This window comes from Sorghum bicolor, chromosome 1 (genome assembly GCF_000003195.3).
Source record: "Sorghum bicolor cultivar BTx623 chromosome 1, Sorghum_bicolor_NCBIv3, whole genome shotgun sequence".
NCBI classification, from domain to species: Eukaryota; Viridiplantae; Streptophyta; class Magnoliopsida; order Poales; family Poaceae; genus Sorghum; species Sorghum bicolor.
This window is the reverse complement of record NC_012870.2, coordinates 77,607,790-77,668,737: the sequence shown is the minus strand read 5'-3', so window position 1 is coordinate 77,668,737 and position 60,948 is coordinate 77,607,790. Positions and strand designations below refer to the sequence as shown.

The 60,948-nt window shown below is 46.0% G+C and overlaps 5 protein-coding genes and 1 pseudogene across 6 annotated transcripts; 4 read left to right on the top strand and 2 right to left on the bottom strand.

The window, feature by feature from the left end:
* Positions 1,926-5,137, top strand: LOC8080585. The gene is made up of 2 exons (XM_002468487.2): positions 1,926-3,419; positions 3,834-5,137. Exons 1-2 carry the CDS (start codon positions 2,178-2,180, stop codon positions 4,953-4,955), a joined length of 2,364 nt encoding a protein of 787 aa, XP_002468532.2. The 5' UTR covers positions 1,926-2,177; the 3' UTR covers positions 4,956-5,137.
* On the top strand, positions 6,152-8,594 carry LOC8080584 (uncharacterized protein sll0103). The gene is made up of 2 exons (XM_002468486.2): positions 6,152-6,356; positions 6,523-8,594. Exons 1-2 carry the CDS (start codon positions 6,339-6,341, stop codon positions 8,455-8,457), a joined length of 1,953 nt encoding a protein of 650 aa, XP_002468531.1. The 5' UTR covers positions 6,152-6,338; the 3' UTR covers positions 8,458-8,594.
* On the top strand, positions 11,487-13,253 carry LOC8080583. The gene has a single exon (XM_002468485.2). It carries the CDS (start codon positions 11,541-11,543, stop codon positions 13,251-13,253), a length of 1,713 nt encoding a protein of 570 aa, XP_002468530.2. The 5' UTR covers positions 11,487-11,540.
* LOC8085504 lies at positions 20,903-25,201 on the top strand. 2 transcript variants are annotated; one of them, XM_021451723.1, is made up of 2 exons: positions 20,903-21,447; positions 23,085-25,201. In XM_021451723.1, the coding sequence occupies exons 1-2, from the start codon at positions 21,247-21,249 to the stop codon at positions 24,975-24,977; spliced, it is 2,094 nt and encodes a 697-aa protein (XP_021307398.1). In that variant the 5' UTR covers positions 20,903-21,246; the 3' UTR covers positions 24,978-25,201. The 2 variants fall into 2 exon arrangements, with proteins under 2 accessions (XP_021307398.1, XP_002468529.1); XM_002468484.2 differs by having other exon boundaries at positions 20,904-21,447; positions 23,082-25,201.
* LOC8085503 (transcription factor MYB2) lies at positions 25,656-27,424 on the bottom strand. The gene is made up of 3 exons (XM_002465833.2): positions 27,008-27,424; positions 26,762-26,891; positions 25,656-26,465 (listed from the first exon to the last, which is right to left on the bottom strand). The coding sequence occupies exons 1-3, from the start codon at positions 27,141-27,143 to the stop codon at positions 25,970-25,972; spliced, it is 762 nt and encodes a 253-aa protein (XP_002465878.1). The 5' UTR covers positions 27,144-27,424; the 3' UTR covers positions 25,656-25,969.
* Positions 44,214-46,842, bottom strand: LOC8080582 (annotated as a pseudogene).

The following is a 60,948-nucleotide window of genomic DNA, read 5'->3' as shown; positions in this document are numbered from 1 at the left end:
TTGAGTTATTGGAATACACATGTTAAATTAACCAGCGGCATGCAAGGTGCCCCATAAGATTGAAGTGAATTGAATCTCCCAACCAATTATAGCCTGAGTCTAGGTTTTTTGTTTCCCTTTATTTCTATGGTCCATAAATGTAGTCGTTGGCCTTCTAAGTGTAGGTACATTTCTATGTGTCATTGATGAATTAAAACTTAGTTTAATAGGATCTGATCTTATCTTAATCTAGACATCACCCTATTCTGAAGCACTATTTCATCGGTACTTTTCAGCGAAGGAACAGTGTTTTTCTCTCACAACATTTCAACATTATCCAAATTTCAGCAAAAAAGTCAAGCTTATGTGGAAATTAGATGTTAGTGACTAACTAGAGTTTGTAGATGTCATTTGAGTGCCTCTGTCGATGTAGATGAAGTAAATCTTAGTTTTCACCACATTGGGGCTTGATGCTTTTAGTTGGTGATGAAGAGCTTTGACGATAACTAGAGGAACGTGGGTAGACGACCTTACAGAATCATTGCCTAATAGATCGGTTTAGGTGTTTATCATTGTGAAAACATCGGGAAGCTCTTGGCAGCATCATTCCCTTATTTATGTGTTGCAGGTCTATGGGCTCAAACCTAGAAAACTTAGAGATGTCGTCGATCATGACAAAGGGTTCTAAAAAAATAGATATTGTTTGGTACCTAATAATTATTGACAATTTATATGTTGGCAGAGAGATCACATTCCCACAATCAGTAGTCTTAAAGGTCGTCTCATATAATATTATAATACATGAGATCTTTAATAATGTGAAGAAAATATAGAAAGATCCACGCAATCAAATATTTGCGACTAGAAGAGAAGTATTTCACGTGTTTTTGTCACGTAAAGTGTCCACACAATAATATGAGAAATTTTGCTGACAATAATATGATGACTCACCATAATACGAGAAATTTTCCTGACAATAATTTGATGACTCAAAGCAAATAAAACACGGGACCCCACATATCACACGCAGGACCCACAAGGCGGCCACACCTCCTGCCCTCCTCAAGCTTTCTTCCCCATCCCGTGGGTCTCCGGAGCGCCGGTAAGGTAAGGACTAAGGACACCAGTGCTCCAGTAGGCAGATTCAGAGGTTTAGCAATTGATGACCAACCAGCAGGGTTTAGACTTTAGAGGCACGGTCATGGGTTAGTCTTTTATGAGCACATGTGGACGGCGTGCTTAGCTCGTAGGAGCCTAGGAGGAGGTTCCTACCAACCTCCCCTGGAGCTCCAACTTCCAAACAGAACGTGGATCTGAATTCTGATGCCGCCTATGATCTTATCCAAGATTTCAGCACGACAGAAAAATTTCACTAGTCAACGACAACGTAACGATGCCGATCGATGACAGCCGGCCGGTAGCCTGCAATTGCTCATGCTCCTCGTCATTTTTTGCCCTTTAAATCTGAATATGTAACATGTTAGTGTTATTACTTATTAGCAATGCTGCTGGTACTTTTTCTTTTTTCCCCCTCGCTTTGCTCCTGTTGCCAATATAATTCGGCAGCCATCCTGTCAGCTCACAAAACAAAGGCGATAGGATTAGGTGAAGTTGCTATTCAAGAACAAGTTGCAGCCAATGACTCCTGTGATCTCTGAAAGGAAAGGAAAAAAAAAAGAATCGACCTGAGAAGCTCACAAGCAAGTTTCAGGGCTTTAACTATGGAAAAATGTATACTGCTCGAGGAGACCTCACAAGTCGCAAGTCATTCATAAATCATAATATGCATTCAGTGCAGACCCTAGATTGTCTGAAACTTCTCAAGAAGGTCAAGCTTGTCATATTCACACGACTCGACCTGCCTGCAGCCTCTCTGTGAGCGTAAAGCCGTAAACACGAAGCTGCCATGTTGGCGCACTCCAGCCTGCACCCTTGACTTGAGTCATCATTGGAGTCAACTGATACACTGGCGCTTCTGTTCAGTGATTTCCAACCATGCGTTTCAATGAACTCTGCCCGGACCCTCCCTCGCACGAATCGTAAAGCCTCTTGGATGGCATGTATATACAGGTGCGCGCGCCCTGCTCGGCTGCTCGTGGGCACACCAGAACCAGAGGCATCAGCCTTTGTCTCGGATCGTACGTGTCTGCGTCCAAGAGTCTCGTCCTCCTACTCCAGCTGATCGATCTCGGCAACCAATGGCAGCCATCATGGCGCCGCCGCCGCCGGCACTCAAATACGAGGCGTGCCACAACGCGCAACAAGGTCTGGTGTCGGAGAGCGCGCTGCGCATCATCGTGGAGACGAAGGCGTGCTTCGTGGCGCTGGCGCTGGCGCTGGCCTACTTCCTGACGGCGTCGCAGCACCGGCTGTGGAGCTCCAGCCACCTCATCAAGGGCTTCCTCTTCGCCGTGACGCAGCCCGTGACGCGGTTCCTCTTCGGCATGTTCACCATGCTGCTCTCCATGCCCTTCCGGAGCGACCTCTACCTGCTCTGGGGCATCCTCCTCCTCGCGGGCTACGAGGGCGTCTACACCATCTCCGGCTACGGGGTCTCCGCGCGCCGCTCCGACCTCGCCGTCCACGAGTTCACGCGCGCCTACAACATCGTCACGCTCGGCCTCTACGTGCGCTACTACTCGCACGCCTCCCAGTTCCGGTGCCCGCTCTGGGCGCTCTGGGCGCTCATGGTCGCCAAGTTCCTGGAGCGCATCGTCCGGTTCAAGGTCGCCAACGGCAGGTATGGCGACGCCAGCACCAGCTTCGTCACCGACTACATGAAGCACGAGCACAAGATACCCTCAAAGGGCTCGGATAACCAGCAGGACTTGTGCTTGAAAGATTGCAACTACCTCATCGTCGGCGACTCCGAGGCGAAGGCCGAAAGGGTGGAGAGCCAGCAGTACGAGGCTCAGTACAAGCCGGCGGAGGACACCGTCACCGTCGCCAAGGTCTGGGGGTGCGATGGGACGCTCCTGAAATCGAAGAAACACGGGAAAGAGCTGAGAGACGTGTGCCTCTCCTTCGCGCTGTGCAAACTCCTACGGAGGAAGTTCGCCGGCGTCGCGACGGCCGAGAGCGAGAGGCCGAAGGCGCAGCTGCTGGTCTTCGACGACCTCATCAGCTCCGGCCGGGACCGGACGTTCCGGGTGGTGAGGACGGAGCTGGGCTTCGCGAGGGACTTGCTCTACACCAAGTACCCCATCCTGTTCAGCTCCGGCTTCCCGGTCGTCAGCACGGCGCTGTTCGTGGTGACGGTCGGCGTGTCCGTATGGATCACCGTGTCGGCGGTCCGGCACTACCGGGTGCCCCACGGGAGCTCGTCTAACCTCGTCCATGGCAAGAACGTGGACCTGCTCATCACCTTTGTCATCGTGGGCATGGTCACCGGGATGGAGGTCTGCGAGTTCTTCATCCACCTCTTCTCCGACTGGACCAAGGTACGTACGCACGTGCCGTGACTACGTGACACCAATCAGAGAGAGCTTGATAAACGTATACTAGTACCGCTCCGGCACATGGCTATAAATATTGCAGCGAAGTTTTGTTTTCTCAGACAGACAGACACTATGCAATTGTTTCAGTCACGCGTGCTACAGTAGTATGGTCCGTGTACGATATACGGAGTACTCGCTTGCTGAAATCTGACAATACCCAATACTCGCAGTACGAGTGTACTACATTTCTCTTTGGCATTCACAAAGAGAGACAGAGACTTGAAGGCTAACCCTCGTGCAATTTGTCCTCCAATCATCCTGTCACGGCACACCCTGCTCCCTGTTCTTATCACATCTGGAATAGTGGAATTGAGACCCTTCAATAATTGATGGTCCGCCCCTGCTTTACCTTTTCAGGTTATGGTGGTCACCGAATACGTCCGGAAACCGTGGCTGCGAGACTCCCCTTTCCTCAACTCCGTCCTGAACTTCATCTGCTGCGGCAAGATCGCCGAGCCCATCGGCAGCTCTCTCGGACAGTTCAACCTTCTCAAGGCGACCAAGAAGCAGAGACGACGCCTCCCGGAGTGCATCGTGAAGCTGTACCACACGGCGAGGTCCTTCGTCCTGCTCACCGGCGACGAGGACTTCCGCGTCAACAAGTGCAAGACCCTCCGGCCGGTCCCCGCGGACATAGAGGAGATGATATGCACAACGCTCGCGAACAACAGAAAAGGTTTGGTCGACGGCCATGAGTCCCTGAAGAGGAGGACCGAGCTGGAAGGCGACGTGCTGCTTTCGGAGCACTGCAAAGCTCAGACGCACATGGAGAGAATCATGGTGTGGCACGTCGCGACCAGCACGCTGGAGCTGAAAGACGCCGCCGGCGGCGGCGGTGGCCGGCAGCCGTCCGTTGTAGGATCGAAGAAACGCTTGATGGATTTGGAGGACGGCCGCCGGACTCGGAGCAAAGAAGTATCAGGATCAGGATCAGGCCGTGTGGACTACAGGCTCGTGGCCACCACGCTGTCCAAGTACTGCGCCTACCTGGTGTTCTACAAGCCGAAGCTGCTCCCAGTCGCCAGCAACTCCGTGAAGTACATGTGCAACGTCCTCCTCGACGAAGCGAAAGCGATCGACAAAAAAGATGTAACCAACGGCGGCGGCGAGGACGAGGAGGAGGCCAATGTGAAGCAGGGGCCGGCACATGACAGCCCAGCAGATGTCGGCATAGTCTCGAGAGGCCGTAAGCTCGCTATAGAACTTCTGGAGACGCATGGCGGCGACGGCGGCGAAGGCCTGTGGGAGGCGCTGGCCGAACTGTGGTGCGAGCTGATCGTGTCGATGGCGCCGCACGGCAGCATAGTCGCGCACCAGAAGGAGCTCGGCAAGGGCGGCGAGTTCATCACGCACATCTGGACGCTCCTCTACCACGCCGGTATCGACGACAAGTTCTCGGGCTCGTCCGCCACCGCCGCCGCCGCCACTGATGCGCCGCCTAGCAGAGACGACAACTACGGCCGGAACATCCCCTGCTAGCTCCGCGTTCCAGAGTGTGTGTTGCTGTGTACGTTTTCTTGTACTCGTATAAGAAGAGTCTAGGGTCGTCAGTCGTGTGTGTCCACGCATACACGTTTCAAACCATTGGCCCCTCCTTGCTGCTTCTCCGTTTCTGTGCGGAAAAAATTTACATTACCTCCCATAACTTTCGCTAAAATCAATTTGATCTCCCTAAACTTTAAAACTAGACTAAACACCTTTCTCAACTTTTAAACTATTCATTTTACATCCCTACCGTATTAAAAGCAGTTTTAAATATATAATACAGAATATTTTAGTACAAAGCTTTTGTTGTACCTTTAGATCTATATTTTTTTTTAATTAAATGGGTAATTCATATCTGCAGCTTTTATGGTCCAATTATGGTCATTTTTTGATGGTGGACTAATTAATGCATTCTTAAATTGTAGTAAATTTTTCATACTCATTGGATTGTGTATAGCTTAGTTATAGTTTTTTTTTATGTTTATGCTTGCTAAATATAAATAAATTTGTAACTAAGCTATACATGATTCAATGAGTATAAAATTTTTAGTACCAATCAATCCATATAATAGTTTGTCCACCATAAAAAATTTACCATAATTGGACCAAAGAATTTGCAGCTACGAATTATTTCAGTTAATTATATAAAAGTTTCAATTTAAAGCCACAAGAAAAACTTTATACTAAAGAATACCATATTTTATGTTTAATGGCTCATGTGAAGTTCAACTAAATTGGATTTTCTATTTTTTAATTTCAGTGATTTACAATGATTTTTTAAAGATTCAGCCAAAATAAATAAATAAAAACAAAACCGCCTTCAAAACTGCTTATAACAAGGTCAAAGAGGTAAAGATGAACGGTTTGAAAAGTTGAGAAAAGTATTTTACCTGATTATATAGAGTTTAGGAAAGAAAAGTAGACTTTCACAAAATTTAAGAGAGATCTTTCCCAAAAAAAAAAGTTAAGGAAGATAATATAGATTTTTTTTCTTTCTGTGTTGGGCATGAGACGTTGTGGCTTTGGGCTCAAAGTTATGTGGGCTGGTATATGCCAGACCATGTTGGGCTTCAGCCTGGTCCCCGACTTGGTCCTTGCACTCCGCTTCAGCCGGGCCGGAACAACCGAATCGATCAGAACATGCTTAATCCATTTCCTCCAAAAAAAAAAAAAAACAGATGCTTAATCCTGGAGTAGGCGATCGCTTAATCCTCAAGGAGACCTAGCACAATATACAATATGTGCACTTCTCGTTCCTTTCAGTCGAAGCATCTGCCCTGTTATATATACCCGATTCATATGTCCCACAGATACACCTCGTAAACATTTTTCATTCCATTCCATAATATCATCATCCTTCGAAGCAACTCGATCGACATGGAAGGTACCGACCAGGTGAGGCCCTGAAATCCGCCATTGAATTCTGCAGTTGTCTCTCTAGAATTCCACCTGTACTTTTTACTTTCTACTATATATTCGACATGCGATTGTTTTTGCTTTCCAGATAAATAAATAAATTCTTTTTGAAAGATAGTTTTCTGTATGACTTGCTTGGGTGCAGAGCAATCCTTGCGCGATATGCCTCGCCGCCATGGGCGCCGCCGGCGGGCAGGCCATCTTCACGGCCGAGTGCTCCCACACCTTCCACTTCCACTGCATCTCCGCCAGCGTCGCGCACGGCAACCTCGTCTGCCCGCTCTGCAACGCGCGCTGGCGCGAGCTGCCGTCCGTGGTGCAGCCGCAGCCGGCGCCGATGCCGCGCACGCAACCGCAGCCGCTGCGACGGCCGGAGCGCATGCACCATGTGCAACCACTGCCGATGAGACATGTGCCGCTGCATGGCTGGCAGCCACAGCTCCATCCCGAGGAGCCTCAAGTGTTCGACGACGACGAGCAGGTGGAGCCGCCCTCCTCCGGCGACCAGGCGGCTGCTTCATTCAGATCCGGTGGGACGTTGGCTGTCACGACGCACACCGAGTACTCCGCCGTCGCGAGGGACTCGTCGCGCGACAACTTCGCCGTCCTCGTGCACATCAAGGCTCCCGGGATGACTGATGCCGAAGCGGCGGCCGGCGACGCGCCACGCGCGCCTCTCGACCTCGTGACGGTGCTCGACGTCAGCGGCAGCATGATCGGTGCGAAGCTGGCGCTCCTGAAGCAGGCCATGGGGTTCGTCATCGACAACCTGGGGCCCCACGACCGACTCAGCGTCGTGTCCTTCTCCGACAGGGCGCGCCGCGTCACCAGGCTGCTCCGGATGTCGGGCGACGGGAAGGCCGCGGCCAAGAGCGCCGTGGAATCCCTCGTCGCGCGCGGCGGCACCAACATCGCCGAGGGGCTCCGGACGGCGGCCAGGGTGCTCGAGGAGCGCCGGCACAGGAACACCGTGTCCAGCGTCATACTCCTCTCCGACGGCCAGGACACCTACACCGCGCCGCGGTGGTCGCGGGGCCCCGGCGCCGGCGCCACGCCCAACTACGAGGCGCTCGTGCCGCCGTCCTTCATGGCCACCAGCACCAGGGACTGGTCGGCGCCGGTTCACACATTTGGGTTCGGCAACGACCACGACGCGGCGGCTATGCACGTGATCGCTGAGTCCACCGCCGGCACCTTCTCGTACATCGGGAACGAGGCGGTCATCCAGGACGCGTTCGCGCAGTGCATCGGCGGCCTGCTCACCGTCGTGGTGCAGGATGCGCGTGTCACCATCGCTTCCAGGCACCCCGGAGTACACGTCGGCTCGATCAAGTCCGGGCGTTACGAGAGCCGCGTCGACGAGGACGGCCGCTCCGCTTCTGTCCGCGTCGGCGAGCTCTACGCGGACGAGGAGCGGCGTTTCCTGCTGTTCTTGACTGTTCCAGCCGTGGAAGCAACGGACGGTGAGACTGCTCTGATCAAGGTGAGCTGCAGCTACAGGGACACGGCTGGAGGCACCCACGTCGACGTGACGGCGGGGGACACGGTGGTGGCGAGACCGGAGCAGGTGGTGGACGCGGAACGCTCGGCGGAGGTGGAGCGGGAGCGCGTCCGTGTGGAGGCGGCCGAGGACATCGCTGCGGCGAGGGCGGCGGCGGAGCGGGGCGCGCACCAGGAGGCGATGGAGATACTCATGAGCAGGCAGCAAGCGGTGGTGCAGTCGGGGGCGGCGCTTGGCGGCGACGCCGCGATGCAGTCGCTGGGAGCAGAGCTGCAGGAGATGGGCCAGCTCGTTTCCAACGGGAATAGCTACGCGCGGTCGGGGCGCGCATTCATGCTCTCTGGAATGTCCAGGCACTCGCACCAACGCGCCAGCGCCAACATGGTAAACATGGGCGGTTACATGAACATGGCCGCGGAGGCGTCGTCGTCGTCGTTCGCGACGCCGGCCATGCGAGCCATGCTGCTGCGGTCGCGGAAGGCACGGGAGGAGTCCTCGGTCGAGCAGCAGCAGCCGTCCAAGGCAAGAAAGGAAGCAGAAAGCTCTGCACTACCAGAACCAGGAGTGGTAAACCAGTAGACGTGTTGCCCTGTGAAAGTTATCTTAAATTCACTCACACTAGCAATAAAACCATGCGCGGAATACTATTTTTGTTTTGTTTGGTTTCTAGATGCAAATTTGTGTGAGGAATGGATGAGTAAATTGAAATTCAGAGCTCCTTTGCCTCCTTGTATTGCTTTTTGGACGTTTTCGTTAAGAACAGGTGGTTGTGTTCTAATAGACTTGAGGTTCCATTGACCACTTATATTATTGTGTTGCTCGGAAAGAAAAAAATATATATTGAAACAGCGCAGAACTTTCCGCGCGATTCCTAATGATTCAGTTCTTCGCGAAAAGAAAAAGATTTTGACTACTATAACAATTAGTGACTCAACATAGACTAACTAGATTTAAAAAATTTGTTTCGTAAATATAAATTGCACAACTAAATATTTTTTATATATTTAATATTTCAAATATGTGTCCAAATATTTGATGGGAGTGGGATGGGGTGAAAAGTTTTTTATAAGAACTAAACAAGGCCTTAACGAAAGTTCAGCAACAATCTGCTGCCGGAATTTTCGGGGCATTTCTTAGACTTGTGCTGGTAGGTAGGTCGGAATATTAGGGTGTAATAGCGTGTCAGCTTCGTCTCCTTTTTTATAATATTTTCTTATTTTGGTAATATAATCGGTGTGACCTCAAAGTCTAGCCATCTGACATCCCTAAGTACAAACATTTTTGTTCTCCACACTGTTCGCTTTTCTCATAAACGTACTGTTCGCTGATTTATTACAATAATAAAACACTGCTGACGGATAGAGATAAACTCAAACGAACAGACTGATTATCATAATTTTAGGACGAAAAAATAACCTAAGTCAAACTATCCTGGTTTCAACACCTGATAAAACTAAACTAGAAATACAACAAATTCTCATCATAATACTCTTAGGCCAGTCTCAATGGAGGTTTCACCAGGATGTCATGCACATTTATTAGAGCGCCATGTCAGCAAAGTTGTACTTTTTGCATGAAACGAAGAGGAGAGAGAAGGAAGTAGTTTCACCATGGTGAAACTCCACGGGTGTTGTTTCCCACGCGGTGAAATGGGATGAAATCCCCACTGAGGGCTAAATTGTTTCACCATCTTGCAGTGATCCAATCATTTTATAGTAATTAAATGTTTTGCCCAGCCTAGAAAACGTCAAGATGAAACTCATGCATTGTGGAGGTTGTTTCATTATTCGTTTCATTGATGCATTGTCAGCGGATTTGTTTTGGAAACAGTGCATTTAAACAACACACTGAGACTGGCCTTAGACTCCATTTGGATTCTTGGAATTGAATTTATTCTAATAAATTATAATTTATGCACATATTAAGTGCTACAGCTGTAGAAGATTTCTGTTTCCGAAATCCAAACATCGTTGGCCACAAACGAACCAAAGGGAAGCGAAAAGCAAACCAATCGCTTGTCTGGTGTTATACCGAAAATCCAAGTATGTAAAAGAGTCGAATCAAGCAATGAGGATATATGACCTCCATGCATACGATCACGCATTCACGCTACATCATCGAGGAGGATACAAAATTCATGTTGAACGTGTCGCCTCTCGTCACCTTCCTGCTGTCGCCGGCGGCAGTTGGATAAAGGTGATTTTTTAAATTTCATTGGAATGCAAAAGTCGACACGTACGCCGGAGGCAGCGGACTTCGCTTTTAGTTTTTTTTAATCTACTTCGCTTTTAGTATTTGATTGCACGGTTCGAGGGAGGTGCCCTCTATTTCTTTTAAAAAATGATTTCAAAGGGGGCCAAAATACAAAGGTTTTCCACTAATAATAACACAACAATCCTTGTATATTCCCCTCCAGTCCTGAAGGTGTTAATCCTCGAGGAGACATGCATTGCACAGAAGATGTAACAAGGATTACGGACAAATATCGTGCAGACCGAGGATTCTATTCTATGACTTCCATTTTTTGTTTAGGGTTTTAAGTCGGCATCAGTGTATCGTGGGAGCCACGACGGTATATCCAAATATCCAATGGTGTCATTCTTTTCCTTTCAGATGAAGCATTTGGCTTGTTTTTATTTATACCCAGAGCCACCCCACTGATTCTATCATTCTCATAGCACCTCGCTGAGATGGAAGGTCCTCAACAGGTAGAAAAACTCTGCTAAACTATGAAGTGTTCTATCATATTTTCCATCGATACTACGTATTCAAAAATTTCGGTTAGCTCAAATGTGATGATCTATCTCGTTTCTATTTTGTCCTGACATAAAAAGAGATAATTTTTTCTGAACTCTGGTTATATTTTCTCCAATATGATTGTAATATGGTTTTAGTTTTAGTTTTAGTTTCAGTTGGTTCCCTCCTGACTGTTTTGGCTTCTGTATCAGTGGGCTAGGTTCAGTTTCAGTTTAGTTTCAGTTGGGCTAGGTTCCTTGTTTCAGCTTCTGTTTTTTCAGTGTTGTTTCAGAGTTGGAGTTCGGCGCTCATAGGGGCTCCAACTCTGAGCGGTGATTTAACAAAAAAAGCCTTGTTTTGTAATTTCGTTTGTTTTTTTTTCTCTCGTCTAATTAAAATCTGGCAAAAACTCTTGTCGCCTTTCTAAAAAAATCTAACATGTTTTTGCAGTGATTTAATATTTCAGATTAATATTTCAGAATTGTGTCTTATCTCGTCCCTTGAACAGACTATTTCAGTGATGTGTGAAACTTTTGGTTTGGATGCAGAGCAATCCTTGCGCCATATGCCTCAGCGCCATGGGCGCCGACGGCGGGCAGGCCATCTTTACGGCAGAGTGCTCCCACACGTTCCACTTCCACTGCATCTCCGCGAGCGTCGCGCACGGCAATCTCGTCTGCCCGCTCTGCAACGCGCGGTGGCGCGAGCTGCCGTCTGTGCGTCCGTCACAGCCGTCGTCGATGCCACCCACGCTACCGCGACAGCCACTTCCCCGCATGGTGCCCATGCACGGAGTGCAGCCTCCGCCCGTCCCCGCCGGGCAGCCGCTGCCGCAGCCCGCGGAGCCAGAAGTGTTCGACGACGACGACGAGGTGGAGCTGCCATCTGGTGAAGACAACCAGCGACAAGCTACCGCATCCAGTGGGATGTTGGCCGTCAAGACACACGTCGAGTTCTCGGCTGTTGCCAGGGACTCGTCGCAGGACCACTTCGCCGTGCTCGTGCACGTGAAGGCTCCGGGAGTAATCGTTAACGAGGCGGCAGCCGGAGATCGAGATGCGCCGCGCGCTCCACTCGACCTCGTGACGGTGCTGGACGTGAGCGGAAGCATGCGCTGGGACAAGCTTGCCCTGGTGAAGCAGGCCATGGGGTTCGTCATCGGCAGCCTCGGCCCGCACGACCGTCTCAGCGTGGTGTCCTTCTCGTCCGGGGCGCGCCGCGTGACCAGGCTCCTGCGCATGTCGCACACCGGGAAAAGTCTCGCCACAGAGGCGGTGGAGTCCCTCAGAGCGGGCGGCGGCACCAACATCGCCGAGGGGCTCCGGACAGCCGCCAAGGTACTCGGCGAGCGCCGGCACCGGAACGCCGTCTCCAGCGTCATACTCCTCTCCGACGGCCACGACAACTACAGCATGCCGCGGCGGGCGCGGGGCGGTGTGCCGCCCAACTACGAGGTGCTGGTGCCACCGTCCTTCGTGCCTGGCACCGCCAGCACCGGTGAGGGGTCGGCGCCCATCCACACCTTTGGTTTCGGCAACGACCATGACGCGGCGGCGATGCACGTGGTGGCCGAGGCCACCGGCGGGACGTTCTCTTTCATCGAGAACGAGGCGGTCATCCAGGACGCGTTCGCGCAGTGCATCGGCGGGCTGCTCACCGTCGTGGCGCAGGAGGCCCGCGTCGCCATCGCCTGCGGGCATCCCGGAGTCCGTATCAGCTCGGTCAAGTCCGGGCGTTACGAGAGCCGCGTCGACGAGGACGGCCGCTCCGCGTCGATCGCCGTCGGCGAGCTCTACGCGGATGAGGAGCGGCGCTTCCTACTGTTCTTGACTGTTCCACCTGTGGAAGCAACGGACGGCGATGACACTCTTCTTCTGAAAGCTCGTTGCAGCTACCGAGAAGCCGCCGGTGGCACGCACGTGGACGTGACGGCGGAGGACACGGTGGTGGCGAGGCCGGAGCACGCGGCGGACGCGGAACGGTCAGCCGAGGTGGTGCGGGAGCGCGAACGGGTGGAGGCGATCGAGGACATGGCGGCGGCTAGGGCGGCCGCGGAGCGGGGCGCGCACCAGGAGGCTGCGGAGATACTCGGGAACCGGGGGCGAGCCATGGCACGGGCGGCGGAGCGAGTCGGCGTCTACCGCAACGGGCTGGGGCCGCTGCGGGCCGAGGTGAGGCACATGAGAAAGCGCGTGGCGAACCGGGAGAGCTACGAGCGGTCGGGGCGCGCGTACGTGCTCGCCGGCCTGAGCTCGCACGAGCAGCAGCGCGCGACCACGAGGCAGCTGCGCCCCCTGCAGAGTGTGGTGCAGCCCTCGGCGGGCAGCGTTGGCGGTGCGGAGGCGACCAACTCGGAGGCTGATGCCGGCGATGTGGAGGCGTTGGACTTGGACACGGACTTGATGGAATATTCCGATGTCGGTGGACCGGCCGGCGAGGCAGGGACGTCCAACGCTGCATCGGCCGATGCGGCGTCGAACGAGGCGGAGGCGGCGGCGTCGTACCTGACCCCGGCCATGCGCGCCATGCTGTTGCGGTCGCGCCAGGCTCGGGAGGCGGCGGCTGAGCAGCAGCAGCAACCGAAGGCTGCAGAAGAAGCGGAGAGCTCTGCTGCATCGAAGGAAGTGGCGGAGCAGTAGATGACTAGGGGCTCGTTCCTTTAAGGCCATTCCTAGCCAGGAATGGTTTTTGTTGAAAATTGACTATACAAATTACACTAGCATTGTTGGTAGGAATGGTTTCTGGTCACCATTCCCTGCCAAACAAACGCAGCCCGATGTGTGTGTGGCATCGTGATCGTGTATGGTGTTGCAATTTGTCTCTGCCCTGAATAATCTGGAGAATCTGCATGTTTGGAGAATTCTAAAAAAAACTGCATGTTTGGAATTTCTTTCTGAACCAAGTAGAAGTTTACTGAGGGTCGATGATTCGACTTCTCCGCCGCCGTCTGCGCTTGCTGCCGCAACGTTACCAAATCCGGCGATATGCTGCCAAATCCTCGCCGATGCCCAATTGAAGATTTCAGCGGAAACACACACAGCAGATGCCGCAAATCTGACAACCAAGTACCGAAGCCCCCCTGTTTGGACTGCGTGACACGGTTTATACGTGGGCTTCTTCCCTCTGGCCCATCTTCGGCACGACCGTCTACAATTTGTTTGGCCCACGTCGTGGAAGATTTGTTCTTGAGGTACTGCGAAGGCCGACCGGGCGACCAGTACTCCTCTCAAGAAAAGAGTGGGCCAAGATTCTCCAGTCTAAAACGACTAGAGGACAGGCCCAATGGCTTGCAGTGGCTGTATGAATTAGGCATAACTTCTCGACGTTTCTTTCGTGATGAAAGCGAGGCGATTCTTTTTAACAGAAATGGAGAAGCTTTTTGCCCCCGCAGAAAATTTATTGAACAGAAATAAAAGGGAATACAAGAGTTTTTGACAACAAAATAGAAAACAAAGAAAGTAACAAAGAAAATAAAGCTGAGCAGCAAAGTTACAACGGAATTTGGATTCATTGCTCAAATAAAATCTAATCGGAGAGGAGCTGAAATGCTGAATCTATTTCACATAGCAAGGCGATTTGGATCCTGACATCGATTTTCACGGCTCCTCCTCACCTCTAGTGGCTGCTCTGCCGCTGGAGGTAGAGAGGAGTTATACGGGATTAATAGCCGGTGTATATACTTTCCCTTGTTAGCTTATCTCCTTTTGTGTAGATTTTAAAAGTCATTTAAGACAGCGATAAGGTCTCTAAAACACAACTTTAACCTTTTATTTTTATAAATGAAATATTTAGAAAAGAGGTTCAAAAATAAACACAACTTTTATGAAATTATTTTTTTAAGACAAATATATTTATATAATTTTTACATTTGCAAACTCAATAATTGAAAAGTTATTGATGATTTATATTCTCAATGTTTGACTCAAACCTTATCCAAAACGATTTATAAATCCTATATGGATGGAGTATCTAGGCAGGTTTACTCCGTACCCTTCTTTAGCGACGGTTGTGTCCCCCCTAGCTTGCCAACTCCAACAAGCTTAGCATCTGTGGTGGCCGTGTTCTCCCCCCCCCCTCCTCTTCTCTCGTTGAAGATCCACCATGGTTGGCAAGCTCTAAGCTCCGTCCATGACACCCTCGCTGGCTCAGCCGCCAAAGGCACCATTAGGGCCCCTAAATCGTTGAGGCTCCTTCCCCATCATCGGGTCGCCCTGCCTCCCCACGGTTGGCCTAGGCCTTCTATATCCGCCGGAGTTGGGAAGGAGAGGGGGAGGAACTCATCGGAACCCTAGCCACTGTCGTCGTCGTCGTCGTCGTCGTCTCCGGTGAGCTCAGATCTAGGAAGAAAAGAAAGGGGCCTACTACCTCGCCGTCGCTACCGAAGAGGAGGGAGGGATGATCTCGCCGGCGCAGAACCCTAGCCATCGGCGCTTCTTCTACTTCGACAAGGGCGCGGAGGGAGAGAGAACGCGGGTCGTGTCGGGAGAGGGAGTGAGGCGCGGGCGTGGCAGAGTAGAGTTTCCGTATTTGAAATTGGAACTTTTCTCTATTATCAAAAGAAAAAAACAACGACAATAAAAAGTTGGACATCGATCGATCCGGACTCCGCGTGTCCATGCACGAACACCCCTCCCAAAAATGACGTGGATGCCTCCCGCACCCAACCACCGACGGAGGCGCCGGAGACGACGGACGAGCGTGTCTGAACGCCGCCTGCGTTCGAATCCAATCCAAAAGCGCCCCCAACACCGATGACCGATGCAGTCCAAGCGTCCAACCAACGTTACCAACCCCAGCGCCGAAAAAACATGTGGCCGAGCGGGACGTGGTTTTGGTCGCCGAGCCCGAGCAGAGCTAGCTGTGGGCTGCGGCTCCCGAGTCGTCCCCGTCCCCGTCCTGCCCTTAGCTACTTTTCCACGCAGAGACAGGTTCAGCGATGCGCCAGCACCGGCGTCGCCGCCGGCCTGCGCTGCGCTGCGCTGCATTGCTTTCTGCTGGGTGATGAATCCATGGAAATTTCTCTCTTTCTTGGGCTTGGGCTTCTAGAGCCGGGGGCGCCAGGTTTGAACGAGCCAACGAGGTAGGAGGGCCGCAGAGCACATGGGCACTGATTAATTCGTGATGGCAACAGGAAACGACCAGCCACATCCAGCTAGCTAGCAAATAGCGGCATGCGGTGGCGCGAGTCGTCTCTTCTGCATTCCATTTGTTACGATACGACGTCGGCGGCGCGGCGCCCATGCATGTGGAGACCCCATCGATCGGGGAATGAACAAAGCAAAGTGGCATGTGCCACCGCCTCCCTCCTTGGGCAATAGTACTCCAGTCCAGAGAGAGATGGACGATGGTGGGTGCTAGCTAATACGTAATAAGTTGGGATGTGTAGATAGAGAAACTTCACGTCCAATTTCGTCTCTTTCCGCTCTCTCTTGGGGTTGGGGGTGTACTGTACCTGTACGTACTCTTCTGTTCTTGAGCGTTCGATCGGTCACACGACGTGTGTACTTAGACGTTGCAAGCTTTGCTTTCAGAGTACCCACTATGGATGATCTGGCCAACTGTCGACGCTGACCAAGTGATTGATGGTGCATGCACCCAGATTGATAGGAGCGTTGCCTCAACTTTATTTTGATTTGATTTGATGCCACCTCCCCGGGTTAGATTCGGAGAGTGGACTTGTTGGTTTTTGCAGCTCCATCTCTTAGTCCTTTATTTTGGATAAGTACACGCAACCCAACTCTAATTAGTACTCCAGTTTTATCTTAGGCCTTGTTTAGTTCACCATAAAAACAAAAAAATTTTCAAGATTTTCTGTCACATCAAATTTTGCGGCATATGCACGAAGTATTAAATATAGTAAAAAACAAAGACTAATTACACAGTTTGTCTGTAAATCGCGAGATGAATCTTTGAGCCTAGTTAGTTCATAATTGAATAATATTTGACACAAACAAACGAAAGTGCTACAGTGCTCTGAACCTAAAATTTTTGGAAACTAAACAAGGCCTTATACTCCAGCACTACTAGCTAGCTAGTAAGCATGCACGAATGTATGACATATATATAGCTAGCTGTTTGGCACTCGAGTTGAAACCGTGGATCGATGTCATGCTGATTGCTGGCAGCTGCATTGGATTGGCATCTTGATGTGGTTACACGTCCAGATCATGGGAAAGGGAAACAAACAGCTGTCGTATCGTACCGTACCCGTATGCAGTAGTATGCTACGATCGAATCATGGCGAACGCAAGGAGGACGATGTCTCTTAGCCTTGGATATATCGATCCGCCGGTCTTGCAAGATTGTCGTTACAGGTCTCTCTCCGCCTTTGACATTTATATACTCCACCTAGTTGCAACGAGTATATCTGCAGTATGCATGGCAACTCTCATTGGTTCGTGTATATGCATAGATGGGGATCGAAGTCGTCGTCGACAACTCAGCAGCTCCTCGATCGTACGCGGATAATAATCGACATGACGTTATTCATAACCACAGGGGTTGCCCTCGGATGGCAAAAAGTCAACTTTCTGCTATAGTATAAGAGAGTCGACATTAATTAATTACAAGTTAGTTGCTACTACAGTACAGTACTTATCCAGACGTTTATGTCAACGGTATACGTAAACACATGTATTTTTTTTAATATAGTTATTGTCAGCATAGTCTGCGCGCGGAACATACCATTGCCTCAGAAATTATTTTGGATATACCCGATAAAAACTCTTATATGACATGGGTCATTAGGTCACGTGGAATCTCATTTCGATTCGTTTGAAATTAGTGTTAGTGTCGGTGCAAGATAAAAGAAACCATGATTCCGAAAAAAAATTGTGCAACACATGCACAACTGGACAAGCAGCAGTGTGCACACGATAATTGTATTGTATCCGACGCGTTTTGTGTTGGATGACGATGCTATCGGTTCTTGGTTTGGTACGTACTGTACGCAGTAGTGCTGAGGACCGGTGAATAACCTTCATTCACTCTGAGCAGCGCTGCCTTTTTTGACGAACCTGCTGATACTCCTAACTGCAGTGTTGGGAATATACCTACGTTTCTCTTTGTTATGTTTGGTGGCTCGGTAGCAACTAGGTAGCACCACAACCTTGACCGGAACACACGACAACGCCAAACCACCAAACGAAATACGGAGCACGTTTCTTCTGATCGTAACAGGATTAATTAGCATCGATTTCTTTAATTGTATTTTTAGCGCTTATAAGGCAAATGAACACGACAAGTATCGGACCAGGTCCGGACTCGCTGATGCAAAACGCACGCAATCTATCGAGGTCCGTGCCGTGCCGTCCCGCCCAGCACAGCACCCCACAACGAGTGGCCGACTGGCCCTAGAAGGCACGGCGAGGGCGGATGCGCGCATGCAGCCGCGGATACCCGACCGAGCGCCACCCAGCCCAGCGAGCCATGCCGCAGGGCGCGCGGCACCAGGCACGCGCGCCTTTTGCCTTGCGTGTAGTGCAGTGCAGTGCAGCGGCCGCAACGCCCGTGCGTGTCGAGACGGCCACGGCGCCGGCGCGCCGTGATCGTGACCCGGGTCTATTCGATTCGAGCCCGGGAAGCGCACGCAAGCGCTGAGGCCTAGAGGCACGCGCGGCTGCTCCAATCTACTACTCCCTGGACGTTTTTTACTTTTGAGATACATGAAAGTTCGTTTTTTTTTTGTAAATTATAAAAAAAATTAAGTCATGTTGTTCGCGTCGTACCGCATGACGTTGGCCATGCTGCCTGCCCGGGGATGCTGAGACCGCGGCGGCCGCTGAGTTTGCCGTACGTAAACCAAGCCCAGCGATCAGCCGCTCCGCGCCGCGTGATCGGAGATGGGATTGGGAGACCATATGCCGCCGATCCATCATCCTACGCTGTGTTGATCTTTGGCAGAAGTGCAGGTGCAGCACAGCTTCTGAAATCTGAACGAGCCAGGTCCACGGGATGGATGGATTGCCGCCTGTCCCATCCGGCGCTATGCGCTCACTGTAACTGAAAATATTATTCGTTGATTTACTTTAAAAAAATATATTATTAGCTAATAGATAAAATACGGCTGATAAGACAAGTGACCTTTTGTCATTTGCTTGTTTGCAGCGGGATGCCACCGCTACAAGGATAACTGGATAACGATCTTCCTGATTGACCCGCAGCTAATCTTTGATTATTCGGTCAAATGGTATCCTACCTCATTCCTTAGAATGATAAGCGTATTTCCTACACGAAAATAAATCAAATTTAAGAAAACATATAAACACTTTAAGCCATGCATGAAGATTGCATCAACATATCTATCTATAATCAAAGTGTTTTTGATATGACATTGTTTTTTGTTGCCAAATGATAACATACCGTAAGACATTATGGTCCAATTATATTTTTTTATATACACTTTACAAAGAAATGTCCAGTCTGCAAGACCTGGCAACCTTGTTTAGTTCGCAAATTTTTTGAATTTTTAGCTACTATAGTACTTTCGTTTTTATTTGACAAATATTATTCAATCACGGAGTAACTAGGCTCAAAAGATTCATCTCACAAATTATAGGTAAATTATGCAATTAGTTTTTATTTTCGTATATATTTAATACTTCATGCATAAGACCAAAAATTTGATGTGACGGAGAATATTGAAAATTTTTGCGAACTAAACAAGGCCTAAAAGTCCCCTTCACCACGTTAACAAAAGAGACAAAAAGCGTGTTTGCGTATGCTTTGCTACTGTACACTACACGCATGCCAGCATTGCTCGTTTAACCGTTCAAGTGAAAAGAATCATACTCCGTTGCCTTTTGTGGATCAGCGTGTTTACTACTAATTACGACCATCAATTAACCAAAACCCGCTTCATTCCCACGTGCGCGACATTTCTACATCGAAATGATAACTGGAAAATTCCTTGCGTGAGTATTCTCTCCACTGTTTTGGACCTGTCACTTCCAAAACACATTTCTTTATGCAGTACTTCTTTTCGTTAATTACGATTTTTTATATAAGATATATAGTGACAGTATTTATAAAAAATTATAAATGCACCGGGGCAAATATGCTTATACTATCTTCCAATATGCAAACTTAACAAATACTTCCTTTGTCTCTAAAAGCTATATTTTTTAGAGTTATCCTAAGTCAAACTTTTAAAACTTGGACTAAATTTATAGAAAAAACGTTAAAATTTATAGTACCAAATCAATACCATTAGATTTATCATAGAATATATTTGCATAAAATACTTATTTTATATCATAGATATTGATGCTTATTTTTATAAAGTTAGTCAAAATTAAAAAAAATTGACTGACATGGATTACAGGAGTTGAAGCTTTCAGAAATAAAGGGAGTACTTCAAATATTTGTAACCAAATTTTAGAGTACAGTTAACTTATGGCAATCCCTCATTGTAACTAGATGGACTATTATATGGGTGAAATCCAAACGTCAAGTTACATCACCTAGGCCTTGTTTGGTTCCTCTTGCTAAATTTTAGCTAGCTAAATTTTAGTTATCTTAGTAGCTAAAGTTCCAAACACATTGACTAATAGGAACTAAAATAGTTTAGTTTCATTAGTCATCCAAAAGTAGCTAAAATAATTTTAACTAGCAAATGGAACCAAACGGGGCCCTATTCTATAGGTGTTTAGTTGTGAAAAGTTTTTAGATTTTGGACACTGTAGCATTTTCGTTTGTATTTGATAGTTATTGTCCAACTATAGACTAATTAGACTCAATAGATTCGTCTCATAAATTACAGATAAATTGTGCAATTAATTTTTGTTTTCGTCTATATTTAGTGCTCCATGCATGTGTCACAATATTTGATGTGACGGGAAATCTTGATTTTTTTTAAATTTTGGGGTCAACTAAGGCCTTGTTTAGAGCCTATTCGCTGGTCTAAAAAGTCATGATTGAAATAATTTTTATTGATTTATTGTGAGAGAAAAACACTGTTGGCTGACGAAAAAATACGGTTTATAAGATGCGAAACCTTTTTTGTTTTGGGAACCATAGAACATTCGTTTTTATTTAAAAATTATTGTCCAATTATGAACTAAGTAGACTCAAAAGATTTATCATTAATTTTTGTTTTTATCTATATTTAATATTTTATGCATATACACAAGATTCGATGTGATAGAAAACTATAATTTTTTTTTATTTTTGGGGTGAACTAAACAAGGCCTATGCTGAACTTCTTCACATGTATGCCGAAATTCAAGATGATGTATAATCCACAGTGCTTTTCCGAGGGGCAAAACGAGAAGTTGTCATTTGTCAACCACGCAGCACCATCTCCCTTCTCGGTTTCCCTCCCCTCTCCGTCTTCCTCTCCGTTTATATTTCTCCACGGCCTCTCCGGCTCTTGCTCTGCCCGCGACGACCAAAAAAACCCCCAACACCGAACCACACCAGCACGCCACGCGCCCGCGGCCACCGCAAATCCCGCCTCCTCCCACCGCGATGGGGAGAACCATTCATCCCCGAGCTCCGCGCTTGTGATCTCGCTCGCACCCAACAATTCCTCCGCCGAGGCCGACCGAGCAGGCACCGACTACCAACATTTCGTTCGTGCGCTCGAAAGGAGCCGTCGTTCGTGCTCCAAGGACCGAGAGGGGGGGGCGGGCAATGGCGGCGGCGTGGGCCCGAGCGAAGCGCGCGCTCGCCACCTGCCTCTGCGTCAGCTTTCCCGCGCGCCAGAGGGCCATCGAGGACGCGCCGCCGCCGCCGGCGGTGGAGGCGCCGTCTTCAGTGTCTGAGGACAAGCTGGAGTCCGCCTCCGTGTCCGTGCGGCGGCTGACGAGCTTTGGGAGCCGGAGTTCGCAGCAGGTGGGGATTTCATCTCTGTTTTCGTTTTTTTTTCTTTGCCTGTTCTTCTCGATTCGTGTGGCGTGCCGAATGCCTGAATTTGTGTGTATGGAGAACTGGAGATGTGGAAGAAATGTCTGCTTTGGCGTTGGATTTCGTCCGGATTTTGGCCGTGTAAAATTCGGAGCAAAAAAGACGGCGGTTTTGGTTTGGTGCTGGTCAAAGATCCCCCGTTGACTACTACTATTAACTTTAGAGGTTGCTCAAATGGCACATGCTGACTTGCTCCCTCGTTTTCATCTAGATTCGTTAGTTCTAGGCGTTCCCACCCTTTTATATTGAAGAAATATTAGAGGGAGGAGAAAACAAAATTTAACTCGAATTGCCGGGCGGGTTACTCACTGGATTGAATTTTGAAACCAGAAATCTCAATAATATACAGCATAACGAATGGTGGGTGTTTTTTTTCCACGCTGCATTTTTCCTGCGAGCTTATTAGAACTCTGAAGAAAGTTGCATGAGTCATGAGTGCATACAAAGTCTTGTGGTGTGGTACAATTTTTAAAAATTAAAACCATAGGCTAACATGTTTCTGTCCTGTAGTTTTTTCCTTTTCTTGCTTTCTGCTTTTTTTTTTGTTTCTTTCTTCGTTCCTTGATGTACTTCTTCAGAGACTTCTGGTTTATTTTACTCAATACATTTTCTTTTTAAAAAAACATGTTTCTGTTGAATCACGTGCTATACGGCTGTAAGGGGTTTCCCTAGTTTTTCCCCCTCAAAAACTGTTTTCTGGCTGATACTTTTATTGAAAGGGAAAGAGCTGTGTTATTGGGCAGCTGCCTGCACCTTGTCTGTCCATGTGGTATGCTTGGTTGGTGGGTGCAGTGCATCCCGCGGCTGCTAGGAAAAGTGAAACTTACAACTAGGATATTCTGATATGCTGTACTCACGGTTATAGACCTAATCTATCCAAAGACGATAAACTACCCTGCTTGTTCGAGTGAAAAAAAGATGCTAAACTAGTCATGTGTCATTTTAACGCCTTTTAAGCTGGATGCATGTAACTATTCGTTGCGGTGCATGCTGCAATCTATTTTCTACCTGTGTTTATTTATACTCAAATCTTTATGTCATAATCTTTTGATCAACAATGATAGCTAGCTGTCGTTCAGCATACTACTCTTGTTGGGCGTGTTTTACTTGCAGGCAGGCATTCCTGTGGTGGCATCAGGATGTGCTACTTGTGGTTCTCAAACTTGTGTTTCACAACCTTTTTGACTTTTTTTTTTCCGAAAGGTGGCAAAAGATTTTGCTGGATTTTTATTAGAGAAAAAATCACAAGATTACAGCACTGACTCTATACTGGCAACACCTCTGGCCACAGGCCCAAATTTTTTGACTTGGTGTAAAATCCGTTTTCAGGTCGTCTTTGCAGTTCCCACAGAATTGTATCAAAATCTGCATTGCTTTTATGTGTTTTGGTGTCTTTGTAAATTGAAAGTACCCTTTTGTAAATCTGCATTGCGTTAATGTGTTCTGATGTGGTTATAGATACTTATATACTTCACAAGTCAGAGCAGAGTGTATGCTTTTTTGTTAAGTTAGCAAGTTCTGATACTAGATATGTGACCTTTCTTTAATTTTCTTGATTTCAGAAGACATGTGCTATTTGCCTTGGTGGCATGAGATCAGGGCAGGGACATGCCTTGTTCACTGCTGAATGCTCCCACAAGTTCCATTTTCACTGCATCTCTTCAAATATCAAGCATGGCAACCTCATCTGCCCGATATGCCGCGCTGAGTGGAAAGAACTCCCAGGCGCTCAACCTGCAGATGCCAATTATGGACGAGCTAGAGTAAACCCATTAAATTGGCCCCAGGATGAAGGGCACATGGCTGTTGTCCGCAGGCTTTCCCATACATACAGTGGAAACCTGCAGGAGCACCTCCCTTTCTTCCGTACTCTGGAGGCAGGCATTTTCAATGACGATGAGCACATAGATCTTCAGTCTGATATGAACGACGAACATAATGCTATCACTGGTTCAGTTAAAATCAAGGCATATTCAGAATTTCCAGCTATTGAACAATCAGTGACCAAGGAGATCTTTGCTATCTTGATCCATCTCAGGGCTCCAAAATCTTCACACTCAGCGAGCTCCCGTGCACCTCTTGACCTTGTCACTGTGCTTGATGTCAGCGGTAGCATGGCAGGGACCAAAATTGCACTTCTGAAGAATGCCATGAGCTTTGTTATCCAAACCCTTGGACCCAACGACCGCCTGTCTGTCATTGCTTTCTCATCTACAGCACGTAGACTCTTTCCTCTTCGGCGAATGACATTAGCCGGTAGGCAGCAAGCCTTGCAAGCTGTCAGTTCCCTTGTTGCAAGTGGTGGCACAAACATTGCTGATGGGCTAAAGAAAGGCGCTAAAGTGATTGAGGACCGTCGGTTGAAGAATCCTGTTTGCAGCATCATTCTTCTCTCTGATGGTCAAGACACATATACACTCCCTTCTGACAGGAATCTACTAGATTACAGTGCCCTTGTCCCACCTTCAATCCTTCCTGGAACAGGCCATCACGTCCAGATCCACACCTTTGGTTTCGGCTCAGATCATGATTCTGCTGCCATGCATGCTATTGCTGAGATCTCCAGTGGCACATTCTCATTTATCGATGCTGAAGGCTCGATCCAAGATGGATTTGCTCAGTGTATTGGTGGCCTCCTGAGTGTTGTGGTTAAGGAGATGCGGTTGGGCATTGAGTGTGTTGACAATGGTGTGCTACTGACTTCCATCAAGTCTGGTGGGTATACAAGTCAAGTTGCTGAAAATGGACGTGGTGGTTCAGTTGATATTGGTGACCTGTATGCAGATGAAGAGAGGGGGTTTCTGCTCACTCTACATGTCCCACCTGCGCAGGGACAGACTGTGCTGATCAAACCAAGTTGTACATATCATGACGCTATCACTATGGAGAACATCGAAGTACATGGTGAGGAAGTAAGGATTCAGCGCCCTGAGCATCATGTCGACTGCAAAATGTCTCCTGAGGTTGAGCGTGAGTGGCACCGTGTTCAAGCCACAGAGGACATGTCTGCCGCACGGGCTGCAGCTGAGGTAGGTGCTTTCTCTCAGGCCGTGGCAATCCTCGAAGCCCGTAGGAGGATACTGGAGTCACAAGCAGCACAATCTTCAGATAACCAGTGCCTGGCATTGATGACGGAGCTGAGGGAGATGCAGGAGAGAGTGGAGAACCGGCGGAGGTACGAGGAATCAGGCAGGGCTTTCATGCTGGCCGGCCTGAGCTCACACTCATGGCAGAGAGCAACTGCACGTGGGGACTCAACAGAGATCACTACCACTATTCATACCTATCAGACGCCAACCATGGTTGACATGCTGCAGCGCTCTCAGATTCTCGTGGCACCCACTGCTGACATGCTGAACCGCTCCCCAACTGTGGCGCCTTCACAGAGGTCTCCACATAGGTTCAGCCGGTCATCCAGGTCCAGGACAACAAAATCCTTCTCTGAGCAACTCCTGTGATGCATCCTGATCATGACGCAGGTCTAGCTATAACTGTCAAAATATTAGGTGAATGTAATCTGTTCATTTTTTTAGTTTATTCCTACAGCTGATACTTCCATTTTCAGTATTCTATAGCAGACATGGGCCTAGAAGTCCTGGGGTATAAATTGGTTTGGTGTACATGGTTGGAATTTAGAAAGGATTTGTTCTGTAAATAAACTTGTCCCTTGAATTCTGGTCAATAAGCACAAGCTAGCTTTGGGGGTGAAATCATTTGGGTATATTTCTTTTGGGCCATATAAAACAGTCTGAATCTGATAGCCTCTTTTGATCATGTTTCTTACGCCTGATTCGCTCGTTTAAAGAGCTACTGCAAATCAAGCTCAGTCTATGCAGATTCCATAATATTAAACCATAAGTACTTGTCGGAAGATGTTAACCAAAGTTTGATAAACTTACAATTCTTGGTATAGAATAGAACCTGAACTTGCAGTTCGTGCCTGATTCTGCAGGTGCTGTTCAGCCGTTAGTAGACAGACTGTCCGTGTAAGCTAATGGAAAGAATGCAGATTCTGTCAAGATGTTGCACTGACAAGGTGCATATAGTCTGGTAGTTTTTCAAGTAGGAGTTAGGCACTCAGCAGTTGTTGTTGTTTTCTTTCTTGACAAAGTTTGAACCTGATAAACTGGTGCAGATAATAAATCCATGCTAGCTAAAACATGATCTTGATTCTTGAAACCAAAATTACATGAAGGTATTTCAACCTTGTAACAGGATAGCGTAAACAGAGGGCCCTTTGATACAATGCTACTTGCTCATGGTTCATGGGTAAAAGAAAAATAAAACATGAAGCATGATCAAGACCAACTATTCTCATAGGAAAATTAGCATGTCTCTACTTCCACTAGCAGTATCCTTGCCTTGCAGCAGCTGAAACCTGAAGAACCTCCTCTTCCACTTTCTTTTTTTTTTACACTGGCATACACACGCACACGTACGTACTAGCCGGCTAGTACTCGCCGCCGCTGGAGCCGTCACCGTCGCCGCATCCCTCGCCGTCCACCAGCCTCCACAGGCTATCCCACAGCATAGCGTCGTCGTCGGCCGGGAGCGCGCAGCACTGCTCCGGCACTGGCACCGACATCATCGGCGACACCGGGCTGCAGTAGCACTCCGCCGTGCTTTGCAGGCTGTCCATCATCGCCATCACGGCCTGGTGATCAGACTCCGGCGGGCTCTGCTGCTCCAGCTGCTGTTGTTTCACCACCAGCTGCTGCTGGTTCTGCTGCTGGAGCAGCATCTCCTGCTGTTGCTGTTGCTGCTGCTGCAGGAGCTGCAGGCTCTGGAGGTACTGGCGGCGCTGCTCCTGCTGCTGCAGCTGGTACTGGTGCAGCAGCTGCGCCCGGGCGCGCCGCGACGGCCGGGCCTTCTTGAAGTGCGTCCTCCAGTAGTTCTTGATCTCGTTGTCCGTCCTCCCCGGCAGGCACCGCGCGATCGCTGACCACCTGCACGCACCACGCGACGACACGGTTCAGTTTTCCCTTCCCAGCAAGGTTAGGCGCCGCCCACCAACGAAGATGTGATGAAAAAGATCGATCAGCAACAGTGCCGGAGAGGAATCTAATCGGCTACAGTGTGCTCCACACTCTAGGCTCTATCTAGTTCTCGCATGTACATGCATCTCACATCATTGTATTACTGACTGATGCATTTGTATATATATATTTTTTTGGAAAGGAGCATTTGTATATATTCTTCAATCATCATTGTGTACGTCGTATGCGTACGTACGTGTACGTACCTGTTGCCGAGCATGGCGTGCAGCTGGAGGATGACGGTCTCCTCGTCGGGGGTGATCTTCCCCCGCTTAAGGTCCGGCCGGAGGTAGTTCACCCACCGCAGCCGGCAGCTCTTCCCGCTCCGCCGCAGGCCTGAGCATGCCATGGCCGATCGTCAGCACTCAGCAACAACGTACGCCGGCGGCGAACACACACTCGATCACCAAGACACACTTGCCATGCATCAGCACCAGACGTACAACACATACCTGTGAGCTTGGCGACGGAGTTCCAGCTGCCCTCGCCGTGCTGCTGCACGTACTCGGTAAGCAGCCTGTCCTCCAGCGCCGTCCACGGGCCCTTCCTCCACCCCTCCTGCAGCATCAGGCTGCTGATCGCGTCCATGCCACCTTAATTAGTTTGCCTAGCTATCGCTGGCTATATATCTATATATGACTAGTATAATTAATAAGCTCTGTCTATATATGATGACTGCAGCAGCTAATCTATTAGCTATCTCTATGGAGTGCTGGGCTCTGGTTCCCGGCCTGTATGACAGCTAGAATCTGGGCGGCCATGCTCGCCATTTATACGAGCTCGCAAGTTGGGGCTTGGGAGCTGCGGAGGCGATGGATGTCACGTCATTTTCGCCGGCAGGGGTAACAATTCCACTCCCACTTTGGCTAAGCTTCCTCTGGATATTATTATATTGTCTCTGCCCCTGGAAAAGAGCTCACCCTACTAGAATGTTGTGTGGTGATGATGCAATGCAACGCGAGATGCAGCAAGCTAGTCTTGCTGAAAAGCATCTTAGCGTGTTGCCTCGTCAGCTAGCTAGCTCATTATTCTATTGCAAAATTCCTGATCAATCATGCCTTACGATCTTTTTTTTCTTAAAAAAAGTCCATCCCTTACGTGCGTGATGGTTATCTATCTATCAGGTTCAGAATATGTAGACTTTCCGTGTACAATGAATGGCTGTATATACTAAACTAAGGACAGACCGTATTTAGATATGGCGTTGCTGGTGGCCTAAAATACTAGTTAAGTGATGGAACACAGATGGTTTGTAAAAGTAGTAGTACTACTACTACTACTACTAGTAGTAGTAGTAGTATATGTTGTGCGTCCAAGTCACTGGACAGTGGGCCCCTCAGAAGAAGGAATTGATCTGTTGTCAGAATGAGGCTGATCAATGCAAGGGGACATAGGGTACTTAGTTTAATCGCTATGAGATTGCCTATCCCTGTCCCTGTTGTTCCTGAATCACTTGCTGGATGCATTACCATGAGGCATGATATGATGAACGCATGCTGAATTGCTGGCAGCAGGCATATTATGTTTTTCTACGCGCGTGTGCCAGTGTCACTTTGCAATTATGCAAGCTGATCGGTGACTGAGCTACACTACTGAAAGTCTGAAACTGAAGGGTCAAACTAAATGAAAAGGCAAGTCGTCGCTACTCGCTAAGCATGAATATGATTGCAAGTGGAGTGGACGATCTCTCTTTTCCACCAACGTAGGGGAGTTGAAGCGGTTAAAGTCATGGGCACTGCATGATCTCGCATGCTAATGTTTGCTACTAGTGGTAAATAACCACTTAAGGTCAACTGAAAATGGGTAATTACCAGCAACCGAAAGTGGCCTAACCGCGTAGTTAGACTTCAGAGCTAGCTAGTAGCTCAACCTGTTCCAGAGTAGACTTCGGATCAACAACAGCTCCAGTAGTAGTTAATTAAAGTCAATGAGCTATAGTGACACTCTAGCTAGTCCATATACTGTATGAAGAAGTAGGAGGTCGAACCATTGAAAACGACCTGCTTGTTGACAGGGCTTGATTTTTAGAAGAAGCTGAACATCTGTGTAGTGTACAGTGTAGACCATAATCTTCAGCCAAGCTCTCATCTTTCACTTTATATAATGAGCCCTTATATAATCCTGCAAAAGGAGAAGCTTCTCGTTTTTTGACCTCCCAAAAAAGAATACAAAACTCTAGAGAGATAGCTTTTCTTTAGTCAAACTGTACCATTTCAGGTTTGATGAAATGTATAGAAAAGAGTATCAATATTTATTACTCCAAATAGGTATATTATGAAAACATACTCAATAAAGAAATTATTTTCTATTATAAAAAGTTATAGTTTTTTGGTATCGATTTGATCAAATTTGAGATACTTTGACAAAGTACTCTACTAGAGTTGCATTCTTTTGGGATGGTGTAAGTATAAAAATTAAGTTTGCCTCGCGATGAATTTTAATAATATCAACCACATATGTACTTGAGATCAAAACGAAAGCATGGACAATGACGTTTATGGACGCCGCTAGCTTCCTTCTTGAATTGAAGGCATCCTCTTTCTATCTCTTCTCTTACTGTGCTTGAATTGCAGGTGAAAACCTTTCCTTAACAGGCTAGCATGTCAACACTTTTGGCGTCGTTTCCTTCTTGGAGATGTTGCTAGGCTTTCTAGCAAGATCCGCTGCACTCTTGCCGTCCTGTCATGGCGATGCTCCAAGCCATGCCGTGTTAGTGTTGCTTAGGCTCATCGTCTTTATTGGTTGTGGTTGATGCTAGTTGATTGAGATAATTGTTTTGCTAGTTGGTTCTTTGTTGGAGCTATTCTTGTTGGAGCTAGTTTGGTTATTTTTTCGACCATTGGCTCAAGGTTGAGCAAGTGTGGGGGTAAATTCGTTAGTTGCTATGCTTGGATGATGTTCGAAAGTTGATCGAGTGAGTGATGTACGTACTCTTCTAGTTGTTTGTTTTTGGACTTGGTTTCCATTCAAAAAACTAGACCGACACTTATATTTCTATTATTGTCTCGCCCTGATAAAAATCATAACAAAGCTTTTGTCATCCCTTCTAAAAGATAAAAATGAATTAGTAATAAATTAACTAGTACTTATTAGAGGTAGATGGAGTAAGCTAACCACTCTTGATTTCTCTTACTTGGTACTAATAAGAAGCTGATTCAAAAGTACGGTAAGTAGATGCATGCTAGCTGCAAGCATCCAGCTGAGGCGCCACGTAGCGCAGGTTACAGCTAGGTTCTCTGGAACATCATGTGCAGAAGATATGCAAGCAATCAGCAGCTAGCACATCCACCAATCCTTGTGATCCGGACCAAATCTATCGTACATGCATGCACACCCCCTTCTGCTGTCTGTTTGCTGCTGCATCTGCATGCGCAGGCCGGCCACAACCCACAACTGCATATCAAGAATTCAATGATCAGATAGACGTACAGCGAAAAAGGGCGTCTCCCAGACAGTGGAATATGGTCTCGAAAAGGACCCGATTTGTTTAAACAGCTGAGAGAGGAAGAGAGAGCTAGAGAGAGCTAGCCCCGGCAGTGGCTGCTGCAGTGCAGCTCTGGCTCCATTGTTGTTTTAGGCCAACGCTGGCGATGGGTGTCCAGCAAAACACGGCATCGGCTCGCTTTAGCGGAATAAGAAATGGCGCGCTCTCGTACAGCCTATGTGTTGTGCGCGTCCACATCCCCGGAAAGCATGCACGCAGGAGCAGGCCGGACGCGAACGCGAACATGAAAGGGGACTGACTGCAATGGGATGAATTGAACTCGAAACTGGAAAGCGTGTTCCTTCGACGATGCTACTGTTGTCGTTTGACCGCACACATGGCCGAGGATCACAGGCCAGAGCCAGGCCTAACTCTCCCCTAGCTTCTCATGACCGACCGATCGATCGATTTATCTGGTGATGAGATGAGGTCTTTGTTGTAGCTCGATGGCTACTGTCCTGTCCTGACCTGATGCATGCTGCTGCTTTTAATCTGTTTGTGCTCGAGTCAGCCTGACTCCAGCGGCGTCAACCCTAGCTATCACCTCCAAGCTTTATATGGTACCACACTAGCATTATAGCAACTTTAATCAGTTTCTTTGTCAGGCAAGAAGCGACAGCTAAAGTCGTTCTTTTAGTCTGATGTAGTACATATACTGCGAATGTATATATGTGGTATGGTGTACTGTGACTGTCCATATGTCTAGAAGAAACCAATATGGCATCTGAAAATGCTGATGTCTGTCTGATCTCTCCCGGCCATCTCTCCACATGTAAAGAGCCAAGTGTAACCTCGATCAGGCTGAATTCTCTGCTCTCGACCTCGACGTCGCTGTATATATTAATCTTCTGAATGAAGTGTCTAGATCGATATTCTTACTATCCGAATTAATAATGACAGTAGGTTTAACTTACTAGAGTTGATCACTAGTACTTTTTCAAGGACGTCGCGGGAGAATATATGGACTGAGCACTGAACTCACAGATAAATGTGACATCCATGCTGCATGAATCTCACGCAACAAAGTGATCGGGAGCGCAATAACACACTTATTATGACCACCTGGGCATTTGAGGTGGAGTTAGAAATGCGATTTTCCTTCCTTTTTTTGATAGGTGTCACTACTGCAGAAAAGTATTTTTCAGACGGTTGTCAACGCCTCTTAAAGACGGATAGGCCATGCGTCTGAAAATTTGCGTCTCTGATGTGTCAGACCTAGTGACGGGTAAACAACCGTCTTAGATTATTTATTATAAGAGACGGGTTTTACGAACTCCCATCTCAAATCAGCGACGGTGTACTTATTTTAACTGTCGCAAAACGTTTTTCTGTGACGGGTCGTACCCGTCATCTTTGTACAAATCTGTAGTAGTGTGTGCAAAGCTACAAAAAAATCTTAAAATTTGATTAAATTTGAAATCTTTCAGTGGGAAACTGTACAGAGACTTAGACTGCAGGCGCGTCCAGAAGAAGATAGTCTCCAGCTCCATGCTCCATGCATATTCTCGGCCATATGGATACTTTTTTTTTATGAAACAGGAGGGGAAACACCCCTACTGTAATTTATTAAAAGAACACAGCAGTCCAACAACAGTTCAAGAAACAAAAACGAAATAAAGAAAATAATATCTAAAACGTAAAAGAATGAAGCCATAAATCTAAGGGTAGCTTTGCCTTTGCGCTCTTAGTAAAACTAGAGCAAACTCTTTCCGGAGGCCATATATATGGATATTTCTCAGGCTTGAGTAAATAAATTTGGCCCTCCGCCATGCATGGCAGTAGTTAAACGTACGTCGTCCAAACCTTTGCTAGCTTGATGCATGCACATGACTAGTGATTAGTAAATTCAGGACATAGATCCTCACTTCAATAGTAAATTGGTTTTGGAGATTTCGTTCCCCATTCGAGGTGATCTACCTGCTGTAAAGTGTGCCTTTTGATGGCCCCTTTATTCCCCAAAGAGGAAGAGATAGAGCGCAAGAAACTCCAGCATAAAACAAACCCAAGATCGATCTGATCAAATCCGACTGTTAAACTTAAAAAATCTCAATACAACCACACCCGTTTCATTCACCAGGTTCCAGGTGGCACTTGTCTGTAGCAGCCCAGGGTTTAAAATATGCAGATACAGCATCAGCAGGAGATATTGTCCAGGCTGCTTGCAAAGTAGTCCTGCATGCTGCGGCTATATGGTGGCTTGACAGAGCGGCCACATATATAGCCTATGATCTCGCACCACATATAGAGCTGATTGGTCCCCCCCCAGATTAATTTAAAGCTTAAGTGGGTGCTAATGCCATTGTTAATTCATAATGGCGTGGTGCTTTGTTTTCTTAATCTCAGGCATATAGAAGAACTAGCACTGCTGGGAATACTCCATGCACATCATATGCTCAACTCAAAGATGTCATTTGCATCGCACACGTATGCAATCCTAGTACACTTGCAAAATGAAAGGCAATGTCGACAGGTGGCAAGCGGCCAGCAGCTGATCAAGCCGCTATCAGTATTAGCAGAACTGGCATTATTGCACTAAAAAATATAATAAACGTACTGATTTTATAATGTGTCGTTTTGTTTATAGTATATGGAATAAGTAGACAAAAGTTAGAAATGGAATAATACTGGATAGCGCATGCGTCAGCGATTCGCGATCTTTCCTTCTGATGAGCGATCATTTCCTTTGTGCTGGCGATAACAATTTATCATGGCATAATTAATCTGGTTTGAAGAAAATATCATAGAATAAACGCCGAAAGAACGGAAGATATGCTATTATAGAAAAAAAATATTGACCTAAAGTTCCTTAGCCCCTTAGCTAAAATGAAAGCTTGGATACTTCTTCATGCACTTTCTCTTTATTTTATACCACAAATATTGGTGGCTAAGCGCTTCTAGAGCCTTCAAATCAAATATGAAAGAGACAAAACAAAACACTTTCTAATACTATCCATAATTAATTTTTTTGAAAGGATGGCTAAAGCATTGCTATAGTATTACTAGAAGAATAGAAATGACCTTATTTATGAGGAAAATTAAGCCTAGTATCTATAGAACTTCGATTGGTCCAACAAACAACTCGATAACTAGCAGCTTGTTTGGATTGAAGTCTGTCAAGCATTTAGCTCACCAGGCAAGCAATCCTGGCTCTAGGCGTCCAAATCGAATGCCCTAGCCAGGAGCCATGCCTGGTTATTAGGAAAGTTTTTTAAACATAAAACCAAATACATGTGATCAATTAATATGTAAAGCATTATAATGATGACATATAAAATATTATTAATTATAGAAATTATGATATCACACATATCCATAGCAATATGGAACATGTGATCAATTAACATATAAAGCATGTTATTACTAAAAGCATGAAAGCATAATATATGAAACATAACAACAAGGCAAGGTATATATCTCAAAACAACGATAAATATGAGACACCATGCATGTGAAACGACTACTGAAACATATAGCAGTATACGAAACGACTTGACTGAACAAACAAAACAAGAAGACAGAGCATATCTTATAGCAGAAACAGACACAAGATATAAACAGAAACGGCATGATTGAATATATGAAACATACTCGGGGTAGTACGCAAAACAATATGGATATACAACTAAAACATGTATGATCTGGAAAACGAAACAGAACAGGAAGATGAACAGATCATATCCTCCCCCGCGTTCCGAGGATCCCGATCCTTGTCCAACTTCCATAATTGTGAGGATGAAGATGATCTCTCCATCCGGAAGAAGAAATACGCCCGCGCCTACGTGAGGAAGACGGTGACGACGCTCGAAGACGATCACGAACAATGGCAATGGTTTGGGAAGTCGCGTAGACGCTCCTCAAAAACCTAATTGTCGATTCCTCGTGTAAGGTCTCAAACGACAAGGGCTTCGGAGGCACCTGCCCTCTCGCTCCTCCATGCGCGTGGAGTTACGAGATGGGGATTTCTTCTTTGCTGTGAAACTATGTTTTCTGAGTTGTTCTCCGGAGTTAAAACTCTTGCATTAGTGAGTTGAAACTCCCACTAACTGTGGGTACTAAAAATTAACACAATCATACCACGCTTCACTTGCTTGCTGCCTGCCACACCGTGCCACGTTTTTATTCTTTTCTTAACTTCTCAATTTAAGTGGAATAACTCCCACCATATAAGTCAAGTCAAGGACTCTTGGAATTCTAATCCGGTACAACTCATATTGTCCCCAACTACACAACGTACCATAGAGTTTATTGATTTATTAAATCTAAATAGGTCTAGTCCATAATAAATCTAACAATACATACCCTAACACTTGTTTTCTATTTTTTTGTCTAATAAAATCATGGCAAAGTTTTTGCCGTCCCTTAAAAAAACACATGCCCTAATGACGTACTCAACACCAAGACTCGCTCAAGCAAGCTAAACTAAAGAAATAAACCTGGGCATAGTTACACTTAACGACTCAAAGACACATACAACTACCATAATGGTGGAGTTCTGCTAGTGTTTTTAAATAGTAATAAAACACTATCACTAGTCATAGCATATGAGATTCCATCCTAGGAAGCATTTGGTAGAAAAAATTTATACTAAATGTTGAACGCTAAAATATTGGAAGAACCCCCACATCACTAGAAGAAGTTGCAAATTCTGGTTTATCAACTACAAATGATGTATAGCCCAACTAGCTTAATTACTTCGGTTTGTATCACACAAATATATATATATATATATATATATATATATATATATATATATATAGTTCATTTTCACTTAATAATGAGACCTTGAAATATTGTGCCGTCCTTATTTAAATTTAATTAGACTTGCAGATATATATCTCTCATCAAGCTACCTCTGTGGCCAAAACAAATATCTTTCCGATTTCATTTTCATGTTGGCTAGTAGACATTTTTGTTTCCTTCTACACGAATCTTGTGTAGGTATTCTGATGGGAATAAAAAGCCAACTAATTAACACCATATTTTATGTCAAGACATTTACTTTCCTCCTAACTAAAACTGGTGGCGGCAGAGAAATCAATGGCAGATGAGCAGAACCCCCATTTCTCTGTCTCTACTAGGCACCAGCTAATTAAGTCAAGTGACCTTTATTAACTCCAGAAAGCAGTTCCAAAAGAGTTCCATCTCTTTCACTTTGCACTGTGAGGCCAGAGGAGCTCATGTCATGAACGAACATGAACCGCTGGCTGCCTGTGAAGGGCCGTGTGGCTAGCTATAGCTCGTCCATCCCTACCTGCTAACTAGCTAGGAGTACAATGCAATCAGAGAGACTGAGAGAGGACGACTGACCCCACCACAACGCTTGTACATGCATAGATTAACTCTCGCACTCCGCTGCATGCATCGTTGGACAGTTGCAACACCAGAACTTTCCCGGTCCATCCATCCCACGCAGCAAAAAATCTGGATCCACCATTGCATTGTTTAAATATACGCGCCAGAATGCTAATTGTGGCAAACGGCCTTTGCGCGGTGTGATCATGCATGCTTTGCTTTGGATTGGTACAATCAGTTGTTGCCTGACAAATCTGAATAAACAAATGGCCCTACGCTGACGGAGGATGCAAGTCTGTAGGACGGCTCTTGGAAAGACCAAAGTCTCAAGACGTAATGCAGGCAGCATTCATTTGATAAAGGATTGGTGAGTGTTGCTTTGTTAATTCTCTGTGTCCTGGAACTGGAAGTGAGATCTTCCTCTTCGACCTCGAATTCTAGAAGGAAACTTGCATTGCATTGCATTGGGGATGTATGGTAGCTGCATATACTGATCTGATGAGCTTCTTCTTGGAAGAAACGGCATGGACCGCCCACTGGAATTGTTGGAAGGTCATCATGAAAGATGAACCGAAATGCCGTGTTGGCATCACTACTTGGTTCATAATGCCAAATATGAAACATTTGGCGTATTATTCATTTAGGTACGGTCAAAAATCGTCTGCCACTGCATGCCTAATTCATTTGTTATGTTACACATAAAGATGATCCTTATAGACCACTAATGCAGTTTTTTAATTTGTTACTAGCTTAATTAGTCTTTTAGAAGGGCTTTTATTTTACAGGTGTGGTTATTTAAGGTAAGGTATTATCTATCTATCTATCTATCTATCTATCTATCTATCTATCTATCTATCTATCTAGGAAACATGCACGTTAATTCGCCAAGAAATTACCACAACAGTAAATAAAATGAAAATAAAAGCATCCTTCTATTAACTATTTGGTTTCTTTTATAATCGGATTCTAGGTGAAAAAAGCAAGAATCCCACTAAACATCTTAGTTATTTCTGCTTTCTCTGGCAGCCGCTTTACAACTTTGAACTAACGCAATCGAGAATCAAGAAAACCTATGGTACGGAGATTTATAAGCAGAAATAAATAGGGCTAATATCTACCAAAGAAAAGAAACAAGTGGCGTGCTATGAGTAAAGCAAAAACAAAATATTCATGTGTGCTAAAAGTTTCTTGAGAAGGAAATTACGACATTGTAGTAGATTAGTCATGCAAAACTATATTATAAGACCCCATTTGGATTCTTAGTATTGAAATATGTTTTAATAATCACAATTTAAACACATATCAATTAAGTTAACAGGGCTGCATGTGGAACATACTTATATGGCGTTGCTGTTATGAGAGAGTATGTGCTACACTTCTGCTATATGCTAACAAGTTGAAGAGCATCGTATAAGAGAGCAGAAACATAGCATGAGGATTTATGAAATCTATTTCTATCTCTTAGTACATGATGAATTTAAAACAGACTTTTATCTAGAGTTCGAAAAGTTCTGGATTGTTAAATTTCAAACAAAATAACCTAGTCCATAATTAAAGTCGATTCTATTTTTTCATATAAAAGGATCCAAATAGGCCATAAGTCACCATACTAAATACTTCCTCTATTCCAAAAATAAGTTGTATTGGCTTTTCGTGATACTTAGCTTTTGTTATGCACCTATATACAAGGTTCAACGAGGCAACGCTAGGCGGCAACCTAGGCGCGACTAGGCGGTAGGCGAAGGGGTTCTGCATGCCTATGGGGGTAGGTGGACCCCTAGGTGGGCAGAGGTCACCAATGAGGGAGGAGCAGCCTCGGGCGGAGGCAAACAGCAGGCACGAGGATATGCAGGCGGTAGCGAGCATGGAGAGAGAGAGAGAGAGAGCTACGGGAGAGGGAGAGAAACTGGCTGTGAGATACAGGAGAAGAGAGAGAGATGCAAGAGATGGAGAGGAATTGGCGGCGAGTGGGTGCAGAAGAGATGCGAGTGAGAACGAGGATGCGGGAGAGGAACCGGCGGTCGGTGGGCACGCGCGAGAGAGAAAGAGATGCAGGAGAGGCTATAATGTGGAGAGTTGGACTGTTAAATGGGCCTTCTTCTCTTTCTTCCCATAATCTCCTTTTTTTCTTTTTTTTAAGTATTTATTATGCATGTATTAGCCATCGCCAAGAAAAACGCCTCGAAACGACTAGGCTCGTCTAGGCTCTAGGCTATTGGTCGTCGCCTTGAAATCACCGAGTGCCTTCTTGAACTTTTCCATATATACTTATGTATAGAAAAAAAATATATATTTATCACTCTATTATTATACTTTGTATTAATATTAAAGACTAGAAAGTTCTTCATGCACCCCTCCCTCAGTCACTCCTATCACTCACTTCCATTCTTCTTCCCTCCAACTTTCTTCTTTTGTTCCTTGGTCGTCTCTCACTTTCATTAAGGATTGAAGTATCCTCTTCAATTTTAATTTCTAGAAGAGAACCTAGAGGAGATCGTATTGACGAGCTAAGAGCATCTCCAACGGTTTAGTAAAATTCGTTTCCAAAATCTTGTTGTTTGCCAACTCCTAAAATAATATGGGGAAGAAAAAAAGATCTCATCTCCAACAGTTTGGCAAATTTTGTTTTAAAAAACCCACTAACAAAACAAAAAGCCCTGCTTAAGCGAACGAAGAGCCCCCTAAGCAACGAAGAGCCCCGCTAAGCATGAGGAGAAAGACCGATACCAAGCATAGAGCTCGCGCGTATATTTGCACGCTAGACATGGAGATATACCAAGTTAAAAAAGATGAGGAATTGAGATGACAAACTATTGGAGAGGATTTTTTTTTCTTATTTTGCTAAAAAATTATGGATGGAAAAGTCATTTCCCAAACTGTTGGAGATGCTCAGGCCAAGCCCAAATGTTTTTTTACAACAAACAAATATATTGCTTAACAGCAAACCGTTGTGAGTACAGATACATCGATCATTCAAGCCTCCTTGCTGTAGAGCTTGGAGAACATAGCATTGCTGGAGATTGTTACAAGATGGGTTTGAATATTCTATCTCTACATGCATAAGTTTTATTTTTTTTGAATGATCAGGAAGGGCAAGAAGCCCCTACTGCAGCATGTATTGAAAATAAAACTTATGCATTTAGAGATATCAGTCGTCGTGTTGAGTAAAGTGAGCAAAGAAAATGCATAAGTTGACTGGTAAGGGCCTGACGGGCCAAGATATCAGTCGTGTTGAGTGATCTGTTAATCTTGAAGATTGGAGAATGCCTTGATCTTGAATAATTGTGGAAAACCTGTGTGAAGGACTTGATTCTCCGGTCTCAAGGATTGCTTGGATCCACCAAATTGAGGAAGTGAACAAGTTGTTCAGAGTCCGAAAAGAATTGTGCAGTTGGCAATATTATCCATGGACTGAACCACCAGAGTAGCAAGAGCCAAGCTTGCTGCCTCCGTCATCAACACTGAATAGCAAGCAGAGAACCTTGCCTTGATGAAGATGGATTATGTGGAGAGGATTGTTAGAATAAAAACACCTAGACCAGCCGCCGTGGCCCAGCCCAAATGTTGTTGGACGCGAGACAAAGGTTGCCTTGGCTTAGCAGGAGCCGTTACCTCGCATTCAAAGCGGCGTCTTCAGGCCAAAACCCCAGCATACCGTCTTCTAAAGATGTCTGATTAAGGACATGTCTGTATCCAGTAGTGTATAGCTAGATACTAGTAGCTAAAAGCAGATTGTTTAAACTCACCCGATAATAGATAGTTGGTTTAAGATGGATACGAACTATTAGTACCTTTCAGCACTCTTTCACCAACGAATAAACTACTTCTCTCCCTTATTCATAAGTGGTTACAAAGTTTATTTTAAGTAGTTACAAACTTTAGCCGTTAACTATTACAGTATCACGAAAATATGTAATAGAAGACAGCTATATGCATTAGTCGATTTGTCGATGCAGAAGCTGGAATATTAATATATTCTCTTTTAAAAAAAGGCTTAGAGACAATATCAACTTATCCTATCCTATTGGCATATGGGTTGCTGATCTGCTAGGCCAAGACTGCAGGGCCCAACCAAGGTCCAGAAATTAAGCCCAAGTTAACCTTTTGTCCTTTTTTTTCTCGGAATTCTCTTTCAATATTTCAAACGCATTACTTCAACATTTCGAATGAGTTGATTGAATATCTGGCAAGACCTATTTCACAAATACCTATTTTAAAACTCGATTCTAGTATTTGATTTAAAACACCCACGAACTCAAACACCAAACAACATAAACCTTAACTTCCAAAACTGTATAAATTACCTCCCTCGGCCCTAAAATATTCCATATTGATTTCGATGGTGCATTTAGCTGATATGTCAGATATAAGGCAACATGGAACCTATGTCTTTGATTTTTAACCATATCATCTTTTTATTAAATATTTGGACTCCTAAATGATTTCGAATGAAAAAAAAATCCAACATAGAAACTTTTGATCTTGTCAAGCATCAAAATTTTGTATAGTGTCTGCCTCATTTGAAAAAAAAAGCAAAGCAAAACTCAATATTACAACTTAACATGAATATACGAGGCTCGGTATCAATATCTGAGGTCAATTATTTTGAAAAAAATTTCAAATCTAAGAAAAATAAATATTTAGGCCTCTAATCCATCGTTAAAAGAAACTTGACTACAAGTTGTAGATCACAATGACTTCTACGACTTTGGTATAGGCTATCAATATCTAAGGTGGTTTGAAATAATAAATTTTAAGTATTATAACTTAAACAATCATTTGAGTCTCTAAAATATTGTTACTGTGATTTTCTTCCTTCCATTTCGATTGGCATGGATTTGCACTTTGGTAATTGACGTTTTTGTATGAAAATAATTTATGAGTCGAAGTCCAGTTAGCATGAACTTATTATACAAGCAGACAACTTACCGTTTGTCAAGGTTGTATATGATAGACATGTCGATCGAATAAGGGTATGTTTGGTTTCTCTTGCTAAATTTTAGCCAGCTAAAATTATTTTAGCTACTCGAGTGACTAGTGGTATTAAACTATTTTAACTCCTTTTTAGTCAGTATGTTTGGAAATTTAGCTATTAAAGTGACTAAAATTTAGCTTGCTAAAATTTAGCAAGGGGGCATGGGGCCTTTGCCAAATCGGCTAGTTATGTTTTTTTTCTCGGGTTTTGCATGGACGTTATGGATTACGCGGAATAAGATGGCAATTGAAAAATCTTTTATTAAGTTACCAACTGATGTTATATATGTGGTGGTGTCATTCTTGCAGAGATGAAGTATCCTTTTGAATGAGAAAGACAAGGAGCGCCTGTTGCGGCTGCTGGAGGCAATTTTGCATTGGTTGAAAAAATTTAAGCCCAAGTCTACCACTGCTACTGATGCCTTCGAAATCTAATTTGGCCTAGCCTATGGTTTCTTGTCTCTTTGATGCTGTCGTTTGTTTACTTTCCTCTAGTGTGGCTAAATCTACCGTGAATTTGTATTGTGGCTGGCAACCCCAGCAAACTTGTTACGTTGTGTTTTCTTAAAGTTAGAGTTAATTCTCTTTAAAAAAAAACAGAACTAAACTGGCATATGTAAGCAAATAAAGCTTTTGTGTTTGATTTTTTTTTTCAATAGATCGGGTGATGCTTGCGAGCCAATCTTTCCTGCTGTACTTTTTCACGAGTGCCCTAAATTTCCAATACGTAGGATGCGCCACTTTTATTTTGGAAGACGGTTATGACAGGGTTGATGACATGTTTTCCCATTGCCATTTACTTCCTCTGTATCCGAAAAGCTTCAACTTCTAGAGTTGTCATAAGTCAAACTTTTTAAATTTTAACCGATTTTTTATAAAAAAATGCTAAAATTTATAGTACCAAATGAATAACATTAAATTTATCATAAAATATATTTATATAAGATACTAATTTTATGTCATAGATATTTATACTTTTTTTTATAAAATTGACTGGCATAGGAGTAACATATTGAGCATCCATCACTCAATATCATCTTTTGTAGTGATAACACATTTAGATTTAAAAAAAATCAAGATTCTTTATCACATCGAATCTTGTGGCAGAACATGGAGCATTAAATATAGATAAAAAATAACTAATTATACAGTTTGCCTGTAATTTGTGAGAAAAATCTTTTGAGCCTAGTTAGTCCATGGGTGGACAATAGTTGCTAAATATAAATAAAAGTGCTACAATGTCAAAATAAAAAAATAAATCTAAACAAGGCCTTAGTAAATAAAGATGGAAGAACGAACGACTCATACTACAAAGCTTGCTCATTACTGTAATCATTCACATTAATCACAATACCTGGCTCTACTCATTCTCCTCCATTGATTTTTGGTTGACGCGTGAAGTGAGAAGAGGCGGACGATGACTTAAGGGGCCCCTGCCGCCGGTGCCCCGTGGCCACCCGTTGCCCCTTCACTGACCGCCGTCGCTGCCTGCCTGTGCGCGACGATGGCGGCCACGCGTCATTGCCTCTCTCACTTTCCCCTACTTCCCCTCTCCTCTGCCTCCCTCCCCTCCACCAAGCTCCCTGGTGAGCCAACCGTCTGGCGTGGGGTTTCGGGCCTTTCTGGCTAGATCCGGCCTCCCCAGACATGGATCCGTTGTTGCCTCTAGCTAGGTCGGGCGCATGGTGAGTCGTCAAGTTCTGGCCCCCGTGCTCCCAGGTCCAGATCCATCCACCGCAGCTGATGGTGGTGCCTCTCCCCTGCTGCGGCGTGGCAGCCTCCCCCATCTCTACGTGGCTGCTCCTGCGTGGGTGGGCTAGCAGGGCTGGATCCACCCTTTCTGGGTCTAGATCTGCCCTCCGCAGCGGGGGGCAGCCTCCTCACCTTGCAGCGATGGTTGTCCTCGAGCTTGGTGGCACATGAGGCTGGCTGTTGGGACGCCGTGACGCCGAGCTGCGCCCGGCGGTGGTTCCGCGGCCTGGGTCTTGCGCGCATCGGGTCCTGCAGCTTGGAGTTGCAGGGACTGCTAGCCTCGTAGCCTTTGCCTGGGGCGCCGACGGCCTTTTGTTGGCCTAGCCCGGTGCACGACCTGGGACGGTGGGCAAGTTGGTGGTCCAGTGGCGGTGGTTGGCATGGAGTTCTGGGCGAAAGCCTAGCCCGACGGTGGTCGGGCGGACGACGATGACGTCTCGACGCCACATACCTTTCTTGAGGCGTCGTTCTTGGAGCCCCATGCCCCTATGCCACCACGACCGGATTCTGGGCGAAAGCCCTGCCTTGGATGCCTCTAAGGCCAGTGACGATGCGTCCATAGTCGCTTCTATGGGTGTTCTCCCCTTCCTGAAGGCGTCACTGAAGAACTGGCCTTCCTACCGTCGCACCTCGGGGAGTCCCTCTATCACTGTGTCTCTTGTGTTTCATTTCCGCTCGCATTGGTCTATCCTGCAGCTCTTTACCTTGTCCGCTTGGTCGTCGTTGGTTATCGTAGTGGATGCTTGGCCACTACTGCTCTCTCCCGGTGAATGCTTTGCCGCTGTTTGTTTCGTTGGTGGATGCTTTGCCGTTGTGTCGTAAGCCTCCTCTTGGGTAGTCTTTGCTGTCTAGAGTGACCTGACTCTTTCACCGCTATGAATGCTTCATCGTAGTGGGTATCTTCGCTTTTACCTCGGTGGATGCTTGGCCACCCGTTGGTTTGTTGGTGGATACTTTGCCGCCATTTGATTTGTTAGCGGATGCTTTGTCGTCATTGCTGTTGGACGATCTTCTGTGTTGACGACCATTGCGATGTTCTTTTGCAAGTACAGTTGTAGGTCCTTAGTGTTGAAGGTAGTCGTTCTCTTATGTACTTTTTTTGGTTCCTATGTTTATTCCAGGTTACTCATTACTATCTTAGTGGTTTGTAATTTGAGCTATGGGGGTTTTCTCATAACTGACTTGTAATTCACCCCTCTTAATGAAAAATAGGCTATGTCCCCCAATCGTGGAAAAAATTACAATACCAACTCCATGCGACAATAATGTATGGTCGATTCAAGGGAAGAGGGAGACTATGCTAGACACTTGGGATTGCATCTAAGGCATGCCGCCCTGCACTCACTTTGCTTCTGGTAGCACTTGTTTGTCGTCATGCAACAATAGCATTTGGGCCACTCCGCACCACAGCCATACCTCTTTTCACAAAATACCAGCGTCACCTTGCTCTCATCTGTGAGTATTGTAGCATTACTCCTTGTCCTTGCAGTTTTGACCTGGAATAGGTGAGGACGCCCCGCTGCATCGGCAAGACTATCAGTTGAGCTCGTATGTAGTGTGTATACACAGTAACACAGAGAGTCATTTAATAAGGATAGAAACAAGAGATAGTTAAGCCTTGTTTAGTTTTAAATTTTTTTATAAAATAGATATTGTATCACTTTCGTTTGTATTTAACAAATATTATTCAATCTTGGACTAACTAGGCTCAGAAGATTTGTCTCGCAAATTATAGACAAACTATGTAATTAATTATTTTTAAATTTATATTTAATATTTTATGTATGTGCCGTAAGATTCGTTGTGAATCTTGTAAAATTTTTCAAAATTTTTGGAAAAAGTAAACAAGGCCTTAGACGTAACTTACCCATTATTACTTTCGTGGATGATGCAGCGAGGAACAAGATGATCGTCAAAATGCATCCCAAACTCCCGCGCCTCTCATTATTCATGGATCTATGTATGGTACACGCGTGAGGCTGCAAGGGGAGCACGTACGATTAATTGATGGCCGCAGTGTGCGCTGCGTGGGTTTTTATATACTTATACACGTGAGTTGTGAGTTGTCGCTTCAAGCTCTGAATTTTATTTAACGGAAACTATTTATTTACAGTGAAATAAATGCTCTGAAATTTTACGTAACAGAAATTCTTTAATTTTACAATGAAGTAAATGCTCTATATTCTATAACGAAAACGCTAACATCAATGTGAGGTGTGAGCGGAACGTAGAAATAAAATATACAAGGATCAGCTGTAAAGATCATCATCCTCGGCGTCGGCATTGGCTGCCGCCTCTGCTTCTGCCGCGTGCTGGGGCCGGTTGGGGAAGCGGAACTCGGTGCCGAATCCCCTCGACTGCTGCAGCGTCTGCGCAAACGCCTGGTACTTTCGGATGTCCGCGTCGCTGACGCTCCTCCGCGCGTACCTCATGGACTCCTCGAAATGCGCGGCCCCGATCTGCGGCGGCTCGTCGTCGGCGCAGTCCACCGCCATTTCCCCCGGATTCTCCTTGGCCTTCCTCTCCCTCTCGATGTCCTTCTCGATGTCCTCTCTGATGGCGTACTTGCACGCCCTCTGGCAAATCTCCGTGATGTCCGCGCCGCTGAACCCTGCCGTGAACCTGGCCAGCGCACCGAGGTCGACGTTCTTGGCCACGGGGGACTTCCTGAGGCAGGCCTTGAAGATCTGTTGCCGCGAGGCCTCGTCTGGCAACGGGATGTAGATCAGCTGGTCCAGGCGACCAGGCCGAAGCAGCGCCGGGTCGATGATGTCCGGCCGGTTTGTGGCGCCGATGATGAACACCGTCTTCTTGGCGCTCATGCCGTCCATCTCGGTGAGGAGCTGGTTCAGGACCCTGTCCGCCGCGCCGCCGGCGTCGCCCACGTGGCTGCCCCTCTGCATGGCGATCGAGTCCAGTTCGTCGAAGAAGAGGACGCACGGCGCCGACTGCCGCGCCTTGTCGAAGATGTCCCGGACGTTGGCCTCGCTCTCGCCGAACCACATGGTCAGCAGCTCCGGACCCTTGACGCTGATGAAGTTGGCCTGGCACTCGTTCGCGATCGCCTTGGCGAGCAGCGTCTTGCCGCACCCAGGCGGCCCGTAGAAGAGCACGCCCCTGGACGGAGACATGCCGAACTTCTCGAACATGTCCGGGTGCTCCACGGGGTACTGCACGGTCTCCTGCAGCTCCCGCTTGACGCCCTCCAGGCCTCCGATGTCCGCCCAGCTGACGTTAGGCACCTCCACAACGGTCTCGCGTAGCGCCGACGGGTTGGTGCCGGCGAGGGCGGTCTTGAGGTGGTCGTTCGTGATGGCCATCGAGTTGAGGATCTCGGCGTCGATCGTGTCGTCCTCGAGGTCAATGACGTCCATCTTCTCCCTGATACACTGCAGCGCGGCCTCGGTGCAGAGCGCGGCCAGGTCGGCGCCGACATACCCGTGCGTGTCCTTGGACACGGCCTCCAGGTTGACGTCCTCGGCGAGCTTCATATTCTTGGTGTGCACGCGCAGCACCTCGAGGCGGCCGACCTCGTCCGGCACGCCGATGTCAATCTCGCGATCGAATCGGCCGAAGCGTCGCAGAGCGGGATCGATGCTGTTGGGGCGGTTGGTGGCGGCCATGACAATGACATGCGCGCGTGTCTTGAGGCCGTCCATGAGCGTCAGAAGCTGGGACACAATGCGCCTCTCCACCTCGCCGTGTGTCTTCTCCCTCTTGGGCGCGATAGAGTCGATTTCATCAATAAAGATGATGGACGGCGCGTTCTTCTCCGCCTCCTGGAATGCTTTTCGGAGATTGCTCTCGCTCTCTCCGGCCAGCTTCGACATGATCTCGGGACCGTTTATGCAGAAGAAGAAGGCGCCGGTTTCGTTAGCGACTGCACGGGCAATGAGAGTCTTTCCGGAGCCAGGCGGCCCGTACAATAGGATGCCCTTGGGGGGCTTCACTCCAATCGACTTGAACAACTGCGGGTGCCTGAGTGGGAGCTCGACCAGCTCCCTGATCTGAGCCAGCTGCTTCCGCATGCCACCAACGTCATCGTAGCCAACGCCATCGAGCCTCTCCTCGTCTTCCCGCTTCACGGGCTCGCCATCGCAGAACACCACCGTGTCGTCGGCGACGATGCAGTACTCGGCGGGCGGGTGGATGTCCACCACCTTGAATTCCACACTCCTCATGCCGCCGCGCACGAGGAAGAGGTCGCCCTTGCGGACGGGGCGGTAGGCGTTGAGGAAGTGCGGCTTCAGGTAGGCCTCGAAGAGGTCCCCCGTGAGGCCCTCCACGGTGTCGTCGAGGGGCAGGACATGCACTTTGGCCCCGTACGCGGCGTCGTGGCACGGGTGCACGGACACGACGTCGCCCAGGCGCACCCGGAGGTTGGAGCGGACGGACCGGTTGATGCCGAGCGCGTGCTCCCCGCACCCCTCGTTGTTCATGGCGATGCAGATCGTGTCGCGGCGCCGCTTCCCCTTGAGCAGGACCACGTCGCCGTGGTAGATGGACAGCTTCTCCATGGTCGCCGGGTGGAGGTTGCATATGGAGACGTCGTCGTTGGTCGGCTCCTCCACCACCAGCTTGTTCGCCGCCTTCTTCATCGTCCTGGAGGCGGGAGGACAGCACGCCGCTGCGCCGTCGTCCGACGTCGTGCCGGGCTCAATCTTGCTCGAGAACGGTTGGTGGCAGTGTGGTGTGGTGTCGTGTGGGCGTGTCCGCGTGGCTTGGTGCTCTTTGGCTTCGCCTCTTGCGTCCGCGGCAGGAAAAGCAGTTCGCGTTTGCGTTTCGATGGGGTCGTCGTGGGGAGAAAGGCCGCGAGCCGGTCCAGAGATTTATAGGAGGGGCGGGCGGGCGCGTTTCCGCTTCGCACGGGCAGCCGAGTCCGATTCATGGTGGAGACGTTCGCTGGGGCTTGCGTTGCAGCTGGGCCCGGTGGAGTCCGATTCCGTCTCCTACTCTCCTTCGTCTTGCTTACTTCAAAAAAAAATTACAAAATAGGAATAATAACACTTTCATTTATATTTAAAAAATATTATCTAATTATAGACTAACTAAATTTAAAGATTCGTCTCACAAATTATATATAAATTGTATAATTAGTTATTTCTTTTATTTATATTCAGTGCTTAATGCATATGCCGTAAGATTCATTATAACGGAGAATGTGAAAAATTTTACAAAATATTTTGTGAACTAAACAAGGCCCTACTGGAAGCCCAATTTGGACTCCATGAGTTTCTGGAGTTTTTACTTTTTTTATTATTGCACTTTTTAATTCATTTTTTTTGAAAAAATATTTGTCTAAATAAAAGTTACATAACTATGCTACTGCCGTTGATTTTTTTTCCATATCATCTATTATTAAAAATATTTGGACTCCTATAAATGATCTAAAAAAACCAACTAATATGTTTTAGATCTCATCGAGCTCACAAATTTTGTATAGTCTACATTCGAAGCCGTTTGAAAAATTCAAAAATTTAAATTTCATAACATGTCAACTTAAAATCAATATTTCACGTTAAACAATTTCAAATAAAAATGGGCATGTTTGTTGCATATGGATTTAAGCCACAACGGTCTCTGAGAACAAAAATAGCAAAAGCTATAGCCACAACCACTCCTTCATATGTACCAAACAGTCTCAATGTCATCAACTACAAAGTTATAGGTTGTGTCGAGATTTACAACTTTCGCATAGATAATATCAACATTCGAGGTCACTTGGAAAAAAATTAAAAAAATGAATTTCAAAATATGGCAACTTATTATTATTATTTTGCAAATATGTAGGTCTCTAAACAATTATCAAATAAAAAAACTTAACTACAGTGGCAACTATAACTTTAGCAGCTACACTATGTCAACATCCGACGTTGTTTGTGAAAGGACTATGTTGATGCCCACATGGGATGAATAGGCTGTACAAAAAATCTCAAACCAAATGGCAATTTAAAACAGCACGAATGGAAATGCTCTGCCAAAACCTTCCTGGGATGGTTTTCCCAAACCAGCTTGAACCGTTTTTTTTGTTGATCCAGCATAAAAAATATATATAATAAATTCAATATAAATAAATATAAAAATCTTGGCAAACCAACAAATGTTACGCTCAGGCAGATGGAACTTTGGACAAGCCCTCGTGAACACTTATACCCGGCCGCTTTCGTTTTGGGCCCTGTGGGCTTGTGGGCTGTGGCCTACTATGCATATTGCCCTGGATTCTCTTCACTGTGCCCTCGCAGCTGATGGTGGTGATGGGGACCAGACAGACAGTGAAGAAACTGTAGCATCACACATGGGATGGGATGTGAGTATGTGACGCTCACAGCATCCTCGTACAAGTTTGCCGTTGCCCGTTGCCAATTGCCATTACCAAGAAGGGGCCCAGCACTGCAGTGTGCAGACGACAGGAGCAGCCGCCGGGTACAGAATGCTAGGCTTTCCCGGAACACGGGCACCCATCGACCATCCTTTCACCCCCCGCGTTGCCTGGGCATCTTGAGGCAAAAAACGCTGCTTCTTCCCGTCCGTAATCAGTAGCAGAGCACCCCCCCTCGCTGGGTGGGAGATTTCCGATTTGATTTGGAGCTCTGCAACAGTGCAATGATGATGATGCTTCAGAAAGGAGGGAAACGACTGGTGTTGCCTGCAGATCGATGGAGCCCCCGTTAAATTAACTTGCTCATTAATTAATTAATTAGTATTATTGTGGTGTTGTGGCATTGGCATATTCCCTTTGTTCTCTTCTAGTGCCCCGTAGGTCCTGAACTGTCCTAGATCAGGAACAGAGAACAAGGCCAGCTCGTCGGGGTTCTGGAGCTGCGTTACCTGTACTTCCACCGAGCCTGATTTCTCTCTGGGAGTATACGTAGACACCTGGCGATCACGATCACTCAGCTGTCTCAGGTCAGGCTTAAAAGGACGGATCGACCAGCATTATTAGTGAGTCATTAGATCGATGCTGCATGGCAGCTGATTGCATGCTCTCGTGCATGCATGATGCGCACCGTGCACATGGCATGGGATGGGCTTCGCCACTGGATTCAGACAGACTCAGAGAAATAAAGATCCATGCATTTCCGTGTGCTCGGCCGTAGGTTAGGCAGAGAATCTAGCGCGGTGCGTCTCCTATGCCGCCGAGACCGTCGCTGCCACATGCTGCCAAAGCAGGCGGCGCAGTCCACCATCCAGACGTCGCGTAGTTGAAAACAGTAAAATTACAGAACGCACCGGGCACACACAGGTCCAACAGCGTGCGTATTTAGTTTACAGCAAGATGACCAGATCGAAACAGAAACATACAGCGGCCATCTTCTGTGTAAATAAAGAAAAAAAATAAAGGCGGTAAAGATCAAAAGAGCTGATGAGAAGTGAAGGTTAAGCGGCGTAAGAAATTGTTGAAAACGCTAGACGCAGTTTGGCTGGTACTACCTGACGTCATGAGACGTACGTGGTCGGGCGCGTTGACGGAGATGGGAAGGGCGGCCGCGTGCAGGTGCTGTGCAGGGCGGGTGGTGACAAAATTCCCATCGTGACATCGCGTCGTCACAGTACGGTCAAAACACAAAGGCCTTGTTTAGTTCACCCTGAAAACCAAAAAATTTTCAACATTCTCCGTCACATCGAATCTTGTGGCATATGCATGAAATATTAAATATAAACAAAAACTAAAACTAATTGCACAGTTTAGCTGTAAATCACGAGACGAATCTTTTAATCCTAGTTAGTCTATGATTAGATAATATTTATCACAAACAAACAAAATGCTACAGTACCAAAATTTTTTCACTTTTCGGAACTAAACAAGCCGAATTTGCACACGAACTCTTACGCAACGCAAGCGCCCAGAAGGTCCAGCTAGATAGAGCTAGGCCTTGATTACTTCCACCCAAAATTTAAAAACTTTTCAAGATTCCATATCACGTCGAATCTTTAGATATATGCATGCACAAAGTATTAAATAAAAATAAAAATAAAAACTAATTGTACAATTTAATCGAAATTTACGAGACGAATCTTTTTAGTCTAGTTAATCCATAATTGGACAATAATTATCACAAACAAACGAAAGTGCTAAAGTATAGCGAAAAAATTTCAGCAAGGAACTAAGGCCTTGTTTAGTTCGCAAAAAATTTCAAGATTTCCCGTCACATCGAATCTTTGATCGCATGCATGGAGCATTAAATAAAGATAAAAATAAAAACTAATTACACAGTTTAACTGAAATTTGTGAGATGAATCTTTTGAGCCTAGTTACTCCGTGATTGGACAATGTTTGTCAAATAAAAACGAAAGTGCTACAATAGCAAAAAAAAAACAAAATTTTGCGAACTAAACAAGGCCTAAACAATGCCCTACTAGCAAAGTAACAAATCAAATCCTAGGATGGCATGGGATAGAGCTATAGAGAGACATCGTACTACGGTGCGTTGTATGTTAAACGATATATATCGTAGAGAACTCCTACTCCTACTTGTGAAGTGCGACGTGATTTACTGACCGTGCTCACCGGATTTATAAAAGTAGTACTCCTAACACTTTGCATCGATTCAATCGCAGTAACTTTACTTACAAACTGGCCGGTCTCGTGCTAGCAAATCCAATTTCGCTGCCCATTTCAGCAACCGGGTCTTGTTTACTTTAAAAAAAAATTGTAAAATAAAAATAGTAGCACTTTCGTTTGTATTTCACGAATATTATTTAATTATAAATTAACTAAGCTCAAAACATTCGTCTCACAAATTACAAGTAAACTATGTAATTAATTATTTCTTTTATCTATATTTAGTGCTTCATGCATGTGTCGTAAAATTTGATATGATGAGAAATATGAAAAATTTTACAAAATATTTTGGGAACTAAGACATTGTTTAGTTCAACGCAAAAACAAAAAACTTTTCAATATTCTCCATCACATTAAATCTTGCGGCATATGCATGAAGTATTAAATATAGACAAAAATAAAAATCAATTGCATAATTTATTTATCTATAAATCGTAAGATAAATCTTTTAAATCTAGTTAGTATGTAATTGGACCAAATAAATCCAAGAGGAATCGTGGAAGTACGATTTGAGTCATGCATCCGAACCCCACAGACTGTCTGGGTTCTACGAGTAGTAGTACAGTAAGCGTTTCACTAGCCAGAGCAGTGACGAACAAGTCACGTCACGAACGAAATTATTATTAGCGTCTGCTTACGGTCCCACGCTGACACATACTACAACAGTTTTCTTTTGTTTAAGCGCGCATCCACGTCAGACACACGTCGGAAGTCGGCGCCAGCCACGGCGGCTGTCTGTCCCCCACCACGACCACAACCACAACTCCGCTCGCCTTGGCGGTTTGGCGCTTTCGCCTTGTTTGTCTGGCTCGTGCCGCCCTTTGGTTGGATCCCTCGCGACGCAGTCCGCGCGGGCCACGCGGACGCGAGGCCACTAGGCACGGCCACGGGCACAGGAAAGGGGCCACCGCTCCGTCAAGCCTGCCTCGGGAGGCGGGGCAGAGCGCTCGGCGCTGGGACACCGTACACGCTTGCCACCATGCAGCCGCACACGTGTGTGCCCCCGCCTCGCCTCCACAGACCCGAGCTGGCAAGCTCGGCTCCGTTACGTGTCTGGTCCCATGCTTCAGCTAGCAGTTTTTTTTTCTTTTTAAAATAGCAGCCACACATTATTAGTAATTTACAAAGTTTTTAGTTCAATTGCAGCTGATAATCAAAATATTACCGATCAGTTCTAAATTTAAAATATTTTAACCCTTTTAAAATACATAATTTTTGCTTACGTATTTAAATATCTTATACTCTTATAAAACTAAACTTCACTATATATTTATCTTAACATGTAAGTTGTCCAACTAAGTAGCACTCTATCATATACAATTAAAAATCTAAGTTACTATATTTCTCTCAATATGCAAACTGTCCAACTAATCAATGCATTATCACACACAACTTAAAATCCACTAGTCATACAATTGTATTATCCAATGTCTACATCATCAAGACATTTATTTGTCTACGTCATCATGCCATATATTCCACTAATTTGCATTGCAGTATGTAGTAACGCGTGGAGTATTCTCCTATTAATATATAGCTATATATATACAATGTTTGGAAATCGTGGTAAAATACGCTATACGTACCACGGCCTCCCGTCTATGGCAAAAATACGAGCCCTAGTTCTTCCTCACGATGGTTGTTTCACGCGATGAAACACAATCAATGATTCTCATGAGTTGTTTGGCGAGACTATTCCCATTCTCGCAAGCTTGCAATATCTTTGGAGCAGGGCGCTAATGCAAGCTTCGCTAAGTTTATTTTTAGTACAAATTTCATGTTTTTTTAGATGTTGCGGATTAAACACAAAATATTCATTTATTAAAAAAATTAAGTTTAACTAGGTTTATCAAAAATATTAGTAATATTTTTATTTCTAAAATAATTTATTATAAAAATATATTCAGCGATTTATCTAATGATACTAATTATGCATTGTAAATATCAATATTTTCTTATATATATTTGGTTAAATATTTGATTTTTTTTGGGAACGACACTTGTTTTCCAACGGAGGGAGTAGATTAGATGGCATGAAATACGAAGAGGCTAAGTGCTGGTTTCAACCACTTTTCAACATCTGCGAAACAACACTGGCATTTCATTAATTCATTTTATTTCTATAAAACTTGCATCCTCTCACAAATCATTGTTCTTTTTTTCTCAATGATACCATTCTATTAAGCCTATAAAACTTCAATGACATTCTATTGGGATCCATGGAAAAAATAGCCCGCTATTTTTGCCGCTATAGCCCCAAATAGCTTGAAAAAAATTGTTTCGCTATTTGCGTTCATGCACAATTTTGCCGCTATTTTGTCGCTAAAGTACGCTAATTACGGTTTATAAAACGCTAAACACCTTGGTCTTAGCTCGCTATTTAAAACATGGATTGGGATTGACCTAAACGAGTCCAGGACGTGCGCAGTAGAAAGACGTACGAGAGCTCTACATGTATTTGAAAATAAACTGTGCAATGTATTAAATAAAATAATCCATAGGAGTAGTATCAGCTCTTGTGGCAGGGATTGTTGGTTTAATTGAACGAATGGCCATGGAATATTTCGAACGTTTGATTTTTTAACTCTAATTGACCACTTGTTTTGTTCAAAGCATTTACAAATATAGTAAAAAATTTAAGTTATTTTGAAAAACTTTTATTAATAAACCGCAAGCCATGATAAAAAAATAATATTTTATATAAATTTTTTAATAAGACGAATGATCTAATTTAATGTTAATTGAATAATAAATAACAATAATAGTGCATAGAGGACGCGGAAGTCCTTTTCTAGATTGGTGTAGCTGTCAGATTATTTTCTTTTCAAGGTTGGTGGCCCAGCAGTCCCGCGTGTGACTGATGACAGTACGTAACCCGCTGTTTGCGAAGAAACTTTGGCCACCAATAATCTCATAGAATCTTTCTTCGTTTTCTTAGGCCGTTCCAAAAAAAAATTGGAAAAATGATTAGATTACTTGTCATATCGAATCTTACGGAGCATGTATGAGACATTAAATATAGATAAAAATAATAACCAATTACATAACTTATCTGTAATTTACGAGATGAATTTTTTAGACCTAGTTAATTCATAATTAAAAAATATTTATTAAATACAAACGAAACTGTTATGATGTCCATTTTGTAAAAAATTTGTAACTCAGCAAGGCCTTAGCAATCTCTGCTACAGCACCGGTCTCGATCTGTTGGATTCCAAGCTCGCATGCACACGCCACACGGTACACGGCTCGTCTCGTCTCGTCCTCCGAGGCCCCCACACTTGGAGACTTTAGGAACATTTGCATCCGCAGTACGAAACTTACATTCACACACCAGTTTCACGGATCACCCGGCCCCCAAGCCCTAACTAATCTTTTGATCACGTAGTAATTTATCAACCAAATACTCCCACGACACTACTACGTACCGGAATCCTAGGGGGAAAAGAATGCAATTTTAAGTTTTGATAGAGTCAAGGTAGCTTAAGTTCAGCTTGAATTCATGAGAAATAATAGTATCCACTCCATCTGTTTGAAATTATAAATTATTCTGTTATTTTTTTCTAATTACATCAAAAAATTGCTATGTATCTAAGATTATACTATATATCTAGATGCATGTGTATTTAGAAAAGCTAAAACAACTTATAATTTAAAATACACCTAGCACATTTAAGACTCGAACTACTAAAATATATTTTCTATAAGATTGTAACAATATACTTATTTAATATAATAGACATTAAAATAGTTTTATATAAATGTGGTTACTGTCTAGAATTGCATTAGGATAGAAGTAGTGTAATATACACTTGATAACTTGAACCTAAATACTACTATGTATTAGAATAATCGGTGTCCTTCCAACAGCAGCATCAAATGCCGATCCGCGCTGCCTTCGACACACATGCACCGATCGATGCACGATGGTCGGTGCATGAACCCTCTGCTTGCTTGCTTTCACGCATGTGCTAGCTCTGCTGCACCAACCACTCTGCCATGCCTGCACTGCACGACAGCACGAGTGCGGATTGGCTTTCCTTTCTCCCGGCTCCAATTGTGCCAGGCAGCAGCCAAGCACGGTGCACGGACGGACCCTTGCTCTCGAGGCTCGGTGGACGGAGCGTCGTCGGCGGAGGGCCACTGGGGAAAGCGCGGCAAGAGCGTCCCCGCGCTCCCCTATTGGTGTCGGCGCTCATGCATGCATCAGCCCGTACGTGGCCCCGTACGCGCGCGTGCACAAATGACACACCACACACTGGCCCCGAAAAAATGAGAGAAAACCACCCGGCCGCCCAGGCTTGGTTTAGTTCTAAAATATTTTGCAAAATCGACACTGTAGCTCTTTCGTTTGTATTTGACAAATATTGTCCAATCATGGACTAACTAGGCTCAAAAGATTCGTCTCGTCAATTCCGACCAAACTGTGTAATTAATTTTTATTTTTGTCTATATACTTCATGCATGTACCTAAAAATTCGATGTGATAAGGAATCTGAAAAATTTTACAAAATCTCTTGGGAACTAAACAAGGCCCAGTGCCGTCTCGGACTGCGGCTGCTGCTGCTGCTCGCTTATCATGTCGACCTCGACCCACTACTGGGTCTTGTTTAGTTCCAAAATATTTTGCAAAATTGACATTGTAGCTTTTTCGTTTGCATTTGATAAATATTATCTAATCATAGACTAACTAGGCTCAAAAGATTCGTCTCGTCAATTTCGACCAAACTGTGCAATTAGTTTCTATATTTAATACTTCATGCATGTGTCTAAAGATTCGATGTAATGGAGAATCTGAAAAATTTTTAGCTGCTGCCGCGACGATGATGCCACCGCTGGAAACCACGACGGAGCACTGCCGTTTGCTGGTCGGTCGATCCAATCCAATGCAACTACTACTCGCCGGCCGGCCGGCCGGCGCTAGCTAGCTTTTCCCTCGACGCACTGTGCACGGCGTGCATTATTTATTGCCTTCGCGTGGAAGGAATCAGCAAAGGCATGCATGCCCTGAGTTTTTTTTTTTCAAAAAAAAATGCATGCCCTGCACTAGCTAGTAGCTTTTTAGCCATGATCCTTTTCATTTTCGTGCTGGCCTTTTGCAGCAGGGGTGGTCTTTAATCAAAGTTGCCTAAGGGGGTGTTTGACTGGATTGTTAAATTAAGTTTAACAGCCGTAGTATTTTCATCATATTTGACATTTAGTGTTCAATCATAGACTAATCAGACTTAAAAGATTTGTCTTTAAAAAAAACTTTCTAAGGTCTTGTTTGGATGTAATCGGATTCGCATCAATCCACATGTATTGTTGTGGGTTGAAGTGGAACTTGAACTAAATTCCACCACAATCCACTCCAACACATGTGGATTGAGGTAAATACGACAACATCCAAACAAGGCCTAACTGTGTTTTTAGTTTTTAAATAGTTTATATTTAGTACTTCATACATGCATGTATCTAAATATTTGATGCGACAGGAGTCGAGGCTAGAACATGCAAGAAAGAAACAGCATATTGTACTGCAAGATTAAAGCGTCTGATGGTATGTGGAACAACGCCATCTTTTGTGGAAGTCCACTACTGGTTTCGTTCGTTCGATGCACGCACACGCATGAGGCCACGTACGACATGCGGTCGTTGCATATGTTTATTGAGTACTAGTCCATGTTTATTTCAATCGTTGCATGGTGGTGCATGGTAAGAATATATGGGCAATATATAGACGACATGACCTTTTACACCAGATATCTTTTACCTTTGGTATCCTGAACACGGTTTTTCCGCTATGAAGGACATATATATATGCTCCCATTCTCCCATCCGAATCTGAAAATGAGTGAGAAAGTAAAAGCATGTGTCCTTAAGAACAGAAAAAAAAAACTTTATCTTGTGTCGTGACCATCGCATGCCGTCGATATATATACATGCGGTGCATCCGCACCGCGCATGAACGAAGCAATAGCAAGCTAGAGCAGAGCACTAGACGCAATGTGTAGCAATTGTGTTGAACTAGCATTCCAGCTGCTGCACCTGATCTTCGTAGTGGATGCCCTTGGTATCTAGATGCTGCGCTGGGGCCGTGTGGGCGGAGAGTGGCGACGACCCGACACCGACGATCGAGCGGACGGACGCTAGCTGCCAGTTGGCGCCGCGGCGGCGGCGGCGGTTGGACTGGAGTCCGGAGGGGGCAGTCCGGATGATCTACGGCATTGCGTGCTTGGGGCGGCGCGCGGCACCCGGAGGCGACGTCTCATGCACGCGCCAGAATTCTGCGTCCATGAGCCATGTCGCGGACCGGCCAGCCGGGTTGCGTGCCCTGCCAGAGAGCAGGCACGCCGACGACGGCCGCGATTCGAGCGATGGAGATGGAACAAACAGTACAAGCGGTGCCGCATTACACTGGCTGATGATCGATCGGCAACTTTTTGCCAGGACGCAACGCGACCGAGCGAGAGATCGATCGAAGTGGCCGGGCAACTTGCATGCGCTGTGCTCTGGTCATGCCTGCATCAGCGACCAAGACCTGAGACCTAAGCACCGCACTGGCACGCTCGACGCAGCGCAGACACAAGTGTTCACCCCGGACGGATCCCGTGACTGAACTTGAGTTCCTTTCACGTCGGATGTTTAGATGATAATTAGCAAGACTAAATATAAGCTAATTATAAAACTAACTAATTACATAAGCCGACACTGACTCGCGAGACGAATTTATTAAAACCTAATTAATATATGATTAGCACATGTTTACTATAGCATCACATGAATTAGCCTTCATTTATATAATTAGTTTTGTAATCAATTTGTATTTAATACTTCTAATTAAAATGTGAGATCATCGCGGGCGCTGCGTAACGGAGCACTCATGTCAAAAGCATTGCTATTGTCATGCAATCTTATCTCATCGGATGCATGGATCCATGATCCAACTAGGACGTGCTGGGCACACACACGGGACCAATGCCGATGCGGTGCCCCGGCCGGGCCCCATCCCCCCCCCCCCCCCCAGGCCTCTCGCGACGCGCGCACCGCCGGCAGCAGTGCCTGCTCCGTCACCCCCCATGCATACCAGGCCAATCCGCCAAAGCAAGCGCGCTCTCTCAGCTCAGCCGCCAATGCGTTGACAATGCCGTGCGTCGGTCCTAGGCAGCAGCACGTACTGCACCACTTCCACTCGTTCGTTCCCTCCGTAGTCTCAGCTTTATCAAACACGATGCACGAAGATGAGTTTTTTCTTCGTTTTCGTCGCAATTGCGTTGCACGGTCAGTCGGAGCTGATGACCCGAACGTTCATCACCCAATCACACACATCTATAGAGACCTTTAAACGTAGTGAGTTAGGTACGCCCCGTCCTCTCCTTACAGATCCCTATTCATCTACAGTTACTCGCCGCTGGCCGTGCGATCATGCCCGCTGCTCACCGATGCCCGCCACGGCCGGTGCCAGAATACAAAACCCGCCGCCAAAGCCATCAAGAAAGTGCACCGCCCCTGTTTCACTTTCCCTTCATTCACTTTCCCTGCATCGAGAAAAAAGACTTTGTTTTGAAAGCAAAGAATAAACTTTGTTTTGAGAATAAAATGATTCTTAAAACATATTGGGGCCAACGACCTCATTGTTCAAACTGATTGTATGGAGGTAGTTGAGATTATGGAGAATTCAGGTTCACTGCGAACTCACTGCTGCAATCTACGACGAATGTAATATAGTTTGGAGTGGATTCCGACAGATTTTTGTGGAGCATTTGAATAGGGAAGCAAATCAAGTGGCGCATGAGCTAGCTAGACAAGCTATATGATCTCTAGAAATAATTGTATTGGGACGATGATCCCCCGGGTTTTATTGTTCAGCTTCTAGCAAATGATGTAACCATTTTTTATCAATAAAGTTTACCCAATGTTTCAAAAAAATGATTCTTAATTCTATCTCAATTTCATGTTATGCTTGTGCCCTTTCAAGCTATTGGGCAGGTCTTTATGAAGGTGTGGACAAAGAGGCGCTGGAAGAAGGTGTTACCATCATGCTGAGGATTGCAATAGATATGTTAAATAATAGATCTTGGAAGGAAGATTGTCAACAGATACAAGATACAAATGACAATCATCCGAATTAAGGATGATGACATGCCTAACATGAGCCCCGTTTGCTGTGAAGATCTGGTTGAAGGTTGTTTGGTTGTGTCCTTGATGAACTTTTGTAATAGGCATCTTTTTTTGTGTTTCTTAGTTTCTGGTTCTGGGTTATTTGGTACTGTGGCTCTGTTGTTATGCAGTCAAGCTTTGTGCTACTTTGTAGTTTCTGCGCTGAGGTTGCGTTCTGTTGGTGCTCGGTTAAGCTGGTTTCAAATCGCTCTTAGGTCTCTGTTATCTAGCGTCTGTTCTCCTTATTTGGTCTGGGATAATACTTTTGTATTCCCGTTATCTTGGTAATGAAAATGGGTCAACCCTTGAGAGAAAAGAACCTGATCCATATTGGCCCCGGTGAAGTCGCCACCACCGCACGTCACCCCACAGCCCGCCTCCGCGCTGCAAGGAGACGGGCCGCCGCCACCCTTGGTGCCCACCTCCTTGCACGGTGGGCAGTGGCCACGGGCGTGGCGCGCTGCAGCCACACGAGCAATTGTTGCCGATGCTCGGCTCCCTACATGGCGTGGTGTGGCCGACCACCGTCGGTGGCCGCGGCTGCCTATCCAGTGCCACCGACGCCTTGCTCCTGCCGAGGTCGTCAAATCTCATACTCATAAAGGAAAAATCCCACTACCTATTTCTCTTCATGTACAGGCTATCCAACTAGGCAATTCACTATCAAACCTCACTACCCATTTCTCTCCACATGCAAGCTATCCAACTAGTCAATCCACTATCACACATAATTAAAATCTACTAGCTCATGCAATTGTAATATCCACGTCAACGAGTTAACTATTTCTCTAAACATATAAGTTGTTCAACTAGGCAATACATATTATAATCTATTTATAGTTCTTCTTCGTACCCGCAGCAACGCGTGGAGAATCTTCTTAGTTATTTTAATTACTGCAGCAATACCACTCTCAACAGTCTACCTATCTTACTAAAATTTTCTTTATTTTTTTTGCAAACAATGCTTGCAATGTCCACTTGTAGACACATATGGTCCCGATACATTTATGCATAACAATACGTGGTGGTTCACAACTTATTGGCCAGCGCTGCACTCTCGATTCTCGAAGCTCCGGCCCTGCCGCTTTCTCCACATTTTCCACACCATCTTCGTAGGTGCTGCTCACAAGGTACCCTCCATTTGTAATTTTGTCTCAAAAGATTTACGCAAGGGAATATATGTGTCGACGTCTGGACTTGGAGTCTAGACGCTAATGAGTGATGAATCTGTGTCTCTTAACCTGAACGGTGATACAAAAAACATAAGAAGTTTATATTTGTTCGGGCCGACGATACCCTACGTCCAGTGAAAAGGTCGGAGCCTGTATTGCCTTTGCACCCGAGAGTGCTTGTAGTAGGGAAGTACAAGCTTGTTGCGAGAGAGGGATGAGTCCGAGGTCTCGGCTTAGGGAGTGAACGAGGGAGTGTGCTCAGAGTCCTGAGGTGTCTAATTCTGTGTGTGTGGATGATTGACCTGTGTTCCCGCGCCCTCATGAGGTGTCCTGCCTCCCCTTTTATAGCCACAAGGGGCGACAAAGTTTTTACATGCGTAAGTTGGGTGATTTATCCTCAATGCGCAGGGGAGTTCCGGCGTCGGCACTGTGGAGATCGGCTGCCACGTCCTTGCAATATGGGCAGCGGTGTGGTCGTCCCTGTTGGGGGGTGTCGCCGAGTCCTGTTTGGATCGTGGCCATCGGATCCGAGGCCCTGTGCTTTGTCCTACAACAATAGAACAGTAATCGTCAGGATATAGGCAACAGTGGCGTGAGTTAACTCCTCCCATTCCATACTGTCGTGCCGTATTCACAGTGACAGAGGTAAAGTGTTATAGGGCTGAGAGTTGTTGAAATAGTGAGCGATGTGCCCTGCCACGGCGTGGGAGGCATGGCTCGCGTCGCATCAGGGGTACGACCGCCGTGTGTGAGAAGCCTGGTGTCGAGGCCAGGGCTCGGGCGGGGCGTTGATTGCGCTCGAGGCCAGGGCTCGGGCGGGGCGTTGATTGCGCTCGAGGCCAGGGCTCGGGCGAGGCGTGGATTGCTCTCGAGGCCAGGGCTCGGGCGAGGCGTTGCTTGCGCTCGAGGCCAGGGCTCGGGCGAGGCGTTGCTTGCGCGTGAGGCCAAGGCTCGGGCGAGGCGTTGGTTGTATTACGGCTCGAGGCTTTTCCCTGTAGATCTAAGTTTCTTTTTGCC

Excerpts from the sequence above, each read along its gene's own strand:
- LOC8080585 (XM_002468487.2), top strand. The coding sequence starts at position 2,178 with ATGGCAGCCATCATGGCGCCGCCGCCGCCGGCACTCAAATACGAGGCG. Across the intron at positions 3,420-3,833 it reads TCTTCTCCGACTGGACCAAG|GTTATGGTGGTCACCGAATA; the intron begins GTACGTACGCAC and ends TTACCTTTTCAG.
- LOC8080583 (XM_002468485.2), top strand. The coding sequence starts at position 11,541 with ATGTTGGCCGTCAAGACACACGTCGAGTTCTCGGCTGTTGCCAGGGAC.
- LOC8085504 (XM_002468484.2), top strand. The coding sequence starts at position 21,247 with ATGGCGGCGGCGTGGGCCCGAGCGAAGCGCGCGCTCGCCACCTGCCTC. Across the intron at positions 21,448-23,081 it reads GGAGCCGGAGTTCGCAGCAG|AAGACATGTGCTATTTGCCT; the intron begins GTGGGGATTTCA and ends TCTTGATTTCAG.
- LOC8085503 (XM_002465833.2), bottom strand. The coding sequence starts at position 27,143 with ATGGACGCGATCAGCAGCCTGATGCTGCAGGAGGGGTGGAGGAAGGGC. Across the intron at positions 26,892-27,007 it reads CTCCGTCGCCAAGCTCACAG|GCCTGCGGCGGAGCGGGAAG; the intron begins GTATGTGTTGTA and ends TGGCATGCTCAG. Across the intron at positions 26,466-26,761 it reads CACGCCATGCTCGGCAACAG|GTGGTCAGCGATCGCGCGGT; the intron begins GTACGTACACGT and ends TGGTGCGTGCAG.